Source organism: Eschscholzia californica, unplaced genomic scaffold, assembly GCF_041429995.1.
Source record: "Eschscholzia californica isolate CP2 unplaced genomic scaffold, dmEscCali1.0.p SCAF_2, whole genome shotgun sequence".
Lineage (NCBI taxonomy): Eukaryota > Viridiplantae > Streptophyta > Magnoliopsida > Ranunculales > Papaveraceae > Eschscholzia > Eschscholzia californica.
The window spans coordinates 44,690,716-44,762,804 of NW_028238309.1; the positions used below are offsets into that span (position 1 = coordinate 44,690,716).

General features: G+C 39.3%; 4 protein-coding genes across 10 annotated transcripts; all 4 read right to left on the reverse strand.

Moving 5' to 3' along the window:
* Positions 1–555: 555 nt before the first annotated feature.
* Positions 556–16,889, reverse strand: LOC147558245 (uncharacterized). 6 transcript variants are annotated; one of them, XM_086659794.1, is made up of 8 exons: positions 16,780–16,889; positions 10,205–10,307; positions 9,953–10,018; positions 8,303–8,345; positions 7,882–8,197; positions 1,644–1,769; positions 1,200–1,555; positions 556–1,125 (listed from the first exon to the last, which is right to left on the reverse strand). In XM_086659794.1, exons 4-8 carry the CDS (start codon positions 8,327–8,329, stop codon positions 796–798), a joined length of 1,155 nt encoding a protein of 384 aa, XP_086515920.1. In that variant the 5' UTR covers positions 8,330–8,345; positions 9,953–10,018; positions 10,205–10,307; positions 16,780–16,889; the 3' UTR covers positions 556–795. The 6 variants fall into 6 exon arrangements, with proteins under 6 accessions (XP_086515920.1, XP_086515924.1, XP_086515921.1 ...); XM_086659798.1 differs by having other exon boundaries at positions 8,038–8,197; positions 9,953–10,030; positions 16,780–16,839; XM_086659795.1 differs by lacking the exon at positions 16,780–16,889 and adding an exon at positions 3,288–3,359 and having other exon boundaries at positions 8,038–8,197; positions 9,953–10,030; positions 10,205–10,373.
* LOC147558246 (uncharacterized) lies at positions 15,015–16,046 on the reverse strand. The gene has a single exon (XM_086659003.1). It carries the CDS (start codon positions 16,032–16,034, stop codon positions 15,015–15,017), a length of 1,020 nt encoding a protein of 339 aa, XP_086515129.1. The 5' UTR covers positions 16,035–16,046.
* A 10,094-nt stretch (positions 16,890–26,983) lies between the features above and the next one.
* SIGF (RNApolymerase sigma-subunit F) lies at positions 26,984–31,984 on the reverse strand. The gene is made up of 9 exons (XM_086659799.1): positions 31,563–31,984; positions 30,639–30,784; positions 30,125–30,252; positions 29,790–29,993; positions 29,448–29,712; positions 29,125–29,355; positions 28,440–28,580; positions 28,146–28,343; positions 26,984–27,430 (listed from the first exon to the last, which is right to left on the reverse strand). The coding sequence occupies exons 1-9, from the start codon at positions 31,651–31,653 to the stop codon at positions 27,143–27,145; spliced, it is 1,692 nt and encodes a 563-aa protein (XP_086515925.1). The 5' UTR covers positions 31,654–31,984; the 3' UTR covers positions 26,984–27,142.
* A 2,718-nt stretch (positions 31,985–34,702) lies between these two features.
* On the reverse strand, positions 34,703–38,493 carry LOC147558248 (ruBisCO large subunit-binding protein subunit alpha). 2 transcript variants are annotated; one of them, XM_086659800.1, is made up of 8 exons: positions 38,132–38,493; positions 37,446–37,620; positions 37,222–37,343; positions 36,722–36,929; positions 36,448–36,593; positions 36,017–36,323; positions 35,472–35,923; positions 34,703–35,158 (listed from the first exon to the last, which is right to left on the reverse strand). In XM_086659800.1, the coding sequence occupies exons 1-8, from the start codon at positions 38,183–38,185 to the stop codon at positions 34,871–34,873; spliced, it is 1,752 nt and encodes a 583-aa protein (XP_086515926.1). In that variant the 5' UTR covers positions 38,186–38,493; the 3' UTR covers positions 34,703–34,870. The 2 variants fall into 2 exon arrangements, with proteins under 2 accessions (XP_086515926.1, XP_086515927.1); XM_086659801.1 differs by having other exon boundaries at positions 37,446–37,932; positions 38,040–38,396.
* Between the last annotated feature and the right edge of the window lie 33,596 nt (positions 38,494–72,089).

Below are 72,089 nucleotides of genomic sequence, written 5' to 3' on the forward strand. Positions count from 1 at the left end.
CACATCTCTGTATGCAGGATCAACTACCTAATGGCGGACTTGGACAAGCTGGAGAAAGGACACGTTCCTCACATCCTACGACGTCGACCAAAATAACAACCTAAGTCCAGAGTGAACTAACTCTAAACTTAGGCTGGGGGGACAAGAGACAACTCAGATTGGCAAATCGACATCTCTACCCAGACGACGCCTCCGCAGAGATGGCTCACGCTGGCAAACCGACATCCCTGCCTTGACAACGCCTCCTCCATCCTAACTCGCACACCTCTGCCCAAGCCAAGGCGAACAGATCACACAAGTCGATTCTACTTACCCTCCACTCAACGAGGCACAAGATAAGCAACAAAGAAGACCAAGGCCAATCCCAACGATTCGGGTTATCCTGACGTACCACTCTCTTTACCCCTAAACAACGGGGCACAAAACATGATGTTGTAATTTTGGCACCCCTGGGCTACCTGACACGCCTTTCTTCAGTTTATTCTACCAAGCACTTATTACATTTTATATAAGCATGTTATGTACTAAGTTCTCAAAGAACTAACAAATACCAAATTAGCAAATAAAGAGCAATTACTAAATTGTCATTGTCAACACTACCAAAGCAGTTCAAGTGCTGCGGGATTCACTTCGCCAAAAGTCTAACACGCCCCAAGGGCAACCAAAGCACACATATGTCTTATAGACCGGAGTTAATACAAGTACTAAGGAGCCAAATGTAAAGAGGGTTCCCACCAAGCCTGGCAGGCGAACAAAATTAGGCAACTCATACTCCTTCAGCTAGCCTGTGCAGACTCAAGCGGCATCGCTAGGTTCCTCTTCATCGGGTATCCCCTCCTCCCTCTTAAACTTCTCCCAACGAGCGAGCTCTCCAGCCATATCCCATGTGTGGTGCCTCCCTTGAGCTACCTCGTTGATGACCTGGCCCCGTGCTAACATTGCTGATCGCTCAGCGTACGCCTCGGATTCAGCGGGACATTTACCATGTTCCAACTCTAACTCCGCCATCTTCCCGGCCATTGCATCGTAGCAAGATTGCAGAGCCGCGTGTTTCTCCGCCCACTCTGCAAGTTGCCTATCTTTCTCAGTTATCAGGCCCTTGGTGAGGTTGGCACACGCAGCCGCCTGTCATTCGGACAATTCGTTAGTGGAAAGAAAAATTGCATCGTACCATGTAAAACGGAAGTACAAATGCCAACCTGGTATGCGCGAGCCTCGATCCAATCCAACGCCCGGGCAGCTCCCATCTCGAAAACATGAGTGTCGTCCCCGCTCCCTGCTATACGGGAAAGCACTTGGGGCACATATGAGTCATCCCCGAATATTGACGACGACGGAGGCATCTCAAAGTGCACAACATTTGTGTTACCCGCCGAAAGCGCCGCAGACCCAGGCGCCGACACAGTAGGAGTAACAAGAGCGTCAGGAAGAACGGTAGCAGCAGGCGAACTTCCAAGCGAAGAAGATCCAACCCCCGGTACCGACAACACTCTGCGCGGAGGAAGTGGATGTATGACTAAAGCCCTCTTCTGCCTCTTCGCCGACATCTCCGGTTCTGCAAAGCATACACTTCCGATCAACAAAGCACAGTAGGAACTGTCAGACCAACCCGACGCATAAGGGGAAAATGTCAAAGGGCTTACCAATAGGTTTGCTAGGGATAAGAAAACTCTCCCAAGTCCTCTCTTCCTTAGGAACTAGCAAACAACTAGCAAGCGGAAAATTGGCAAAGCACTCAGAGAGGTTGCGGCGGTTACCACGAGCAGAATCTGCAAAAACAAACAAGGGAAGGTAATGAACATATAACAACAAAACTGTACAACTGCGACGAGACCAAGCCGAAAGGCAACTTACTAGCGCTCCTCCAACCCGAAGGCAACCACGAAATATCACGATGGCTAAACAAACTAGGGCCCCTAACAAAGAAATAACGACGTTACCACTTCTTCTCGGAGACGGGCAAACCCAAAACCACAGCTGTCTTATCCTTACGAAGGCGGTACTGGTAGCGCCCCTTGTCTAACTTCAGAGAGTAGTGAGCAGCTACGTCATCGCAATGAAATACTATGTTAACTCGGCCATCATCTCCCAACCTTTGAACACAAAGTAGGAGTCTCCAAGCATTGGGGGTCAATTGCGACGGTATTATCCCAAACTCCTTAAGGACATCGTAGACTGTGAACGGGATAGGGAGCTCTAGGCCGCTCTCAAAGTTATGCTCGTAAAAAGCTACCCAACCCGGCACGTTGTCATCCACGAACTCTAACGGACCAGGCGCCCGAAGTTCTACGTCGTCTAGTATGTCATGTTTTTCCCTAAACACTCCATTCAAATAATGATCGCTTAAAGTGGATGAAGGGTTTTTAGGTAACTCTGGCCGCGCTCCGGGAACACTCGAACTACCGTCGCTTCGCTCCGAAGGTACGCTGTCAACAAAGGCCACCGGGTACATCTGGTCACTCATCCTACAATTAACATTCCTGGGTTAGAAGGGACCTGAACCTAGCCTGCCATACACGACCAACCTTAGTTTGGTACGACGCAAAATCCTACCATGCTCGGCCACTCTAGACTTGCACATCAAGCGCAACCACCCGTGGTTGTTGGCCCACTAAGGCATGCTAGAATTTCTACGATGCAAATGCTAAGGTTAGCTACAACGCTACAACTGAAGCATGCTAGAATTTCTACGATGCAAATGCCAAAGTTCACTAAAACTAAGACATGCTACAATGGCTCTACGATGCAAATGCTAAGGTTAGCTACAACTAAGGCATGCTAGAATTTCAACGATGCAAACCTCTAAAGTTAGCTACAACCGAAGCATGCTAGAATTTCTACGACACAAATGTCAAGGTTCACTACAACTAAGGCGTGCTAGAATTTTTACGATGCAAATGCTAAGGTTAGCAGCTACAACCAGGGCATGCTAGAATTCCTACGATGCAATGCCAAGGTTCACTACAACTAAGGCATGCTAGAATTTCTACGATGCAAATGCTAAGGTTAGCTACAACTAGGGCATGCTAGAATTTCTACGATGCAAATGCTAAGGTTCACTACAACTAAGGCATAACAGAATTTCTACGAGACAAGTGTAAAAGTTCACTACGCTAACATGGCAAAACAGGCATACATAATTTGGTGGAACCCTACTACTACAACAAGATCAAAACAAAGAAACATATAAATTCACTTCGATTCTTGCAATGAAAGATTGATATTTGAGAAAACTACGAAGAACGAACGAAGAACGCGAAAAACAGATGAGAAAATTCAAGGCTTACCTTCAACAAGCTCAAACTTCTCCAAATTTCTCACTCCTCCCAAGTTTGCTCCAAACTTTCTCTCTCCAACCCCTAAAACCAAAGCCAAAGAATGAGGGTCCAAGACCCCCTTAAATAGGGGTGGGGAGGCAAAAGCAACGGACAACATCCTCCTGCCCGTCACATCGCCACACGACGCGTCCCCATCCGTACAAAATGGTTCACGATTGATTATTGCAAAGGAAATTAGGGCAGGCACAACACGCGGCACTACCAAAGTTCGTTTACCCGACAACCTAGACGAAGAAATGAGAAGCCGTTCGCCAAGGTAACTCTGAAATTCTCGTATACGTACGTACACACGCGGGCATACGAGCACATACATATATATACGTATTTTTGTACAAAAACGTATACATGTATATATAAAAAGAAAAAAAAAAGGGAATGGGGGGGCGCCCCGCCCAGCAGGTCTGGACAGAACGCCCCTGCCCTGCTGCGGCATAGCAGAGTAGAGAGTTCTGCTCTGTCGCGCCGAGGCAGGGCAGGGGCGTTCTGCCCTGCCGCATCCCAGGCAGTGCAGAACGTTTCTGCCCTGCCGCGTCCCAGGCAGGGCAGAGCGTTCCCGCCCTGCCGTGCTTTAGGCAGGGCAGACCGTTCTGCCCTACCGCACCTGTGCAGGGAAGGACGACGTGCCCTGCGTGGACATTCTCACCTGCGCGTGTCCTCGCTACCCCCTCGCCTCGGTCGACGAGAATATCTCCCTTTCCGCGGCAAACCGCGAGCGTGCCTCGATACTCTAACGTTTGTCGCTTCCTCCGAAGTACGAGTCTCCTTGACTCGAGCGCAACTCTCGCTCAACGGGGTAAAACACTGACCAGACGTCCCTGCGACGTACATACAAGGCATGATAATAAAGCACATCTCGTGGTCCTTCGAATTTCAATCTCGACATACCGCCCAAGGCGACAAGGCGAGCTCCTGAGCCGACCTCTTCCACCTCGAATCACTACTCTCTAAGCAAGCCACATTGCTAACTCAAAGAGTGGGGGATAAACTGTATTGGCCAAAAACGACAGCTGGGCTTAATGGAGACGGAATTCGTGTTGGGCCTTCCTTCTACGTCTGCCTTCATACAACATGAGGTGTGCGCCTCTAGCAACCCATCGAGCCTGGCATGGAAGCCCGTCGAGAGTTCCTCACTAGCAAGCCCAACACGCTTAGTAGGCCCAGTCAGTCTGGCGTGCTCGCCCTAGCCCACTCTTCTAGCGTGACAACCCTAGTCTGACGTGTCAACTCACTCAGACTCCGTATGGTCACGCCACCACGTGATTAGCAGTTAAAGAACGAGTCACCTCAATCCCTAACATTTCGCTATACGTTGAGGTTATGGTAGAAGACCGAGTCTTGCGCTACTTTAAGAGAGTAGTAGGCCACATCTACTGGTAACAAGCGGACTAAGGCGACAGGCATCGTAGGGCTACGACGCCCCATCCAGAGATCAACGGCTACGAAGGCACTCTAATGAGATCCTACTTTTACGGATCTAACAAACCCGCGCCCATGGGTGGTTATCCTTCTCTAAGTTCTATAAATAGAGGAGGCCTCATTCTCAGAAGGGATCATCTGACACTCACTCGAAATTACTTACTTACTCTCAACTTGGCGTTTCAGAAACCTTTTTGCTCCGATCACATCAATCATTCACCACTAAAGCTCCGACTAGAATCCATCTACTCCGGTGACCTCTTATCTAAGATAGTTAAAGAAGGAGGTTCCGGTCAGAAGTGTCTACGATACCTCACCAGATCTTATTAAAGGCTTTCTGTTCCTCTTCTACCTTTCTAGTCTACCCTACCGTGACCAGAAGCCTACTCTGCCATCGCCAGAAGTTTGCTCTACCATCATCAAAAGTCTATTCTGCCGTGACCAGAAGTCTACTCTGCCTAACCAGAAGTCTACTCTATCGTCCGAGTAGACCAGAAGCTATCCGATTCCTCTTTCCGTAGAACCGAGCTCCGGCCACTCTACGAGTCGCGCCACCTTCGACGCTACAACGACTCCACTATCATTAGTAACTCTACTTTCGGTTTATTCATTTACGTTATCGAACTAAGTTACTAACTTGACCGTCGGAGGGTCCTTGGCCGACACCATCTCCGGTGCCCCCCTTGGACTTCACGGTTTTGTTTCTCTTATGCAGGTCAACAAGTCTCTAGTACCCGCTTCCTACCCAGACGTTGGTCTACCAGTAGTCGTTCTCTACTCGGGCGTTCGTCTACCTATCTACCCGACCTTCTGCCCGTCAGTCTGTCTATTTGAAGGCCCGAAGCCTAGTTGCTGGTGCCTACCTAACGATCTCTCTAACCGTGTGACTTTCTACCTGTCCATATATATTATTTGATTGGTTAAGAGATGTTTGTAAATCTCTGAAACAGATCTATTTGATGATCTATTTCAGAGATGTAATTTTTCTTTAGTATTGTAAATGATGGTTAAAGAGATGTAAGTTGGATTTGATTAAAGAGATGTAAGTTGGATTATGATGAAGGTTGGATTATGATGAAGGTTAGATTATGATGAAAGTTGGATTCAGATTTATGTATGTTAAGAGATGGAATCATGTAATTTTTATTTTATTTTTTGATGGACATTATTATGTTTCATGTAATTTTTATTATATAATGGATAAAATTCAATTTAATTTATATATATGTTTAAGTATGTTTTTTTAAAAAATTTATTTATATTATTTTTTATTGAAAAAACTTGTAACCCGCCTGTCCGAGCCTGACCAGGTTCTCGGGCAAAAACGGGTCGCAGGCACAAATTAATACATATATGTCCGACCCGATTCGCCCGGTAGTTCGATCGGAGACAACACTTTAGAGCCCGATCTGCCCGAACCCGCAAAAGTAAGAGCCCGTCCGAACCCTCCCGATTCCCACCCCTACTTGTGACCACCACATTTTCTTTTTCTACTTCTTCTCACCACCACATTTTTCTTTTTTACCTCTTCTCACTACCACCATCTTCATCTTTCTCTCTCCAAGGTCGCAGGGATGGTACTCTGCTGCAGTGGCGCGGCTGAGATTTTGGGAGTCTGGTGCGAGATTTTAATCGAGGCCCTCACGAAATAATATGAAAAAAAGTTTACACATAATTTATAAAAATACAAAACTGTTTAGCCATAATACTTTGAAAAACATACAAAAAAGTAGTATGCAAGAAAATATGCATGAACGTATTATTTGGTTTACTAATTTACTTATAATGTAATTATGTATCAAAAACATAGTTCTCGGCTACAATGAACAGTCGTGATGATTTAATTGAATATTCAATCATGTGAATTTCGAGAAGTACTCATACAACAAAATAAATGTTCGATAAAATGAGATATAATAAATAAATTTAGTTTTTTCATTAATACATATAGAGAAACAAAGAAAAAAAATGTGTATATTTCAGAGCAAAAAATAATCAACGTATAAGTTATCGAGAAAAGTGTACAACAATTGCATAAACTCTCTAAGGGATTAGAAATGCTTCCAAACACCAGTTAAAATCGTTAGGATAATATGACTTTATTTTTGGATATATTAATGGGTTAAAACCTAAAATTCATAAAGAGTTGCTGACTTGCTGTTGATATGTGCAATGGACGATTTGAAAGAGCTGCCCTATGACATAAGTTAATCAAGTAAGGAGACTAGACACTTTAGAAGTATTATTGGGCACTCGCCCAAACAGCGTGGAGTGCCCATACTACTCAAATGTGATACAAAAATAAATGTTGGTGAAGGGAGTCGGGGACTCGAACTCAGAACTTCTGAGTGATTGTTCCACATCCGTGCCAAGATGACAACCAATATAGTTTTGAAGTAACATACTCTTTTCTGTATATATAAAGTTTCTTTCTTGTAGTTACTGAAAAGGGGCCCCTAGAGGTGAGGGGGCCAGTGCGGTCGCACCTCCGACACCCCCTCACCCACGCCCCTGCTCTGCTGGCGTGTCTCACAATCTAGGGGAGGGCCCCTCCGTTTTACCAGATAACCCAAAAAAAAGTTTAAGAGTCGACACCATGGGGGCGTGTGAGGAAGAGTGGTGGTTGGGCTCGGGGAAAACAAAGAGAACCAAATATCTTTTTTTGAACCACCAATTTTTTTTCAACCAAAATTTTTGCTTCAATAGGGAGCCTGTTACCCGAGTGGCCTGCAGCCCGAGACTGCTAGCGGGGTACGGGCACCCAATTCTTAAAATATGTCTGCCCGACAGGTCCGATAGACCCTAACGTTCAATAGGATAACTTACATGATCCGCCCGAGTCGGAAAGGAAAACCCCGCGGACCCCCGAGCCTGACCGATTCCCACCCCTACACACACACAGATATGTGTGTGTGCGCGCGCGTGCTCATGTTAATCTGGCGAACACTAAAACCCTTTTCAAGTATATCAGAAGAGAATTCGCACCATCCCTTCAAAACCTAATTGCTAACAGTAACTAGTGGTAGGGTGTTGATTTAATACCATAATATCTACTTTTCCTAGCTAACCTATATTTGATTTAATTAAATAGTAAAAACACATCAATTGCTGCTACTAGTAGTACTACCTCTTCTTTGAATTGGTTTGTAAAGCACAACAGTGACAAACTTTGAGCAAAATCGGTGAGTAATCCCAAGGGCGACGACTGATTTTGGGCTCTCTCTGTTCTCAATGTATAGATGGTTGAGTATAGCATTCTGTGGGAGAGGAAGAGAGAGATTACCAGATTCATCTCTGCTCGTGGGGAAGCTCAAAAGCGTATGGTGCAAATGAGGAGGTACAATAGGTGGGTCTTTTGCTTCGTCTTCGTTGCCAGGATATGGGTTGTTGTAACTAGAATCTGGTGATCTTGGAACTTCAAAGCCCGCCACGCTTACTCCTTCCTGCATCAATAAAAAATTCTCAGGAATATATATATATATATATATTTTATATATAATATATATACATGTATATATATATATAATCAGGATTCGTTTGCAACTTACTTGATTTTCTCCATACAAATTATCCATATGATCAGAGATAAGCCTGAATACAACAACTTTTGATTAGCATGAGAAGAGTTGAGGGAAATCACTAGACAATAAAGCAATTGATGACTTTAAGAACTGTGAGATTAATAGTGGATTTATAGGATCTATAACATTGTAACCACTCAGACCATTTGATGGGGAAATATCATACTTTAAAAGGGAACTACTTGGGCTTGCTGAGAAAAAGAACGTCGAAGAATGCAAGGAGACACGAGAAGAGAAATATACCAAATTGTTTTGCCCAACCCCTATTATCTAGCTCACTCCATAAACTCCCAGGAGTCATTAGATTAGACAGAATACAATGACTTTGGACACTAAAAATATCATTGATCACAGAGATGAGAGACCTGTCAGGCCACATAAGCATCTGCTTAAATATAATGAGACACGGTACTGATTGTTACTAGCCTCATGATCCACATGTGCTCCGCCTCCAGTTCTCATCGGTGCCATATATAACTCCTCAAAACACCTTTTCGATACAATATAACAAATATTCTTGCTCTTTCCAAAAAAAATCTTTAAAGCACCTAAAAGAGTTAGTGAAGAGCCATTAATGGTGTGACGAGGTTAGTTTGTGAGACCAACGTTTCAAAAGGCGCATAAGATGCATATTGATGTACACGCCTTGAGGCAAAATATAGGTTTACCGCATCAGAACTTTGATACATTAGAGAAAAAGATGCTTCACCCCGACTAAGTTGCTCGACCAGTCAGGACTCGGCCGAGTCTCGACTAAGTTAGCCGAGATACTTTGCCAAGCCCTAGACTCGAAGACTTGACCAGGGTCAACTTGAGCTACTACTCCTAAGCCCAAGCCGAGTCGAGTTACAAGGCCGAGTCAGCCGAGGCAGACTGCTTAGGATGATAGTAAAAGAGCAAATTTGAAAGAATGCTAATACGAATGATAATCTTACATATGGCTCTGCAATGAGTTGTTAACTTCATTGATCAAGATGCGAAGAGCTACGGTTCGACCTATGCAATTCTAGAAAGTACACTAACAAATTACATTAGAGAAGTCAACCAGAGGCTATTCTTTTTTAAACTAACCAGAGGCTGTTTCAGTGTCAAGTTTCTAAGGGCTAAAAGGTGCGAGTGCGCGACTACGAAAGGACTTCGAAATCCGAATTAAGAATAGTTTGTACTCAAAATAAACCTAATCACCTTTCATGAAGTGACTTCAGTGGTTTGGCGAAGAACAAGCAGCTTCATCAAGTCCCGTACCAAGGAAATCAAATCAAGAATCATAAAAATATATGGGACCAATGAAGTAATCTATTTTTTGGTGGGAAATGGTCATCTGATACAGTCCGTAAACAATGTTCGGGGTGTCGAAGATCTCTTAACATAATCTATGGTGTTAGGTAATAATATATAGAAATTTCAACCAAATCCTCCCAATGTAGAGATTTTTTAGCCATAAATGGAAATGACTAGTTGACGAACATAATAACCAACTAAATCTTGTGAAACTGCAGAAGCACTAGGGGAAGCTAAATTTACTTAAACCTAAAAAACAATCAAAACCCTATAAAGGATAGTCCAATTGGAGCTAAGAAATTGCATGATAAATACAATAAAGAGGAGATAACAAACCTGATTTGGAGATCAAGCTTTATTCCTTATATACTAGCTGAAAGCTGCACGAATCAGAAGCCCTACCTGCAAAAATCACTACAAAAAACCTTTACTTGTTTAACTGTGAAAAGGGGCTAAATCTCTTGAAAACAAAAAGGAAATTGGATCATGGTTTTACCCCCAAAATAAAGAAGAGATTTCGCAACAAACCCTGAAAGAAAGGAATTGAAACTGATAAAGAGAATTAGATTCCAGAGTTGAATTAAGTACCTTTAAGAGAACCCACAAAAGAGCTTTGAAATCTTATCGACTCAGAAATATATCAAGAGTAAGCAAATCTGAGATAGAAATCGTCCTTGAAAACCCCTTTCTCCTTCGAAATTGATATCGAAATGAACATAAAAAACAGAGAAGTCAGTGACAAATATTATTGAAGGACAAATAAATTTTCATACGGGAAACAAAAGAGCTTTTTTTTTATGAACTAGAATTATATTAAAACCGAAACTGTCCATACAGAACTAACTTAAAACCAAAATAAAAGAAGGGAGTGTTGTAAATTGTCGGTCTATTTGCTTCAATGTGTGTCGATATTTGCATGCAACTTAATGGAAATAAAGGAAGAGAAAAAGATAGAAATATTAAGATATACTAAAACAAAGAGATGATCTTGAACCAAACTATATTTAGAAGAATTCTTTCCAAATCTTTTCCATACACTTTCTTATCTCTTACAAACTTATATCAACAATACACAAAGTACATCTATTTATAGGGTGGGAGAAGTAATAGGATGTTGACACATACCCTATGTGTTGTCACTTGCATGGTGTGTTGTCACCACCAAGATGACACTTTGCATATGAAGTTGTAGAATGGTGACACATAACCTCATGTGTTGTCACTTGCATGATGTGTTGTCACAACCAAGATGACACTTTGCATATGGAGCTCCCATGCAATGACACTTCTCATATGAACTACCACAAGATGACACCACATCAAGGTGGCAATATAGGAATGGTGGGCTGCAATAGATGTGAGTTTGGCAAGAGGAAGATAATCTTAAAGGCACCCAAAACATATGCTAAACCAATAATTCTATGGGCAGCCACATCCCTTATAACACTCCCCCTTGGATGACCATCACTTGAAATAATTGTCTCATTAAAAACCTTGTCAGAAAAACCCAGTGGGACAAAATCTGATGAAGGAAAAGAGTACAAATAATAGATTCCGAGTGACGTTGGATACGCTAAATACTGCCTCGTTAAAACCTTGTCAGAAAAACCTATTGGGACAAAAACTGGACGAAGGAAAAAGAGTACAGAGCGTAGATAGCGATACATGAACCTGCACATGATAATAGACTCCCCCTGATGAATATCATATCTTGGAACGATGTAGTCTTACATCATCAGGCTATTCAAGCGTCTCATCCCGATGCCTTCTACTAGTTTTCTGAACGTTGTAGTAGGCAGAGACTTGGTGAACAAGTCAGCATAATTCTCACATGATTGTATCTTCTGGATATCAATCTCATTATTCTTCTGGAGATGATGTGAGTAAAACAATTTAGGGGATATGTGCTTAGTCCTATCGCCTTTGATGTATCCTTCTTTGATCTGAGCGATGCAAGCCGAATTATCTTCGTGAATGACTGTGGGAGATTTTGTGATTGAATCAAGACCACTTGAGCTTCTAATGTGTTCAATAATGGATCTAAGCCATACACATTCTCTTGTTGCTTCATGGAGAGCAATAATTTCTGCATAGTTAGATGAGGTAGCGGGCATACTTTGTTTACTAGATCGCCATGAGAAAGCTGTACCTCCGCTTGTGAATACATAACCTGTCTGAGAAATCCCTTTGTGCGGATCAGAAATATAACCGGCATCTGTGTATCCTTTTACTTGAGAATCACCGGATAAGTTCTTTGAATAAAACAATCCCATGTCAGTTGTTCCTCTCAGATATCTTAGAATTTGCTTTACTCCAACCCAATGCCTCTTAGTAGGTGCAGAGCTATATCTGGCCAATAGATTTACTGCAAAAGCAATGTCCGGTCTAGTGCATTGAGCTAAGTATGATAATGCACCAATAGCACTCATATATGGTACTTCTGGACCAAGGAGTGTTTCGTCCTCTTCTTTAGGTCAAAATGGATCTTTCAGAGCATCGAGAGACCTAACAACCATGGGAGTACTAAGCGGATAAGAATTCTCCATGTTAAAGCGCTTCAGGACTTTTTCTGTGTATAATGTTTGATGTACCAGTATGCCACTTGTGCTTCTCTCAATTTGTAAGCCAAGACAGAGTTTTGTTTTCCCGAGATCTTTCATCTCGAATTCTTTCTTCAAATATTCTGCTGCTTTTGAGAGCTCTTCTGGAGTTCCTATAAGGTTGATATCATCAACATATACTGCAAGAATAGCGAATCCAACATCTCCTTTCTTGATAAATAAACATGGGCAAACGAGATCATTAACATAACCTTCTTTGATCAGATATTCACTAAGACGATTGTACCACATTCGTCCAGCTTGTTTCAATCCGTACAAAGCTCGATTAAGCTTTAGTGAATACATGGTATGTGGGTTGCCTCCAGGCAATTTAAATCCTTCAGGGACTTTCATATAAATGTCGGTATCTAATTTTCCATATAGATACGCAGTGACCACGTCCATTAAATTCATCTCGAGTTTTTCTAGAACTGCTAAACTGATCAAATATCGAAAGATTATTCCATCCATAACTGGAGAATATGTTTCTTCATAATCGATCCCTGGTTTCTGCAGGAAACCTTGTGCCACGAGTCTCGCCTTATAGCGGACAACCTCATTTTTCTCATTTCGTTTTCTAACGAATACCCATTTGAAACCTACAGGGTTTACATCTTTGGGTGTCAGAACTACAGGTCCAAAAACGTTACGTTTTGACAGTGAATTCAGCTCTGTCTGGATTGCTTCTTTCCATTTTACCCAATCAGTCCTTTTCCGACATTCCTCAATAGAATGTGGTTCATAATCATCATTTTCAGTGATAATATCAGTGGCTACCGAAAGCGCAAATATATCATCGATGATTATGTTATCTCGATTCAACACTTTACCATTACAAGCATAATTTATAGATATCTCTTCATTTGGAGATAACTCATGCTCTTCAAGAGCTTCTGCCTCTTCTGGGGCTTTACCCACTTTTAGGGGTGCATTTGTTGTTTCTTCTGGAACATTACTTGCTTGTGGTTGGTTTTTCCTCTTCCGGGGAACTATATCTTTAGAACCGATTGGTCGTCCACGTTTCAGACGTGCTTTGGACGATTCATTTGCTGCAATATTTTTATCGTGTCCTTCAGGGACATCTATCCTTGCTGGAACATTTGCAGCAGGTATATGTGACTTTGTCACTCTCGCTGCGTCATTAAATGCGTCAGGCATTTTATTAGCAATCTCTTGTAGATGTATTATCCTTTGTACTTCAACTTCAGATTGATTAGTACGAGGATCAAAATGAGACGAATTTGGTGTAACCCAAGAAAGTTCCTTTTTGGTAACATTTGCTTCAGGCAAATTTACTCCCCCTAATGGCGGGAAAACTGTCTCATCAAAGTGACAATCGACGAAGCGTGCAGTGAAAGTCTCACCCGTCAGGGGTTCGAGATATCGAATAATAGATGGTGTATTAAAACCAATATATATTCCCAGTCGGCGCTGAGGCCCAAACTTTGTGCGTTGTGGGGCTGTAATAGGAACATATACAGCACATCCAAAAATACGCAAATGAGATATGTTTGGCTGCTGGCCTTGAACATATTGCAAAGGTGAGAATTGATTATTCGAAGTAGGACGTAACCTTATCAAGGTTGCAGCATGAAGAACTGCAGGTCCCCATGCAGTAACTGGTAATTTAGTCCTCATCAACATTGGTCTCGCAATCAGTTGGATATGTTTTATGAATGATTCAGCTAGACCATTCTGAGTATGAAAATGAGCTACAGGATGTTCAACATTAATTCCAACTGAGAGACAATATGAATCAAAAGTACTCGATGTAAATTCTCCTGCTCCATCTAGACGAATTGACTTAATCGGATAATCAGGAAAGTGAGCTCGTAAACGAATTATCTGAGCTAATAACTTTGCAAACGCCTGATTCCGCGTCGAGAGCAGATTTACATGAGACCATCTAGTTGATGCATCGATTAATACCATAAAATATTTAAATGGTCCACACTGCGGGTGTATAGGGCCACATATATCACCTTGAATTCTTTCCAAAAATTTGGGAGATTCGATATGTACTTTCGTCAGGGATGGGCGAGTAATAAACTTCCCCAGTGAGCAACCAGTGCAAGTAAAATCCCTTTCTATCAGAAACTTCTGGTTCTGAAGAGGGTGTCCCTGAGAGTTTTGTATTATTCTACTCATCATGGTAGATCCTGGGTGTCCTAGTCGATCATGCCAAATTTTATAAGTACTTGGATCGTGCAACTTCGGGTTGACAACGACATATGATTCAACTGTTTTAATCTCTGTAAGATATAACCCAGAAGAAAGAGCTTCAAGTCTTTCCAGAACACGCTTCTGGCATGATATACTCGAGGTGATATATAAATATTCTTTATCATTCTCAGACCCAGTCTCGACGTGATACCCATTCAGACGAATGTCTTTGAAACTCAATAGATTCTTCAGGGATCTAGTCGAGTACAAAGCATTCTCAATATTTATTTTCGTACCACGAGGCAATATTATAGTAGCTCTTCCGGAGCCTTCTATAATGTTTGATGAGCCAGCGATAGTAATCGCATTTGCCTCACATAATTTTAAGGTCGAGAAATATTTTGTATTTCGAAGTATCGAATTTGTGGTCCCACTGTCTGCTAGACAGCTATCTTCATCACCTTTAGATATGTTTCTTCTGGAATCCATACCTTTCATAATATAATATAAGATTCAAACCACAACTATTTATAACATAAATAAAACTATTACAGATACATATAATATACTATCTAATATCTAACAGACAAAAGTTATTATAATATAGCATTATAATAGATAGAAAAGTTAATACACTAAAAATTAAACATATCATCAGTTTGATTTTCTCCTTCAGGGAGATAATCTCCAACACACAATGGTGGATCAAGTTCCATGTGGTTCATCTCTGGTGCAGCTTTAGATTTCAGAGATGCTTGGTATAGGTCCACCAAATGTCTCGCCGTACGACAGGTACGGGACCAATGACCTTCCATACCACAACGGTAACAAGCTTCTTCACGAGCTTTGGGAGGGGTATTATGTTTACCCTTTACTTTATCAGGCTTTCTCGCTGCATAATTCTTTGAATTTTCTCCCTTTTCCCACTTCCGGTGGTAAGGGGTTTGCCTGTTTCTCTCCCATTTGTTCGTGCGGGATCCACGTTGGTGGTTTCTTCCGGAACCACGCTTCCCTTTGTAATTTTGTTTCCCTCCATGATCTTTTGACAATATTGCATGTGCTTCAGGCACAGGTGCGGACCCAGTGGGTCGAGATTCATGGTTTTGCAACAACAACTGGTTGTTCTGTTCATTGACCAAAAGACAGGTCAGTAACTGGGAGAATTTAGAGAAACGTCGCTCTCGGTATTGTGGCTGCAGGACAATATCCGAGGCATGGAACGTACTCAATGTTTTATCTATCATCTGTTCATCAGTGATAATATTTCCTCCCACTTTTAGTCTGGAAACAATTTTACAAAGGCTGGAATTATAAGCAGAAATGGAAGAAAAATCTTGTAGTCGAAGATTTATAAAATCATTTCGAGCTTTTGGAAGGATGACCATCTTCAGGTGATCATATCTATCTTTTAAGATATTCCATAAAGCCAAGGGATCTTCCACATACAAATACTCTGACTTCAGGTCATCATGTATGTGACGTCTCAAAAAGCTTAAAGCTTGAGCCCGTAACATTTCCTCTGCATTATTCCCTTCAACAATAGTGTTCAGGAGATTTTTGTATTTTAGAGTCAGTCTAGCTTCGACTGCCCATTCCATGTAATTCTTACCTGTTATATCTAGAGCTGCAAATTCAAGTCTAGCAAGGTTAGACATTATGAAAATGAATTAAAATATTATACCTTTCACCAGACGGAGTAGCGGCTTAGTTTGTTCGATATTTCACCGATGTTGACTTCGGCAAATGAGCAGAGTAACGGCTTCTTTCAGCTGGCTAGAGACTCGTGCTGATAACGTGTTGTAAATTGTCGGTCTATTTGCTTCAATGTGTGTCGATATTTGCATGCAACTTAATGGAAATAAAGGAAGAGAAAAAGATAGAAATATTAAGATATACTAAAACAAAGAGATGATCTTGAACCAAACTATATTTAGAAGAATTCTTTCCAAATCTTTTCCATACACTTTCTTATCTCTTACAAACTTATATCAACAATACACAAAGTACATCTATTTATAGGGTGAGAGAAGTAATAGGATGTTGACACATACCCTATGTGTTGTCACTTGCATGGTGTGTTGTCACCACCAAGATGACACTTTGCATATGAAGTTGTAGAATGGTGACACATAACCTCATGTGTTGTCACTTGCATGATGTGTTGTCACAACCAAGATGACACTTTGCATATGGAGCTCCCATGCAATGACACTTCTCATATGAACTACCACAAGATGACACCACATCAAGGTGGCAATATAGGAATGGTGGGCTGCAATAGATGTGAGTTTGGCAAGAGGAAGATAATCTTAAAGGCACCCAAAACATATGCTAAACCAATAATTCTATGGGCAGCCACATCCCTTATAACAGGGAGTACATTCCAAATTTTCTTTTGACCATATTTTCTTCCCCATTTAGCTAGAGCATCAGTTTTGGTATTGCATTCTCTGGGAGTGTAAGTGAAGACTAAGAGGGTGTTTGATTTTTTAGCACTTGTAAGTGCTGTGGCGTTTGTTTACCATTACTTCTAAGTGCTTGATTTTTGTTTTTATATTAATTCTAAATGTCATAAAAATGAGAAATTGTCTATTTTGACATTAAAGTATTTACATATTAGTATTTCATACTAATTCATAGTCCTCCCGAGTTTAGGTACAAGAGAATTACGGTTTATAAATACTTTGTGTTGAAAATATTAACCTCAAATAATTAAAAAGTATGAAGGAGAAAGAACTTACATTGCACCATGGAGTTTGGGTGGTTTCATGACTAATGAAGGAAGAGACGTGAAAAAAATTTAAGAGAAAAGCTTAGGTGAAGGATGAGTGAGAAGGAAAAGAGTCATCGCTAAAGTCATAAAAAGATTTTTTTTTACTTATCAATTGTTAGAGATTTTCTTTTGGGTTATAATCATATTGGTAATTATTATATTCAGAGAAGGATAAAAATGTCTTTTTTAGCACTTAGAAAGTAAGTGCAAAAAAATAAGCTCCAAGTTGGAGCTTACATTTTTGCACTTACTTTGACCCCACTTACAAGTGATATTCACTTATTAAGTGAAAAAAACAAACGGCCTAAAATTGCCGGCCCACACTTATTAAGTGAAAATCATTTAATAAGTGCAAAAATCAAACACCCTCTAAATCCGTGACTTGATCCTTGAGCGCTAGAGTTTGTTCAATAACTTTTTTGGACTGCCAGTGTATGCCATCACTTTTGCCATTCATGTACTGCACTAGATTGAGATTATCGCTTTCTATATGCACATATTGAATGCCCATCTCAATGGCCCATAATATGCTGTTGTGTATTGCTAGACTTTCGCATTCTTCTGCATTTTGCCCCCTAACTGAGTCTGCGACTGCTATAACGAAATTTACTTCTGCATCATGTATAATATACCCGATTCCTGCTGGATCAGAGAGAGTATTGAAAGAAGCGTCCACATTGATTTTAAGGAATGGTGTCGATGGAGGGCTCCGTATTTGTTGCTTTGGTTTATCCCTGCATTTATTAGTAGTTAATACATCAAGTTTGAGAGGCATAGTTGAGGTATTATTAATCCTTGCCACCATTTGGAGGGGGGTTTATTTGTTGTCCGTGAAGCAGTTTTCACACCTGGCTTTCCATATGAACCATAATATTTTTGCATATAAATTCGTTGTGACTTCATCAAAGTCCTTCCGTTGATGGATCCATATGCTAACAGTTTGTAGGTGTTCTGTTCTAATATTAAAAGTGAACCAAATTGCTCTCGCATAGTTGCAGTGTAACATCACATGGTCGAGAGTTTCGGTCTCGTTACAGTTAATGCAAGAGTACGAGTTTCCGATGTACTCACTAATTTTGTCTTTCACTGGTAGACTGTTAGTGCAGCATTTCCACAGGAATAGTTTAATACGAGGTATCGTGTTCAAATTCCAAATAAAGAACAAGTCAATTTGTTCATGCATCGGAGCTGAATTACCTGTTCTAAGATAGTTATACATGGATTTAATAGTGAAACTACCGGATTTGGTGAGCGTCCATTTTGCTGTGTCCTCCTTTCCTGTATGCAAATTTATGCTCAGAATAGCCCTGCATATGTTACTGTCAAAACAATTGTTAATCAAAGTTATATTCCAAGTATTATTAGTGATAAGTTGGGCCACCCTATCGAGATTGATACCGGTATGATTAATGAGAGGAGGGGGGTGATTGGGAATCCAGTAGTCCTGTCATACATTAACTTGATTACCATTATTAATATCCCAGAAGATGAGCCCTTCCATCTGGCTAAACTGTTTGCTGATAGATTTCTAAGGCCATGAGTGATGGACTTTGGGCGGAGTGGGTTTATGGGATTTGGGGAAACATTTACTCTTAAGAACTTGAACCCATATAGCTTTAGGATTATAGAGAATGCGCCAGTTCAGTTTGGTAAGGAAAGCTTGATTATCAAGCGAGGGAAGACGAAGCCCTAGTCCACCTAATTTGCGAGGCTTGCAAATGGTCGACCAGTTAACGGTTGGAAGGTTTTAGATTTTCCCCACCAGAAAGTCCTTTGAATAGACTCGATGCTGTTGCTAATGCCTTTCGGGATGGCGAAGCACTGCATTTGGTATCGGGGAACAACCGCTGCAATTGTCGAGCTGACAATGGAGCGGCCAGCTTGAGAGAGGAGATTGGTTTGCCAATTGGCCAGCTTGTTCTTGATTTGGGTGAGAAGAGATTTGAAGGCTTGATTTTTGTTTCTATCGATAAAAAGATGTGTCCCAAGGTATTTATCATTAGAAGAAGATTGATGGACTTTTAGGTTACGAATGATCATTCTCTTGAATTTAGGATGAGAATTTTTGGAAAAGAAAATGGTAGATTTCGCATAATTTATCATTTGACCAGAAGCCTCGCTAAACTCTTCGAGAATTTGTTTGAGATTATGAACGTTTTCAAGAGAATTTTGGCCAAAAATGATACAGTCATCAGCAAATAACAGATGTTTAATCACAAGATTAGAGTGGGGATTGGGAAGCCTATGAATGGGCTTTGGCTGTTATTATTCTCAAGGAGTCTGCTGAGACCTTCCATTGCAATAGCAAACAGAAAGGGAGAGAGAGGATCGCCTTGCCTAATTCCTCGACTAACATGGAAAGTGGCTCCGGGACGACCGTTGATAAGAACTGGCATAGAGCTGGTAGTGAGACAAGAGTTGACGAGGTTAATCCAATGGGTGGAAAAGCCCATGAGTTGCATGATTTTCTCCAGGTAGTTCCATTCGATTCTGTCAAAAGCTTTGGGCATGTCCAGTTTCAGACCAAAATAACTCTTAGACCCCCTGATTTTCTTAAAAGAATGAGTAAGCTCTTGACTGATAAGAATATTGTCCGTTATTTGCCTACCCGGCACATAAGCTGCCTGAAAAGAAGAGATGAGATCAGGAAGAATAAGTTTGAGTCTGTTAGCCATGATTTTAGTAATGATTTTATAAGTAGTGTTTAAAAGGCTGATCGGCCGGAGTTGGGGGGGTTTTTGTTTTCGGAAGAAGACAGATGTGGGTATGGTTAGAGAGATCAGGTAAGGTAGCAGTACGAAAGAAATGAGTAACCATATCCTTAATGTCCTCTTGCACCGTGTCTCAGTTGGATTGATAAAAGAAAGGTGGGTAGCCATCTGGACCAGGGGCTGCTCCAGGCTTGAGAGAGAAAGTGGCTTTTCTAATCTCATCTATCATGGGATGATAATAAGAGAATCATTTTGGGGAGTAGTGATTTGAGATTGGAAACATTTAAGCATGGTAGCAGATAACTTAGAGCCCGCTGATGTGGAGATATTGATAAGGTGAGTAGCAAAAATACAAGAGATTTCCGCATCATCCGAGGTCCAAGAGTTATCTGTTTTTTTTTTTATAAAGTGAATCTGATTTTTACGGTTACGAGTAGCCGCTTTCGCATGGAAGTACTGAGTGTTTCTGTCACCCAGATTAATGTTGGCTACTCTAGATTTTTCTTTCCATAAACTTTCTTGCTGAAGAAGCAAAGTTTCAATTTGCGAGTACGTCTCGTTGAAAGTCTCAGGATCCTGGATAGACTGGATTTTGTTAGTGAGGTATTTAATGTTGTTTTCCAGTGACCAAAAACATCTCTATTCCACTTGGATAGCTGAATGGCCAGAAAATTAAGCTTGTTTTGAATAGTATTGGAGATAGATAGCCAGTGAGTTCTAATGAAGAAAGAGCACTTGGGGTGAGACATCCAAATACTAATAATTTGAATGGTTTTCTGCCTAAAGAAGTGTTTTGAGTAGTTATAAGAAGAATAGGATTGTAATCAGAGCCAAGCGTAGGGAGATGGGTGAGTTTAGAGTGTGGGAAATTAGTCAACCAGTTGTGATTAACTAGAGTTCGATCCAGTCTCTCCTGAATAAGACTGCCCTTGAATTGTTTATTAGTCCAAGTGTATGGATTGCCCGAGTAACCAATATCATGCAGGCCTAACCTATTAATAGCTTGCTTACAATGATGCATGTTAGAACTAGTGGCTTCCTTTCCCCCGGATTTTTCCGATGGGTGTAAGATACAGTTAGGATCCCCAATAACGACCCATGGAACTTGATCATCAGGATAGTGATTGGCCAAGATCTCCCAGGGTTTCATTTTATTATTGCTATACGGACAACTGAAAAACCCGTAATAAAGAAATAACAACAATATTTATAAGGGTACCTTTAGCATGAATCATGTTCTGGTCCGTGTATAGAAGGTCTAAATGGAAATTGGGAGACCAGTAAAGAGCAAGCCCACCGACTTTGTTGATGGGATCTACAGCATAGTTACTATAAATCTTGTTGAGGTTAAGAATTTTATTCAGGTTGGCATTCATGCATTTAGTCTCCGATAAGAAAATGAAGTCTGGATTATTTTCATTTATTAGACGCCACAAGTGTTTTCTATTGGTAAAGTTACCGCAACCCCTCACGTTCCAAGCCAAAATGGTCGGGTTTATCTGGGAATGATTACTATTAGAGGATGTGATCTCCATCGGCCACCAAAGGGAACTAGAGACTAAGGGTAGACCTCAAGGAACCTTATGGTCCGCCCCTAACACCACTAAGGCCGAGATTAAATGAGGCTAACGAAGCCACCCAAGGTAGCTAAAGAGGCGCCCGCAAACGAGGCACACAACAGGCAGCAGAAAGAACACTCCAGACAGAGACAAAAGTAGAACTAACAAAACAACAATAATATAGGCACTCACAGGACAACAACAACAAAAATAAAGGCCCTCACCGAACTACAACTACTATAGAGGCACACGCCGGACGATAACTATAGAGTCACAACACAATACTACAACTATATAGGCACACACGATACTTCAGTTGTAGAATCGTACCCTATAATACCGTTATAGGGGCACCCACTAAACAAAGAACAAGGCAAAAGAACTAGTCTCTGCAAGCACAAAGGAGAGGAAGCAACCAGCCAACACACAATAGATCCAAAAAGACGAAAAACAAGAGCTGAAAGGAAGGAAAAAAAACAAAAACAAACAGGAAGAAACTAAAAAGAACACTGGTTGTCACTAAATAAAAGTAAATACAAAGGTAAGCCAAAAAGATTTCAGGTGCCACCAAGCCACAGACACTCTTGTAGATCTAAATAACACTAGTATCTTATACCACCAGCCCTTAGAAACTACACACAAGCCAAAAAGGAGGAACCACTGTGGCTACTTCACCTGCAATGGACAACCAATACCCACCAACAGACAACTAACAAAAGAAACTAAAACTAAACAAAAGACACTATCACCTCCACAGAACTAAAACCAGTAGACTAATCTGAAATAGCAGCTTCTTCCTCCTCCTCCTCCTCCTCATTGATAAGAATGTTCAAGCTACGCGAGAGAAGAAGGGATTCATCAAGAAGTCTCTTGGTGCCTGGAATATCGATGAGCATGGTGTTGGAGTCAGGGACTTCCTCCACTGGTTCTGAGGAACTAATGGAGATAATTCTAGAGCTAACACTTCCTCTGTTTCTAGCTTCATCAAATAAGAGATGAGGAGGGGTGGGATGAGATGCAGGAGATGGTGGGGGGGGGGGGGGGGGGGGGGCTAACAGTTATGGGATCTCTGGCACCAGAATGGGGCTGTTGACGAGAACTGTATCCATAGGAACTAATTCTTCTTCCGATTCATTCTCAGAAAAGTAGTTAAAAATGGGACAATGATTTAATGGGTGATCCACAATGCGACATACTTGACAAATAGCCCCAGGAAATTTATCATAGCTGATCCTCATTTCATGCTCCCCATCAGAAAATATAGAGTTAATGACTGCTGACGGAGGTGATCTGACATCATAAAGAAAGTGGACTCGAACATTAGGGTTGGTGACTAAACCGAAATTGTGAGCTTTAATCTGAATGATTTGCCCATACTATCAAAAATGGTATCAAAGTCTTCTCTGTTTTAGATAGCTTGAGGAACCTTATAGATAGTGCATCTCATAGGTTCAAAAAAGAGATCATCTGCACTTTCGTTCACTGGAAACTCAACCTCTTTCATGACCAACATCATCCCTCTCATGATCCAGGGCCTCCCAAATTTCAATGCATTAAGGATGAATAAGCTTTTGGGTTTGATAATGAAAGTATTCATTGGACTGGGGAGAGCATAGTAATCACAATCACGAAAGAATCGTGATTGAGGATACAGGAGTCGTTTGATAAAGGAGAATCCCACATCATACGAACAACACCTTCTCGCAATGAAACCAGAGTCAATAGGTTGCAGATTTTGATTTGAAGATGGTTTGGATAGACGAAGAGTGAGTTTACCATGGGTGGAGACAGTGTAATGGGAAGCCATGTTAACTCTGGAGATGGAAAGGTAAAAATAAGTGGACTGATACAGAGCAATATGGGAGTTAAATATAGAAGAGTGGAAGGGAAAGAGGACAAGCAGAAGAGACCAAAAATCCATCTAATCTTCGCAAGCAATGAAGATCGGGAATAGCTACTATCAGAGAAGTCTACGCACTAGTGGAGGCGAAATCCATACGACTACTAGAGAGATACAGAGAGATAAGAGAAAATACTAGAGAGAGACTCAGACTTACTAAAACCAAAGCAGAATACCAACAGCCGAGATCAAAACCGAGAGAAGAAAGAATCTCAACTATCACATAAAAACAGAACTAAAGGACAAAAATAAAGAAGTTCAGGGTTAAACTTATCTTTTGTCTGTTGATCTTCTGTTAATTTATGCCATTTGTTGCTAGGTTTACCTTGATTCTTTCCCTGATTAGATTTCTCGCCAATCCTTCGAATGTTCGATCTAGGGAATCTGCGACGGGTAGGTGAATGTGATGATTGTTCTTTGTTGTGAGATAATTAATAGATTGGGAGTGGTGAATGAGGTTCTGATGTCTTTAATGAGTGATACAGGCAAGTTGATTGAAGATGGTGGTATATGAGTTTTGGGGATCTAGGGTTTTGGCGAAGAAAGGAGGGAGTTGTTTTTCGCCTAGCTGACGTCAGGCGAGAGACTCTCTCTCCTCAAAAATCGCCTCCCCCCCCCCCCCCCCCCCAATCAATGCATCTGGGAAAGAAAAGAGCTACCTACTTGTTTTGTTGTATTCTTCTCATCGTAGATTTGGAATTGTCACATTTTCGTGCGGGTAAAATCGTACCGTCCAACCGGAAGGGGGTGTAGCGATATTACAAATGGTTAAGAAGCAATGTGGTCATAGTAGGCAATGCCCCTTTTCTTCTTCTCAGACAAATTATGGTCGGTCAGCAGCTTCGTGTCGGCAAACGTAACTTAATTTTTTTTGCTCTTTCTCTCTTTCTTCTTCTTCCTTTTTCTTCTTCTCTTCTCTCTCTCTCTATACCATTGCAAGGTGGAGGGGTCTGGATCTAGGGTGGTGGTGGAACAAGTACGACTAGGCAGAAGGTTAGAGATAGAAGAGGACAAGCAACAGATCCATACATTATTGTTGAAAGAGTAAGATAAACCTAATCAAAATGTTCTTCTATATTATTATGTCAAATGGGTTTGTCTTTCATTCTTCTTCTCCATTGGTATAGTTTTGGGGATTGACAATTGAGGAGAGAGAGAATGGCATAAAGGATGAAATCTCTCCAAGAACTTGTAGCCACCGAGAACAAGGTATAGTTAAAGAGAGAAAGAGCTTTTATTTGTTGGTTTGTGATTGTGGATTTTGGTGGGAATTACAGACAAAGAAGGCTTTCGACTATGTGAAATTCTTGAGGCTTCAAGAAGGGGAAGTAGAAGAAGAAGGCGCGAAAAGAAGACACAAAAAATGAGTTAGGGATGTCAGAGAAGAAGAAGATGGGGATTGCCTCTAACCATACTTGGTCAACTTGTTTTGACCAAGTCTTGAGTGAAAACACATCGCCTTTAACAACTTTGGCCATTGCCTATAAAACTTCTCTTTTTGTTTTTGTTTTTTTTTTAAATGAAGGATAACAAGAAAATTTTTGCCATGTAAAAATCTTTGAAGCGGAAATATCTAATTTTTTTCCCTAAATGTTTTACTTTGCAACCCTTTCACCGCTATCGTCTCTCATTTTTAACTCAATCTCTCCACTTTCTCTTCTTTTCTCCCTCTCTTTCAGTTCTAGCGAAGGGGAGGGTCCCTCATCGGATCCCTTCGTTTGGTTTTCTTGAGGAAGGTCGTCTGGATTTGGGGGTTCCAAATCGAGACGAAAGTTATTTTTCTTGGATCTAGAACCTCATGATCCAGACGAAACAACGTCGCATAAAACTAGATAATCTTTGTATGGTCTTCCAAAAGACCCTTCTTCTAAAAAACTAGACAAAGATTACGGCAAAGGCGGGCCCATTGCCAAACAGAGAGGTGAAAAGAGAGAGGGTTAGCACAGATAAGAGAGACAGAAATGGAGAATTAGAGAGACGGAGAAAAAATCAGAAATGGAAGAGTGAGAGAGAGGAGATCGTAGTAGAAAGAGGAGGAGGAGAGACGTTAGAGAGTGGTGGTGGCGGCCGAAGTTGGTGGTGGGGTGGGAGGAGAAGAAGAAGAACAAGGAGAGGAGGGAAAAAAATGAAAAATAAAATAAAGGGATGCCCGCAATGGAAGTCTACCGGTGACCCATACGGTAGTGAAGAGAAGAACTTGTGAGAGTTTGGGTGAAACAAAAGGAAACCAAAAACAAATTTCTCTGACCAAAACTTTGTACAGTAGAAAATTGTGTTGTTTACGACTCTACAAGAGTCATTACATGACATGGACACTCCATGAATATATAATATGTAGATACATTTGAATCGAATAAACCATGTAACTAACATTGTCAAAGACATCTAGAGCTTAAGGTCATGCCATAAAGCTTAAAGCCTATTTATTCCTATATTTACATTATCTATATCCTTAATAAGTGGAGTTTAACCAATTATAAATCTCTACACTCTTAGACATCTGGTGTGAGTGTCTAACCACTACACTAAAAAATGGTGGACTAAATGTACGTGGTTATTGAGTAACGGCGATACTTTTATGTTGCTTTGGTCAGAATAGGAAGTGTAGAAATTGATTTTGTCCTCACATAATTTGTTTGCCATCCCAAAAGAAAATGAATTAAAAATTCACCTATTTTCCTTAGAATTCCTCTTTCGTCAGTCAACACTTGGTTGCCCAAGTAGGGGTGTACTTGAGTCGAGCCGAGCCGAGTAGTAAGATGTTCAAGCTCGGTTCGTGTATTTGACTGTCGAGCTCGAGCTCGTTCGAGTAATTGTCTACTTGTTCAAGCTCGGTTCGTATAAGTTTGAAAGAGCTCGAGCTCGCATTGTTTTAAGCTCGTTTATCAAAATACTTCAAATTAAAACTTTCTAAATCATCAAAATACTTCAATGATCATTTGTCACATACAACAATAATGATTAATGATTCATATTCCGATAATTTTTTAATGGTTGATATTTTATGTACAAGTTTCAATACTAATATGTAATTATGTACTATACTATTATAAGAGTATGTTAAACGAGCTGTTCACGAGTAGCTCGTGATACACTAAAGAATGTTCAAGCTCGGCTCGTTTATGTAAACGAGCTTGATTTTGAGTTCGTGTTAAGCTCGGGCTCGTTAATATTCGAGTCGAGCACGAGCAATAGTCGAGCCGAGCTCGAGCAGCTCGTTAAGAGCTCGGCTCGTGTACACCCCTATGCCCAAGTGGTTGCTCGTGTTGACATAAACTCCAAAATCCTAGAGGTCCCAAGTTCGATTCTCAGTGCCGGATAGTATCAAAAAAAGAATGTTCGAGTTAAGGAGCAACCACTTCAGAGACATACTGTAACCGCGTCCCTCTTGCTAGAATAGGCTAAGTCAGTTTATCATTTTCATTACAGGGTCTTACTATATGACTGGACCCTAATGTGTTATACTGGGCGCGCCCAACATTTGAACAAAAAGAAAGCATTTGAATACATCGGCTACTCAATTTTCTTTTTCTCAAATAATGGTTTCATAATCACTTGTGGGACTTGAGAGAGTCAGATTATTTCCATTACAACAGTCAGTTTTTCAAAACTTACCTGTCTTTCCTTCCCAAGCAGATAGTACATGCTCTTGATAACGGTGTAACAAACAAAATCAAGAGTTATCTAATATAAATATGTACATTCACTTACATAACACAAATTCAATTTAAAACGCCAAAAAAGGTAATCAAAACAATCCAAGAAGCTAACCTGGTGGGAAGAACATGGTGCAGGTAAATAGCTCTCTATATGTAAGAGTTTACATAAGCAGATTTGAGTAAGCATCTAGACCATGGGTAGAAAGGCATTTCTTGAGCTTGTCCAAAGCTCGATTCTCAAGTTGTCGAACCCTCTCTTTAGATATTCCAAACACAGTCCCTATCTGTGCAAGAGACTTCTCTTCACCATCTTCAATCCCATAACGTAATCTAATAATCCGTCTCTCCTTGGGTGGGAGAACGGTTAGGAGATTGCGGACATGTCTTCTCATGAGATTCTTCGACACGCAGAGTTCTGGGGTTTCAACTTCTGTGTCTGCAGTTATTTCCTGCAAACATAAATGGCCATGGATGAAGGTCCCGCGCTCCAAAACTTCAGATATTCTACTTAGTTTAAGAAACAATAATTTTGTTGTGCCGGAATCTTATGCTTGACTCGGGCCCAACCACTATGTGGCTAGCAATCAGATAGTTCATTCTTTTCATCTTTTTTGGTGCATATCTCAAGGAGTAGTATTTCTGCACAAAAGCCTTTAGATCGATTCTCCAGCCCCAGGGCAGGCGAAGGATTTGAGCATAATGTACTTTTCTAATAAGAAACAATAATGTACTTTTCTAATAAGAAACAAATACCCTTCACATACATGTGGATACCACAGTATTACGGTTCAACCCATGTCTATTACTGGAGTCCGCCGGCTTTCTGCAGAACTAGTGAGCAATTATATCCTATGGACTGCCTTCAAGGCTTCAATGCGCCTAATGCCATGGGCATGAATGCCTCAATGCAATTGACTGGCAAGCACAGGGTAGTTTCCTATCCTAGTCGATTTTCTACACGCACCAACCTTATTTCGAGAAAATGCAGACGAGAACAAGTTTATCATTTGTAGTTGAACTGTTGGACCAGTCTTGGGTCTTGGTCACCCCAAAAGCTAGCCAAGATGTGAGGTTTTCCTCATACTTATGAACTGACTATGCCCATTCCACAACAGATGTGGGATTATCCAACAATTTTCACAAGATAACAAAGTAAACACACACCTGGAAAGTGGTATCTTGATCCGACCACACTGGCTGTTGTATCGAAAGAGGCATTCTTGTGGAAGCTAACAGTGCTTCCAACTTCTCAACTGACATCCCGATGCGTTTCGCTAGTTCATCATTTGTTGGTCGATGTCCTTCTTTAATGAATTGCTCCTTTGCAGTTTTTACTTGCTTTAAAACATTATATACATTCTCCTGCAAATGATTGGTAAAGAGATCAGACTTTAGCTCTCATATGTAGATGGAAATGGCGATGGGCAGTTTTGTGATAAACAAGAAAAAGTTCATTACCGGTAAGCGAATGCTCCTGGAGTGCTGAAATATCGCCTTCCTAATTGATTGTCTTATCCACCAGTATGCGTATGTAGAAAATCTGCAACCTGCTTGTGGCTTGAACCTCTCAAGGCTCTTTATAAGGCCTTTACTTCCTTCCTACAATTTTGTACAAGTATCACACAGATCAGAAATGAGTTCTTGTATAAATGAACGAAAGAAACTACAAATTACACGTCTCAACAGATCCAGAAACTTAGGCTGCTTAAGGTGCATACATTAAAGGTTTGTCCAACATCCAAGGCAATTCAATATCAAAACTATACGCACACACACAAGTGAATCTCAGAGATGTAGCAGATCCAAATGAGCAGAATGCATGTCTCTTGCTCCATAAATCGAACCCAGGTGATCTCACCACCTTAATGCGTCAAAAGAACTCTTCACTCTTCAGTGTAAGACCAACTAAGTTAATGGAACGTAAGTCACATTAATATTGGATTAATGTGTATATACAGATCAGGACTGTGGTAGCACATCTTACAATTTCAGGATACAATTAATGTACAGTCTAGCAGTGGTATAAACTTCACCTATGTCTACATAAGGTTTTCGTGCATATGATAAATTTTGCATACGAATGTAAGGAACCCACATAGGTAGAATCCCTTAGCGTCTGTCTGTGACAATTTTTCGTACTGACCTGTAGTAAATCCGAAAGGTTTAGACCCTTCCCTTGATAATTCTTAGCCACATGCACCACCATACGGAAGTTGGAATAGATCATTCTTTCCCGGCTTCTATTACCCGAATGTAGGAGTAACTGCAGTGTTCCACAAGTCATCCCAACAGCTTCAGCCCATTCAATCAACGTTGGTTCACGGTCAAACTGAGATTGAAGTCTCTGCTTCACTTCCTCTAATCTAGTCAATTCCTGTTAACAAATTTTGTAAGTGGCAGACAAGACTGAAGCTCATTTATAGAAAGCAGCAACAAATTTGGTACCGTTATGTGTCAGAAACATGCCTGAACTTCAACAAACAATTCTTTTTCTTCTTTCGCAGTTAAAAGCTGCCTAGTTTCAGCACCAGACAAGAAAAGTCGAAGGGGATCATTCGGATCATTGACTTCACTCGTCTTCTTTTGTCGGTCTGTCGTTTTCAAACTGGAAGTCGTGTGGTTCAAGAGTTTCAGCTTCGGCAACCCACGTCTCTTAGATTTCCGCTCTAGAAGCCGTGTTGATCTGACTGTTATTTCTCTCTCAAACAGTGATAAATCTTTGAGCCCCGTACTGTTAGGAATTCTACAAATTAGTAAAAGAGCAAAAAGAAGTATTGAAGGGAAGAAACCACCAAGTAAGAAGCATACCTAGGGATAAGTTCATTACAATCATGTTTCATTGTGTTGGACTCTTCAGCTAAATAGGCAGCTTGTTTAGAGGCCAGAACAGCTTTCTTAGCTAGGGCAAGCACATCACCTGCGTTAACATGCAGAAACTTATCTGCAACAGGTGCCATAGATTTCATGTTCGAAGATAAATCTGCCCTTTCTCTTGTTTGCAAGGATGGGAATCTGTAATCAAGAATTGGGACGAGCCCAGATTACATGAACTGAAACTACTTGATAGATAGAACAAATGAGGTTGATAGAAAGAAAGATAGTTGATAATATGTGGGATAGGAAATGGTCCAGATATTTCTTACAAATACCATAAGTCGGGCGAATAGAGCAACTGTCGTTCGAAGTCCTTAAGGTATTGATCAGATCCATTGTTTTTCTTCCCTTGAATTATTGATGTATCGTTGTTCATATTTGTCCTATCCAATGCTGCCTAATCAAGCAAAAAGTAAGATTCAAACAATGAGACAGAAAGAGCAAAGTTTAGAGACCAGGATGTTTAATTAAGCCAAAAACTAGATACATTTTAAAACTCAAGTTCCAGAGGGCGACCAATAAACTTGAAACATTACATAGATCAGTGAACAGGTCATGTCATTTTGAAAAATATGAACCCCACAAAAAGAGGAGAGAAGCATTTATCAGCCCCCGACCCGGCGACCCCACCCACGAACTAGTGCAAAAGTAGTATATGTGACAAGCAAAAGAGTACACCATTAAACTCATTTAATAAACAAATAGGGGAAAGACGTTAAGATTTGTACTCAAATGTCTGCTTTTGTTTTCTGTGTTTCTACAGATATTCTCGAAAATCCTCACCTCGGATGTTTTGTCTTCTCTTATGTGCAACAAGGACCTGTCATCTCGCTGCTCTTGTAGAAGAACAGAGGCAGGGAAGTGTCGAGTTATTGATGTTGTTGTCCCAGAGATAACTGAAGCAGCTGGTAGCTCGTGAAGCATTGTAACTGCATCGACAGTAAAACACAGATATGTCTCCATACATTTAAAAAAAAAAAAAGTGGCTCAAGATCAAAAGTACATCGAATGTTTAGAATAAGACAGCGAAAAGAAATGCACATAATCACGAGTTAAGAACAATTGAAGCACATTACAATGATGTATAATCTACACATGTAGGAAACAGTAAGATTTAAACCCTAGTTTCACCACTTGAGAAATTTACAAGTTACCACCGAACGAAAGTGGGCTTCAATAATAATCTATACTTCATTCCACGAAATCGTGGACATCCTCACCGAAATAAAAATGATTCTTTGATACTCAAAACCCAACTATCCAAGTGTATTCATGGAAAAGTATAGTCTTCAAGAAAAGTTCTTGTAATTTGTTAAATAAGAAGATTAAGAAATGAGAAAAATGGTACAAGCATTGCCTTGCAGTTGCAGGAAGTATATAAGCAAACAAACCAAGTAAATTAAGCATGATGAAATCTCTTTATGCATCTAAAAATATAACCATTGTAAATCATTTGCTTCTTCTTTCTCTCCCAATCAATGTTATTTCTCACAAATTCAAACTTAAATACAAGACAAATGTATCAATCTCCAACTTAAAGAAGAATTGTCTCCTAATTATAAGCAAATACCCATGTAAAGATAACCAATTTTTTTCACAAATCAAATAGTTTTTTCTTTTCTCAAAGAGTTCTAAATTAAATTAGAAGCTAAACATGAATATTTGGGTAAATTTTGACACAAATGAAGATATAAAGGAGTTACATACCAGAAGAAGGAACAGTATGAGTTTTGGGGAGAGGTTTGGTGGTGGGGGAAAATGGAGCTGATGAGGACAGAAAATTCCGTCCTACCTCCATTGAAGAACTGGTTGAAGAATAAGATTAAGATGAAGAAGCTGGAGATGGGATGATTTTTTTGCCAATTTTGCTTCCAATACTACATGGGTTTTTCAAACTGAAGTTCTTCTTCTTCTTCTTCTACCAGTGGGAGTGGGAGTGGGAGAAGATAAAATTTTTCAAGCCTTAAAAATCGAAACCATTTTTAAGAGGATGAGGTTACTCTTCCTTTGGTCGGCTTGCTGAACTTCACCACATATATTATGGAAAAACCCCTTCAATTTAATGGGATGATTTTGTGAGTTCGAAATTTTTATATACACTCACCATTTTCACCATCCATCATATACCCTACTGATTATGACTTTGTCAATGTAATGTAACCACACTTACACTCTGGCCAGTGGCTCACTATCTTAGACCATCTCTAATGGGTACCTCAAAATCTAACACTTAGAGTGGCACTTAAGATTTTTAGAGATTTGTTAAAAAAATCTTCTTTAATGGAACACTCTATTTGACATTTCATGATGATGTGGGAGTATTTATTATAGACACTCAAGAGAGACATTCTAAAACTAGAGTCTCTTTGAGACCCTCTAAGTGCCACTTTAATATTTAAACCAATAGAAACTTTTTCTTTTTAACTACTTTATTTTTCTTGAATCTTCATGCCTCACCCGAAAACCCCTCTAACCTAAACCCATATGTTTCTTCACAAACTTCTCGATTTCCTTCGCCTCCTTCCCAAGCAACGTTGGTCGCTCCTTTTGTCAACGTTAACACCCACACTTTCCTGTGACTTCCGACATATCTCGCAGACTATGATTGCATACTCCCCCTTTCTCGAATTTTCTCTCACATTTCTCCCACCCTCTGACTAGTTATCTATTTATGGACTATTCTCTCCCTTAACATTGGGTGTTCTTGGCATTTGTCCTATCTGTAAGTTAACCATCATCTTTCACACAGGTCACGACTTCTCTTTAATGGCGTGAGACTATAGCCAAAGAAATTCAAGCTTTTGAATAAAATGACACTTGGACACTTACAAATTTACCCTCCAGTAAACACCCTATTGGATGCAAATGGGTATATAAGATCAAATTTTGTCCTGACGACTCTATTGAACTCTATAAAGCTCACTTAGTCGCAAAGGGTTACACTAATTGAGGGTTTGGATTTCTACGATACTTGCGCCCTGTGCAAAGTTGGTCATTGTTCGTGTTCTTTCCTACATCAACTTGACGTTACTAACGTTTTTTTACAAGGCGATTTGGACGAAGAAGTGTTTATGAAACTTCCTCATAGCTTTTCCACGAAGGGGGAGTCTTGGGTCTGTTGTTAAAATTAATCCCTTTATGGTCTTAAATAGACCTCCAGTCAATGTTTTTCCAACTTCTCTTTTGTCCTCGTCAAACGTGGTTGCGTTCAATCTCTCTTGGATAGCTTCTTATTCTCATACATTACAAACGACGTCTCTCTTTATGTTTTGGTTTATGTTGACGTCGTAATAGTTCTGGAAATAATGATCATGCTATCTGTACTCTTAAGTATTTTCTTTACCGTACCTTGTCCCTCGAGGATTTTGGACGACCCCAATACTTCTTGGAGATTAAGGTTCGCAAGGTATTTTTATGTCAAAGAAAATATATCCTTGATATTTTGCAAGATTCTAGCTTAATTGCTTCACGTGTTTCATCCCATGGAATAGAAATCCTGCCTTAGTACCACGGATGCGACCCTCTCCCTGATCAAACGATTTATCATCGTCTCATTAGTTGTCCTCTTTACCTAAAGGCCACTCGTTCTAACGTCACGTATGTTGTCAATAGCCTAGTCAGTTCATGCAAACTCCGAGCAACGTTAAACTTAGATGTGACTCATCAGATCTTAAGGGATCCACTTGTAATCTTTTGCTTCTAGCTCGCTCCTTATATCTCGGTATAGCGACTCTGATTGGGCAGGATGCCCATCCACTGGCTACATTACTATGCTTGGATCTAGTTGGATCTCATAAAACCCTAAGAAAAAATAAATTGTTGTTAGATCTAGTGTTGAAGCCAAATATTTAAGTATTAGCCACTCTCACATGTGAGCTTTACTGGGTCAAATATGTTTTTCGTGATTAGGTATCACTCACTGCACTCCAATGTCGGAGCATTGTGATAATCTTGCAGCCTTGCACATTACGATAGCTCTGGTTTTCGTGAAAGAATCAAACATATTGAATTGATTGTCATTTGTTCGTGAAAACATTAATCTGACCTCTTCGCCAACATTTGAACAACTTGCCTACATTTTTAGAAAGCCTTTTGGTGTGGGCGCATGCCACAAGATTATTGACAAGTTGAGCGTCATTAGCATTTGACTCCAACCTGAGTGGGAGTATTAGAAATGCATGGATCATCTACCCAACCCACACCGTATCAAGTCAGTAGCCAGCCCACTCGGCTATTAGTTTAGAATTAACATAAAATTAGTTATTAGATTAGTCTCAATTCTTGTTCATATCATGTATAGTGTAAACATTTACCCTAGCTTTTGCTTATATATATATGTAACTTCATTCTTTATCTTGATTTGCTTAAATTTACTTATAATTTCATTGTTCACCTTGATTCTTCTCTTCCTCCCTGTTCTCTCTTGTACATCTTGGGCTCACACTTTCTCGATCTCTTTCTCTCTCTCTCTATCTCTCTCTCTCTCGATTAACCAAGCTCTGGTGATTCTACATCACAGTTGCTCTCTCTCTTTCTCTCTTACTCAATCAACAAACTCGGGTGATTCTATGTTACAGATTCTTTGGTTTTTGCATAATTTAACACCAATAAAGTACTCTCTAAAGGGCCAGATTGTAGTCAGAAGAGCCCTCTATAACTTTGAGAGACAAAGATTTGGTAGCAGTATTTGGACGAAATGCTGAAAGAAAGGAGTTCATTTTGAATTTATGAAAATTAAGTCCATGGTCACAAGATAAGGGCCAAAAAATATTAACCCAAACATATACCCCAAGCCCTTACTAGGTGAGCTTGTCCAACAATGTTGGTTTTTTGGAAGCCAAAAGGGATAAGAAAAATCTGATCTATTATTTATCAATTGCTAAGACTAAGTTCATACAGAAAAATCCCGCTTCAATCTTCTACTGGGAACACACCTCATCTCCTTAAATCAGTACTTTCCACCTCTCAAAACCAAAAGGCAAACTAACAGACACCTGAATCAAGATTATTATAAATCAAACAGACATGCCTTGAGGTGCTCCTGGTATAGATGTCCTGGGCTTCTGCTTCTCGACAACGATAGCCTGCGTCGTCAGGACCATCCCTGCCACAGATGCAGCATTCTGCAATGCACATCTAGTCACCTTGGCAGGATCAATTACACCTGCCTCCATTAAGTTCTCGTAGGTGTCTGTCATTGCATTGTAACCGATCTCCCATTCCCTCGCCCTTACCTTCTCCACAACTACTTCTCCTTCAACACCTGCGTTATGGGCAATCAAGGATGCTGGTGCTACCAGTGCCTGTAAACAGCACAAATTCTACGTCAACCTCCAGATGATAATTTATTGCTCTTTTTTAATTCAGGTCTTAAATTTAACTCGAGATCTGAATCCGTTGGAGTCAAATATTAGAATGATAGTTTTACGTTTTGTTCGCACACCGATTCTACTGGATCAAACTTAAGAGAAGCCTAAATTGCAGACTCCAACAAGTCAGACTCAGACAAGTCAGACTCAGACGAGTCAGATCCAGAGGATAAAAAAGCACACCACATAAGTTGTGAGCTACCAACTGTTTTTTGTTATTCAAGAGTGTGGATGTTATCAACTTTACCTTCTGCACAATATCGGCACCAAGCCTCTCATCTGCATCTTCCAGGCTCTCCTTAATTTTGGGCACACAGGTTGATAGGTGAACCAGAGCAGCACCTCCACCTGGAACTATACCTTCTTCTATGGCGGCAAAAGTAGCATTCTTTGCATCCTCAATTCTTAGTTTGCGATCCTCGAGCTCAGTTTCAGTTGCAGCGCCAACTTTGATGACAGCAACTCCACCTGAAAGTTTGGCAATTCTCTCAGCCAGCTTCTCAGAGTCATAGACAGAATCTGTCTCAGCCAACTCCTTTTTCAATTGGGCAATTCTAGCTTGGACTTCATCTTTTGATGCAGCATCAGCTATGATTGTGGTTGAATCCTTACTGATAGTCACCTTTCTTGCTATACCAAGCTGATCAACTTCAGTGTTCTCGATTAGCATTCCTAGATCACTGGCCTGAAACTCGGCTCCTGCAGAAGCGAGAAATAGAAAAGTTCATTTTTAAAATTAAGTACAGCAATAGCAGCAGAAGCTGAAGATAAGAAAACGGTCACTTAGAGCACCTGTCAAAATGGCAATATCTTGAAGAAGCGCTTTTCGCCTCTCACCAAAACCAGGAGCCTTAATTGCAGCAACATTTAGGATACCACGGAGCTTGTTCACGACAAGAGTTGCCAAAGCCTCCCCACTGACATCTTCAGCAATAATAAGTAGAGGGGTTCTGAGTTGAGTTGTTTTTTCCAGTAAAGGAATTATGTCTTTTATTGCGGAAATCTTCTGATCAGTCACCAAGACTCTTGCATTCTCAAACTCGGTAACAAGTTTCTCAGCATTTGTGACAAACTGAGGGGAGATGTAACCTCTATCGATCTGTCAAGGCAGTCAAAATACAGGTAACAAAGAGTCAAGGAACGATAAAGCACATAAGACGATGACTAGAAAGCAGCAAAACATTATTCAAAACACAATGCAGCTCCTTCAATAAAAAACCAACCTCCATTCCCTCTTCCACCTCAACAGTTGTTTCAAAGGATGATGAAGACTCGATCGACAAAACACCATCTGGCCCAACTTTATCAATTGCATCAGCAATCATGGTTCCAATAACATCATCGTTGCCAGCAGAGATAGATGCAATGGCTGAAAAGATCACAGAAAAAAAAATTAATTGAAATTGGAGGGCAAATCAATTTCTTGTTTTTGCAACTTATGCATCAAATTTTCATCCCTACAGCTACAAGAACCAAACACTTGGAAATTGAAGCCACCTTTAATATCATCACGTCCTTTGATGGGCCTAGACTTGTTCTCCAACTCTTCCACTAGTCCATTTACGGTTTTCTCAATTCCTTTCTTAATAGAAACTGGATTGGCACCAGAAGTAACAGATAGGAGACCTAACTTAATGATCTCACGTGCAAGCACTGAGGCCGTTGTTGTCCCATCACCAGCAGAGTCATTAGTTTTGCTAGCAACCTTCATCCATAATCAAAATAACATATAAGAACTCCTATAAGGATTTTCATGACATTGAATTACAAGATGAATTCAAGCAAATAAAAATAACTGGTGAATTTGAACTAGGGCATTTAAGCTAGTTCTCCGTACCCAACATTACAGTGTAAACACAAACACCAAGTCCCCATTCATTTTACAAGGGTTCTTTTACCAACTCTTCCAATGTGGATGAACCCAAGTCAGATTACGCAAAACACTACCATGGATGAAAAATAAAATTGCAGTCACATAAATCATATGAACTCCATACCTCCCTAATGAGAGCTGCACCAGCATTTTCCATGGCATCTGCAAGTTCAATAGCTCGGGCTATGGTCACCCCATCATTAACCACTTTAGGGCTCCCAAATTCATCAAGAACAACATTCCTCCCTTCAAAACAAGAAAAAAGTCAACTACAGAAATGCCCACAACAAAATGCGAAAGAGCATACCGTCACACTTGCATTAAGCACACTATACATTAATAGCATACCTCTGGGACCAAGAGTAACTCCTACAGCATCAGCAAGCTTATCAATCCCAGCTTGCATTGCGCTCCTTGATTCCTGGTCAAAGGCAATCTTTTTCGCACTAGCACGTACAGAAAATCTTCTGCTTGATGATTTGTATTGAATGTTTTGTCCCTGATTCAATCTCCTAAAACCTCCCTGTATCATTAACACATAATGTAAGACCTGTAATCAACTTGGGAAGATCAAACCGGCAAAATCAGAGGGTCAGAGCAATTAAACAACTCCAAACTATTAGGAAAAAAACACCAAGAAATCATCATCATAGCTTGCAGTATTATAAACCCATATCCATAGTTAAACAGGAAAAGGTAAAATTAGCTCAAAATAGAAGTTATCTCAAAACAAATGAAAATTTCGTGAAGCAAACTACCTAATAGCAAAACTAAAACGCAAGAATAAAAGCAGAGAACTGTAAACCAACAAAATCAGAGAGAGCCCAGGCAAAACCTCCTGAAGATGCCAACAACCCTTGGCTCAAGTGGTAAGAGGTAAGTCTTCCAACTTAGAGGTCAAGGGTTCGAGGCACACACTTACCAATTCAAAAAAAAAAAAACCTCCTGAAGATAAAATACAGATCTAATCTCACTTCATGATCACAGCTAATTCAAAACATGAAATGAAACCTAAATCTCAAAAAATGAAATACCTGTTTAGGAGTGCTAAGAAGAGATGCAGTTGGGACGGCATTAGCGGACGCCATTTTTAACAACAGGTAGAGAGTGAGAGAGGGGAAGATTAGGGCTTCTGATACTGGTTAAGCTGAGGACCTTCGTCGAGAGAGTTCGTTCTTAGTAGTATCCTGTGGATAAGAGACAAAGAATTAGGGTTTTTCTACTGCTTGAAGCCTTGAAATGTGATGTTTCGAGAAGATTCTATAACTCTTCACTTGAAGGGCTCCGGGTTTTGGTGTCACACATAACAGTGAGTCTCCAACTAAAACAAACACTCCATTTTTTCAAATTACTAAATGTCATAATAGCCAACAAATACTTGGCCACTAAATTCAACAAAAAAAAAAATTAGACTTGGGGACTTAGATTGGGTACCTTCATGGGAAACTTGGGAGGTCACATGTTCGATTCATAGTAGAGGTGAAATTCGTTTTTTATTAACAAATTTAAGATATAAATAAAGTAAAAGTAAGAATGGGTTTTCGTGCCCTTAAGATGGCCATAAAGGTTTCTATACGGTTCATGTTTGAAATAATGTGTAATTGTGTTTACAGTCGTTCGGTAAGAACATTTTTCCACTCCAACAAAACTTCTCTTCTCTTTCCACCATTTCCTTTATTTTTTCTCTCTTAACTACTAGTTTTGCCCGGATCTTCTTCACCATCGATTCATTTTCTTCTCATCTTATTTATCACTGTCTCATCATCTTCTTTTCTTTTCATAACTGGCTCATCATCTTCCTCTCATCTATTTTTATTTCTTCATATCTTCAATTCAACAAATAATTCGATTTATGATTTGGGACGAAGGTGATGAATTAGGGGTTTTGTTTTTAACAACGATGTTAGGGGTTTAAAGGTTCCTTTTTTTATTAGTTTTCATTGTTCTTGTTTGATTATGGAAGAAGAGTTGGTTTGTTTTGAAAATAGATGAAAAGTGGAAATGTATGGTTAATTGTTAAAAATTATTGATGAAAATATATTCGAGGATTCTACTTCGATTTGTTTTTGTTATTGTTTTTTTCTTTTCGATCATAGACAAAGACTTGGTTTGTTAGACTACGGATGAAGACTTCGATTATTTTCATTGTCCATTAACACCAAGTGATGAAGAAGAAGAAGTTTTGTCGGATTTGAAGAAAAAATTGAATCTATATTTGCAAAATGAATCTGCGAGATCTGCAAACTGAGTTTGCATTCTACAAACCAAATCAGCAAGATCTGCAAACTGATTTTGCATTCTACAAACCCAAATCTGCAATATCTGCAAATCAAGTTTGCATTATATCAACCGAGTTGGCAAGATCAACCGACTGAGTTTGCATTATGAATACCGAGTTTGCAAGATTTGCAAATTTAGTTTGCGTTATGTGAACCAAATTTGCAAGACCTGTAAATTTAGTTTGTATTATACAAAACTAATTTGCAAAAGTTGACAATATCTTAGATATAAAAACAGATCAGTCGGTTATTTTGGATAAGTCTGACTGTCCATTTTTTCTGAGGGTTTGTAGAAATCACATCTGACGTATGATATAAAATCTTTTTTTATGTAAATAAACTACAAGAAGAAGGATATTAGTGTCAAAATCGGTTATAAATATTGAAGGCATTATTTAATTTCATGTTTCAATATTTGAGGGTAGTTTCACAACGGATCTTAGTTTCATCCTGGTTGAGAAAAAACTTTACAAAAAGATTAAGAATGCATGAATGGTAAAATGATTTCATGCTTCTTTTCGATTCTTTTTTTTTGTCTCATGCTTTGTGTTTTTTTTTTGTTGAAAATCTCATGCTTCTTTATAGGAGGGAACTTTACTTTTGACAAAAAAAAAGAAAAAAGCTGGAACTTGATATTGCATTATTGAATCATACAACAAACCTTTATATCTCTCCAATTCTTTGTAATGAACTCTCTCATATGGTTTTAAAACTACCCATAGTCTGAAATATGTGATTTATTCGTATGTGAATGTGCACAACCTCGAAATAGACACACCACTGGGACGTGGTTGACCACGATAGGTACAATGACAAAGGCGTTAGCCAAGAGGGATCTACCGCGTCCGTATGACGCAGTGGGAACCTAGTAGTTTTATATGCAAACTTAATTTGCGAAAATTGAAAAAAAGACATTTTCTTAAGGACAATGTAGTCAAAGTGAATCTTGCTAGAAAGATAATGAAAAACCATTTCTAAGATTTATAAATTTTATCCGAATCTGATATCTAATGAAAAGGTTATATGTATTTAGAGTTTAAAGAAAACTTAGAAATTATTTACTCAAACGGGTAGTTTAGTCTTATCTATTTATATTTTGAACTTAATAATAAGGGAAATCTGGTTAAAACTCCTTATAAATTTTTTGTTTGGTGAAAAATGATCACTTAATTTTTTTTAGTCTTCAGTTTCTTAAGTACTTTTTTGATTTGCAACAACTTGCGACAACTTTGCAACACCTTGCGACAACTTCGCAACACCTCGCAACAACTTTGCAAAAAAATATTGGGTTTTAACTAAACAAAATAGAAATATTTGGGTTTTTAACAGAAAAAAATATAAATGTTGGGTTTTTAACACAACGTAATATAACTTGTCATTTTAACTTAAAAAATTTAAAAATTGGTCTTTTGATTTTTTTTTCACCAATTTTGAATATTATGTTGACTTAAATATCTAAAACCCCATCCATAAAAAACAACAACGTCCCAACTCTCCTTGTGTCTCATAAAAGAAAAATAACTCTGATTGAAAAAAATATCTTCTTTAATGAAAATAAAATTGATAGGTTGCTCATATTTTATAATTTCTCGGACAAATAAGTGAATTATCTAGTTAGATTCTCTTTCACTGTTGAAGAAAAAATAAATTAAGGTTTTCTGTTACAGTGAAAAGATAAATTAAGTTGCAGTTTAATTTGAAGGTTGAAAATCCATTTTGTGGTACATATGAAATATTATTCTACATATGGGTCACTATAATTTGCACCAACTTTCAAATAACCCCCCAAATTTTAATAATATGTTTATTTAGCTCTTCACTTTTGGGGTTAATTTTGTTTTGGCCTCCAATTTGTGACCAACTTACTATTTTGGCCTCCATAAGCGTTCGACAGTACCTTTTAGCCTCTATGAACCAAATAAATAAACTCTTGCGGAAGTAATCTTAGAGGTCAAAAAGAAATTAATTCTTAAAAAACATAAAAATTCAATGCTTTTCGAAAGTACACTTAGGGGCCAAAAAGGCAGATTAATTTGTTTTTTAGTTTTTTAGGAATTAATTTTTTTTAGATCCCTAAGGATCTCGGAAAGAGTTGAAATTTTTTTTGGCCCCCAATGTGGACCAAAAGAGTGGGTTGGTCGAGGCCCAAAACAGAATTAATACTAACTTTTGGTTGATCGGTATTTTGAATTTAAATTAATTGAACGTCACTGGATTGTTAAGTTCGCGTTAACTAGAACTTGGTGGTAATTTCGAAAAAAAAAATTAGAACTTGGTGTGTGCGACCAATCTATCTCTAATGGTTGAGAGTTTTTTATGAATCTGCAAGTAAGGATTATATTTTTGAGACACATTTATTGTTTTCTTTAATGCATCCATAACATCTATTCATAGAAACTGTTCGAGGTACAGTAGAGTTAGGGTGGGGAGGAGTACAATTAGAAAAACATGATACATGACATAAACCTGATTTTCTAAAGTTAATAGCAAGATTATGTGCATTGCTATTGAACTTTCTATGAACAAAACAAAAGAGAGAGGGAGCTGAAAGTTTGGGGTAGCTTCTTGATTTGTTGGAGCACGTATTTTGTTGTCCAATGGAATAAGTTTCTTGTGTCATTCAAAAAGTTGCATAAGGAGTCTCCTTCCGAAATTAAAGATCGACAACCATGATGATGAGCTCACATAATACCCTGAAGGGCGGCACGCCCTTCACCTTCATCTACTAATCTGGATTGGAGGGGGACTGATTCCCTTGCAATTTGGAATCATGTTGTATCAGTAACAATAAAATCCACAAAAGTATTAAGTGAATTATTAGTGAAAGGAGCATCATAATTAATTTTCATAGTTCCTTGTGACTGAGTATTCCTGTGAGTGGAGGTAAATGGGAGGACTGGATAGGCTTTGAGGAAGCAGGTATGTGCTTGGATGAACATTCTTGAGCCGTGTATTATAGAGTCCAAGTTTAAATTGGAGTCTCCAACCTCACAACGATGCTTCCATAGATGGCACCATGTAATTGCCATCCCTTTAAATAAAGTAAGTGATGTAGTATGATCCAAATAGTTATCAATTTGAGAGATGTGATCGAACCATTCAAGAACAGTCATTATGGAAATACCCACACTGAAGGAGGTGTTGACCTGTTGTAGAAGGAGTTGTGTAACTACGCATATGAGTTTCCTCCTCTTGATTGCACAGTGGGCAGAGAGGGTCAATGGTTGAAAGGATTCTTGATAGATTGAACTTTAAAGGGATGATACTTTGTGCTAGCTTCTAGAGGAAGAGAAGAATTCTTGGGTGGAGTCCGAGTTTCCATAAGAACTTCTGATTAATGGGTTGTGAATTGGTGAGAGGGGTGGTTGAGGATTGGATTCCAGGTGGTGAATGGGCTAGAAGCATAAAGTTAGAGGAGACAATAAACTTACCATAGCTTGATGGAAACCATTTCTGTGTGTCTGTTTCATTTGACGAAAGAATAAAAAGTATCCTTAGTTGAATTGCAGGACTAATTAGAAGAATGGTGCTTGGCAGTTCCATTCATGTTGAAGAATAATGAGATGGGAAACAAAGCTATAACCATGAGAATTTGCAGGCAGGCCTAGGGGAGGGGTGCCAGGGATCCAAGACTTGGTCCAGATATTAACTTTGGTACCATTACCAATATTTCAAATTATAAGTCCGACAATTGCCTCCTGATTCCTGTGCATATTTTTACGTAACCAAGAAGATTGATAAAGAGGCCTGGAGTTTCTGTTCTGTAGAAGGGTATTTTGCATGTAAACGTTTGACCCAACTAGCTTCAGGCTGAGTTCGAAAGGTCCAGTTCAAATTGCTTTTAAGAGCATTGTTATCTAGAGATATATTCCTGAAACCTAAACCTCCACGGCCTTTGGCTTTGCAGATAGAATTCCAACTCTGAAGATAGAGTTTCTTAGAGATAGAAGAAGTTCCCCACCAGAAATATCTCTATAGAGAATTTATAAATGGCCATCTAGTACCTGGGGACAACAGATGAGGATGATCTGATGAGTTCACCTTTACCAGTCTGAGAAAGAAAGTTACCTTTCCAAACACTAAGCTTTTGATGAAGCTTATCCAAAAGAGGGAGAAAGAGTTCCACCTTGGACCTACTAATGAAAATATCCATACCTAAGTAAAGGGTCATTTTTATTGATTTGTTTGACTTTAAGAATTCTAGAGACAATGAGACAGTGCTAAGGGTAGGCATTTGCCCTGAAAAAGATACCCCTTTTGCTCAATTCTATCATTTGGCCAGATTCCATCCTAAATTGTTGCAACAGACCTAGAATTTGATGAACAACAAGTATGTCCATCTTGAGGAATACGAGGCAATCGTAAGCAAAAAGAAGGTGGGTGATTGTGGGGGGTGAATGGGATAGTTTACACCCTGAATATGTCATTTGATTGGGCTTCATCTAGCGGTCTACTGAGGGCCTCCATACAAAAGATGGACAGATAAGGAGACAGGGGGCCCCCTTGTCTCAGTCCTTTGGCTGGATTGAATTCTTTGCATACGATTACATTGAGGAGGACAAAGGATGAAGTGGTGGAGATATATTGTTGTATGAGGGTGCATAAAGTATCACCGAAACCCAGTTTGGAGAGAATGGTGAGAAGGAAACACCATTCTACCCTATCAAATTTTTTTCTTTCAATTATTATTTTTTATTTGTTGACATTCACAAAATAACCCTTCAAGTTTTATTCGCCACTAAAGGTAACTCTTTCATTAGTGTACATTACGGGGTTATTTTTCTTTTCTTGTTTGTTTACTTTGACTAATAGTTTTGTAAAAACTATGTCAATTTTACTTCGGCACAGTCTTTGATTTTATTTTTCATTTTTGGAGATTCATAAAAATTATGTCAATTTTGTTAGTAACTTGTATATTTTTAAACTTTGAAGTTTTTTTTTTGTTGAACCTTTAAACCTTGAAGTTAGTTTTTTTTTTGTTGAGAGTCCTTGAAGTTAGTTAGGGGTATGAAATCTGATGTAGCTTGCAATTTTTGTGGTATAATTTTGTAGAGTTATTTCTTTTTTGGCCCCCTAGTTTGTGACCTGTTTCTTTCTTGACCTCCTATTTTTCCTAAATTCGAAAGTGACTCCTATTTTTAAAACCGCCAATTAAGTTTAACTTTGAATTTATTGTTTCCATACTTACCCTTGTTCTCCCTTGGAAAATCTTGGAGTTCAAGTTAGAGAGAGAATCGGTAATGTTACTTTCCCCACAAGTTTGACAAGAACTTTGACAAAAATGTGACGTGGACACACACAATATTCATCCAACAACAACATCATCACGAGAGAAAGGTTACGTGTTATCTAAAAATCTTCTTCCTAGGGTTTAGTTCTTCATTGTTTCTCCCTTTCTCTGGATGGAGACAATCATTCTTCCAACAACAACATCATCACGAGACGATCATTCATTCAACAACATCACCGGATTTCAATCTCTCTCGATCGAACCCTTTCGTCTTCAAATTGTCCATCTGCTGTTGTTTGTGAAGATGAAGATTGGAGTAATAAATAAGATTGAGGATCTCTCAATTCTTAGATTTTTTGTTATGTGCAACTATGATGTTTGGTTTACTGTCCTTTAAAGGACGGAAGAAGTCACTTTGTGATATGGGCAGTAGAGAGAGAAAGTAAGCTTTTCTTAGAGAGGGAAAATGGGAAGCAAAATTGGAGAAAAAATTTATTTCTTAGACCGATTCCTTACATCTTTGTCAACAGTACAGAACCCCATACTTTCTCATCAATTTTGGTACTAAATATCTTCAAATGGTTAACCTAATCTTACATCCATTTTTCTTGACCACGAGCTACATCTTAATGCATTGAGCGATCTGATGATGCTCTCGGATGTGCAAAAGTATAGAGATGAAGGTTATATAAAGAAAGAGTTTGAAGAGAGAAGAAAGAAGAAATAATTAATTTTTGAGAAGAGGATGAAGAAGGAATTAATTTTAAGAAGAAGAAATTAATTTTAGAAAAAGGGTAATAAACGAAACAAAAAAAACAAACTGTTAAACATAGTAGGATTTTTAAAAAGGAGCCATTTTTGAACTTATGAAAAATATGTGGCCAAAAAGGAAATAACTCAATTTTATACATATAGGTTTGTAAGGGTTTATGTCATATTCCGACATAAGAGGAAACCTCACAGACACGACAAGGTGACGAATCTGTTATGTTGTGAGAAAGCAAAGTTCGAGTGGACAAGTCACTACCTGCTCGTATGGCATGATTGACCTCTAACCTTTAATTTTTTAATTTTATGAAAAATGTACTATCACTAGTTGCGTCAAAAATGTTTCTTAGACAGTTTTCTTGACTTACAGGCGTATCGTAATAGATGGAGGATTGTTGGACGTTGTATAATATTCCGCTTTTATTTGTAAATTCATTATGTTCCAATGATGTGACAATTTTAGATGTATTTATCTTGATATCAATACTGAGCACAAAATAATATAACTCAGTTTGTTTTCTTCGTTTAGAATGTGATATGGGTAATAATTAAATGGGTCAAAAGAATATTGAAAATTACTAGAAAAACACAAAACATTTGATAATTATTATTTAGGTAAAAGAACATACAAAGTCTAAAATACTCCTTTGTCATTTTGTGTAACTAATTATTTTATTTTTTTCTTTAAATTTTAAATCTATATCTTTTTCTTGAGATGTCGGATTTCTATGAAATTTATATACTTAAAAATGACAATTACTCATATTATTTTACACTTTGTGTATCATTAATCATAGTATTTTGACAACTTTTAATTAATAGAAAAAGATGTAGGCTTTTTTAGTTATTATGATAAATTTTTCAACCCAAAAATTCATTTTCCATTGTTAAATGTATAATTCACTTTCCATATGTTTATCATGAACAACCGCAATAGTATACGTTCCAATCCTAGGAGGGTACTTGGCCGGTCCGGATCTAGTGAGAGATTGACTCTCACTATAGATCTGGACCGGCCAAGTAATTGCGCCATAATATTAACCCGCCATACCATCTATATAATAAAATAGAAGGGAAAACGATGACTGGGACAAACATCCTTTTTTAATAAAGGATATTGTCTAGAAGCCCTTCTCAAAATTTAAAATATAGTCCTTCGTAGAGATAAAGTTACCTATTTAAAAAACAATAGTCCTTTCCTTCTTAGAAATAAAATAACTAATTTAAGAAAAAAAGAAACAAAATAAATTTCTAGAGTTAAAAAAAGAAATTAAAATCTCTCTCTCTCCATAAAATAATAACTAATTTAAGAGAAAAGGAAACAAAAAAATAATACAAAAAAATGAGGGTATCTAGAATATAACAAAATTTCGTCACATTTGATTGATACAACTGTCCGTGGCCTAGGGCACGGGATATACCCTAGAAATAAGATAACCAATTTAACAAAAAAAAAAAATTTCAAGGGTTAAAAAAATAAATTAAAATCTCTCTCTCTCTCTCTCTCAATAAAATAATAACTAATTTAAGACATAAGAAACAAAAAAAAATAATTAATAAAAATCTCTCTATCTTTCTCAATAAAATATAAAATGAATTTCGTAACATTTGATTGATATAAGTGTCCGTGCCCTAAGGCACGGGATAAAGTTACCTATATAAAAAACAATAATCATTTCCTTCTTAGAAATAAAAATTCTAATTTAAGAAAAAAAGAAACAAAATAAATTTCAAGGATTAAAAAAAGAAATTAAAATCTCTCTATCTCTCTCAATAAAATAATAACTAATTTAAGAGAAAATAAAAAAAAAATAATAACTAATAAAAATCTCTCTCTCTCTCAATGAAATATAACAATAAATTTCGTAACATTTGATTGATACAAGTGTCCGTGCTCTAGGGTACGGGATATATCCTAGTCTCTTTTTATATCATAAAGTTGAAGTCTTATACTGTATTAAACATGTCAATCATTGTAGCATTTCTTTTATAGGGTAGACATGGTTGAATTTGTAAGTCACAATTCTCAAGTTTTCAACAAATTTCTCAACAAAAAAAAAAAAAAGTTTTCAACAAATTAACATGAGTCAAAGATTTACCATCAATTCTCTCTCTATTATGTCCACCAACCCATCTTATTTTTCTCTTTTACTAATTAAGCAAAAGAATAGATATATTTGGAATCTTTTGTTTCCAAGTTTAGTCGGTTATGATAGCAAGTACATAATGGATACTAAAATAGAAACTAATTCACATTTTTGGTATCTCAACAAAAAAAAAAAAAATTCACATTTTTGGTAGGTTAAAGCATTTGTGGAATTACATATTCCTTTTATTTTTTATGAACAAATAACATATTCCTTCATAAATAAACCATAATTTTCCTATATGGGATGGTAATCATTTCATATTCAAGGCATAATTTTGGATTATATTTGATGGTTAAATTTTGAGATATTAAGAAAACATTTATAAACTTCCCTTCCACCTCCTGCCCACTTTTTGTTTATTATTTGAGTTTAAATTCTTTCTTTTCTTTCCCTATTGCATAATGATTTTTCTAATTTAGAAAATTATGACTCCAACTAGGTTTGCCGATAAATAAACCATTCTGTTTCTCTGATTATCACCACCACTCGCCTTTCCTTCTCGTTCAAAGGTGAAACGTTAACCGGAATTTGTTTTCTGTCACTGAAATCTGATCAATATTCTTTTGCTTTTTTAGAAAATCGAAGAAGTTTTCTTTTAATCCGGTTGGCTTAGTCCTTATATTATATTCTAGATAGGATGGATTCAGGACGAATTAATCCTTCCAATCAAAGATCTCGTTCGTCCATGGAAAGGAATGTAGCTGAGGGAAGGGGATGCCGAATTCGCATCCCACCAAATTGTGCATCCCAAATTCTCAGACTTACTGAAGTGTTGAGTCATAAGACGAACGGTGAAACTATTAATTGGTTGCTTCAAAAAGCCAAGCCTTCCATTATCGCTGCCACCCGTTCGCGTGTTCACACACCTGCTGGTGGCATAGGTTCGTCTACTTCTCTTCCTTCACCACCACCAGCATCACCTATACCACCACCGCCTCTACCTTTTACTTCTCCTCTTTCACCACCATCACCACTACCGGCACTACTTCCGCATTTTAACTCTTCTCCGCAACCACCATCACAACTACAATCATTTCCTGATTTTTACTCGACTCCACCACCACCACTCCCACCTCCTGCACATTTTTACTCTAGACCACAGCTACCACCATCACCACCTCAACATTACTACTCTACTCCACCACCAGCGCTACCATCGTCATTATCACCACCCCCACATTTTCAATCTACTCCAGTATCATTTATGCCGTGTCCGTATACTTCTTTTGCTACTTCTCAACAACCACCTGGCGTGGAAAATCCAATATCTTTTCCTCCATCTTGTGATCCTAGCAACCCCGCTTCACAACCATTTGGAGCGTTACCCCAGGGTAACTCCGATTCAGATGGGTTTATACCATTTCCAATGGATTTTGGATCCCCATTCTCACTAAATGTTGGGCCCGTAACCAACCAACAATTCGGGCCAGATTTTTCTATGGGCGAGAGTAACATGTTATTCGCAGAAATGCTGCCAGAAGTAGCTAATGTAACCCCTGAAGAGCAAGAAGCAACCATGATGCGGTTTCTCAACAACAATTAGACTTCGTTTGTTAAATGTGAGTGGTGAGTAGTGGGTGGCAGTGGCGTGACTAAGAATTCGGGGTCCGGTGCGAGAAAAAATTGGGGGCTCTTTTTTCCATAGCGTTAAAGCGTAAATTTCTATTTCAAATGTAATGCATTTAGCAAAAATCCAAAATAAACTAAATTATAAATTTTTCGCTTATCTCATATGAATCTAAGTGTATTATTTGCCCCAAAAAATTTGGAAGCAAGAACTACACACATCAAACTAAACTTATTCGATGAAAAGAATTAAACAATAAGTATTATACTTCAATATTCGTCTTTAAGCATACACATTAACCTAAGAGTAGTTGATTATCTATAATTAATAGTTCTTGTAACTACTAATAGTTCGAGATAATAATGAATTGAGAAAATAAACAAAAAAATTGACAAGGAAAAGGATCAAACTTCTGGCCTCATGCTTATTGTGTAAGATGTTTACCAAGCTACATTTTCGAGTGTTAAAGAGAGTTTTCTTAGGGGAAAGAGAGAGAGAGAGAGCCCACGGTGACGTCACTCACTTTCTCAAGTTTTTTCCTCTCAACCCCTAGCCGCCTACCATCATCTTAATCTCAATTTCAACCTAGTCATCAATCCAGTTTGCAAAATCAATTGAAAACATCAAGAAAAGCCCCAAACACTAAATCTAGATTGAATCGATACCCAATCTAATACTGATAATAAAAAAGTGGTCATCAGTTGAGTAAAGATCAATGAGTCGAGAGAAGACTAAAAACTCGTGGGTTAATCTGCGTCACATCAGTAAGGGAGTTCGAATATGAAGGACGTCTACTAGTCAAGCCCAGAACTAGGGGGTCGACACGGTTGTCCTAAGCGCCTAAGCCTTGTCCTGACTCAAATACGACCAGGTCTGCCCTGGGATTTACTTAAAGGCTAGGGAAGTCCACGTAAGCAAGGCCGATGCAGGAGCGTCGGAGAGGTTTCTGACCTCCTTGTAGGTTTTCCTCTCAGGTTTCTAGGAGAAAGAAAAAGATTAATCGAGGAAGGAATCAACGGAGTAGAATCAATCAATCAGGCGTGATTCAACATCAAGTCATCTTTGTTCTGACTTATACCAGATTGCAAAAAATTGACATCAACAAATTGGCGCTAAAACAAAGGCAGACTCCATTAACATTATAGACGTTTGGTAACCCGAAATCTTAACTCGGTTCTCTTCGGAATCATCACTTACTTTCTTATACCAAAAGACTTTTTCAAAAAACAAGGATGTTTCATAAGAGGACACCCAAATCGGAATTGAACGACCCGCATCCGAAGAGTTGGCCCCTGAGGTCGAACACCTTAAGGTCGAGAAACAACGAGATGCCGAGAACATATGGAAGCTGTATAAAATTCCCGTGAGAGCACAGAGAGAAGCAACACCTGTGAAAGATCCAAGAACTTGGAGACCGGATAACAAAAATAAAACTCTATTGTGGAATCTTTTCTCAACCCCATCCAGTGCGCATGCGCCTCGACTAGGGCAGAGCATCCTAGAGATTTCGAGATTGTTGGGCCCACAGGGAGGAGCAGTGCCGTATCAAAGCGGAAGACCTCATGGAGAAACTACCCCTACAACCAGGACTGAAATGGAGGAAAACGAGCTCTTCTCTACAGTGCACGAGAGTAATACGAGCCATCTATAAACGACTTGGTTATCCACCACGTTCTAAGCTTACCAGAATGAAGGGGGAGAGAAACGCAGCAAAGAAGGCAGAAATAACGACGCCCCAGTTAAGTGTTGCTATTCGCGAAGCTTAGAGACCCAATAACTTTAAGTGTCGTTGCTGGGAAAGTTACAATGGTTCCAGAGGCCCGACCATATTTGTGTGGGATTATACTTCACTAATGAGCCTAAACACCAGCGATAAATCTATTTGGTGTTTGGTATTCCTAACGGCCCTAAGGGACTTGCTCAATCATGATACAAGTCTCTCACACCAGACTCCATCCATTCGTTCGACGACCTAATGTCATCTTCCAGTTCCGCTTTACAAGGCAGCTACGTGATGGAGAAACCCGATGAGGATTTGTTCATCATAGTTCAAGGAAAAGGAGAATTGATGGACACCTACTTGCGAAGGTTAAAGAATGAAATGGTCTAGGTACCCCACCAGGATTCCAAAGTTATCCGCATAGCCCTGGAAAGAGGTTGCAACAGAACAACGCCTTGAGAAATATAGCAAAGGATGAGTCATCTACTCTGAAAGGATTCATCGAGAGGGTCAAGTCAGTCGTAAAGGCTCAATGGTGAAGTATGGGTTTGATCGACGACCATGCGTTTAGTGAAGTATAATTTCACGACTTCTCTGCCTTGAGGAAGGAATGGGAGGAAGATCGACGACAGGATCGAGACAAAAAAATGAAGACTACGACTTCTACACCCCTCTAAACAGAAAGAGGGGAGAAATTCTACAAATATTGACGGAATACGAAAAAGTCAAACTCTCAAAGTCTAACACCGACAGGAGGGATTTTAGACCTAGGGACATAAATGCATGGTGCGCCTTACGCAAAGATCATGGTCGCAAAACGGAGGAGTGTTAACCCCTTAGGAATTTCATAGAAGAGACGGTGAGAAGAGGAGAGCTCGATAAATACATCAAAAAGGAGTATCGAACCTTGTCACCCAAACGAAAGAACAAGAGGTCCCCCGGAAAAGGAGGATTAGGGTCGGGGTTGGATGTTGAAAGTGTCTTGAATATGCGGTTGATATCGGTTATTACTGTAAACGTATCAGAGACAGAGCTGGAATGTGGAGCTGAGCATGCCTTGTCCTAGGAAGCGACTAGGAATGTCGAGCACGTCTCGGACTAGGAATCCGAGACGCGCAAAGACACTTCCATTCCAGACGCGTCTGGAACGTCCTAAGGCATCTCAGACTTAAAGTCCGAGACGACCTAGGACTGGCCAGAGACCAGACGTGTCTGGGAAGTTCCAAGGCATCTAAGACTTCAAGTCTTAGACCGCCTAGGACTCTGTCCTTGGGCCAGACCCGTCTAGAACGCATCTGGGCCAGACGACAGTGTCCCAGACTAGAGCTGAGACGCGTCTAAGCCTAAGGGTCAGAACACGTTCTGGCCCATACCAAGACGCACTTGGCACGGGCCAGAAATGTGCTGGCCCTAGGCCAAGGCATGCTCGGCCTATGCTAAAGCATGCCTTATCCTTGCTCGAGACCAAGTAATGGGTCTAGGCGGAGAGTGTCCCAAACCTTGACCGTACCTTGTCCCGGGCCATTATGAGTTTGGACTCGGATAACGGATTGAGATTTTCGGGTATCGACTCGAGTGGGAGTTTTTTTTTTGATAATGATAAGCGGGAGAAGCCCGAACCGAATACAATGAAGTAAGAACTCAAAAAAATAGCAAAGAAATCAAAATTATATCATTTTATTAGCGCCGCCCTTTTCTCATTCTCACTGTCCCTCTAGAGTCCGCATTAACAATGTTGACTAATTTCACCGGCAGTTGACTAATATTCAAGTGATTTACTCCCAGTTCGAGCTTCATCTTTGACAAATAATCAGCAGCTTGATTTGCTTCTCTATAGACATGAAACACCCGAAAACTCCGAAATTGGCTCTTAAGCCTCTGAACTCTCTTCCATAAACGGCTCGCCCTCCATGGTAATTTCTGATGTGGTTTTGCAAGAAGTAGTTTGATATTCATCGAATAAAGACCAAGCTCAACTTCCTGCAACCCGACACTAAGTGCTAACTTCAGCCTCAACTCAACACCCTGCAGCTCATGTATAAAGATCGTCTGTCCATCAACCTGACCAGTGGCTGCACTAATAACAGTCCCCTCCAAATGTCGAATAATGGCTCCATACCCCGCATCCACCTCGTTCAGTGCACCATCGGTATTAATCATATATCTCCTTGCCATCGGACGAGTCATTTACATGAAGTATAGATCAACTTTTAAAGAGAGATGGTAAGATTCTAGCGACCGATGGTTCTCCGATTCTCCTATGTATCTTCAAACCGTTTGGTTACAGTATTCAGCTTGATCTGCACTTCATCACAAATAATGTGGATAATCAACCCTGACGTCATGACATTGCTTCTAAATACCCTATTATTACGTTCCTTCCAAATATGATAGATATAGGCATTTAAAAGCAAACGACCCATTCGGGCAGCAACGGAGTTCCCACCAAAGTGATTAACACACCATTGCAGTTCCTCTTCCCAATCAGCAGCACATACTTTCTGAAAACTCATCTTGAGTAATAACGATCCCCATATGTTCTTTGTTACAGAGCAGCCAAAGAATAGATGGAAGTCCGTTTCTTCATCTCCCCCACAGAATACACAAGAAGTATCTATATCCATACCCCAACTAGCCAGGAGAGCTCTAGTTTTGGTTCGTCTTCGAAATGTAAGCCACGTTATGAAGCAATGTTTGGGTATACCACCCGGTGACCATACTAAAGAAGTCCAGCTCAACCGAGTTCCTCGGGGTCGAATTGCTTCTTACATCTCTTTGAGAGTAAACTCTCCATTCTGGCTAGGCATCCAGATCACCTCGTCCTTGAGCCTACTATCTACCACCACCTCTCTAGCCTCGACCTCGATATTTCCTAGTATAGATGCAATATCAGTAGGAAAATCCCAGCCCGACTGTCCGATAAACTGAGAAACCCGTGCATCTAAATGTAGGTAACAATTATATCTGTACTCCTCATCAAAAGAATCATACAGAAGGCCGCGAGGATGCCATAAATCTATCCAAAATTTATAATCATGGCCATCCCCCAAAGAAGTGCAAATGAGTCACTGAGCCGTCGACCTGCTGGCTAGAATCCGACGCCAGCACCATGAACTATTACTCGGAGTTGATAGAGTCCAGAAATGCTTATTTTTGATAAGATTATTTCTTACCCAATCAGTCCACAAGGTCGTCTTACCACTAACCAAATCCTATATATGGCGAAGATTTGACGCCTCGAACAACACTTCTATGTTACGAAAACCGAGTCCCCCTTCGTCAGTAGGGTAACACAGGCTTTCCGAGCCAATGGGAGCTCTCTTACACCCCATATCCACACCGGACCACAGGAACTTGCTAAAGATGAAGCTGATGTCATTTGAAACTCTCTTGGGAATAACAAACACCGCTGCCCAATATAGTAACATACTATTCAAAACCACCTTTACGAGGAGAACTCGTCCCGGGAACAATAAAAATCGACTCATCCAAGATTGGATTCGTCCCTTTATTTTATCAATCAGAGGAATACAGTGACTATAGGTGAGACGAGACGATATAAGAGGCAAACTCAAGTATTGGATAGGCAGGGAACCAATACCAAATTCCAGAATAGTAGTGATATCACTCTGACCTTGGGCCGAAAGACCAGCAAAGAAAATAGTACTCTTGAGCCAGTGGGAGTTTTTTGTCTTTTTCTCAATCTTTCTCCCGGTTCCACGTACATAATTTTTCCGAAATTGACCCGGGCCGTCCGAAGGCCCAAACGTAGTTTTTCCTAAAATTGATATTAGAAATCATTAAGATAAAACTGAAACGTGCCATTAGTCCGAATTTTACGAAAATAGACTTAAGGCCCGTTTGGCATATAGATGTCAATAATTTCTCCCGAAAAGCTATCTAGATTGTAGCGAACCTAGATTTCACCTTTAGAGACGAATCTAAAACGAAGGACGCGTACTTTATATCAAATGTCATATTATTGTTTGTATGGATGTGAATGTGGAAACAAGTACGGTCTTAAAAGATTGTCTTTCATTCTTATTTTTAAGCACAAATGTGTGCCCGATGTAATTAATTAGTTTCAAGTTTTATACAGTCTGCGAATCGTTGAGTCTTGTAATTAGAGTTTAGGGTCAAAAGTGTTCATTGAAGAACCAAAGGATGAGATCCTGATTCGAGTGGGAGAAACCAGTGGAGGTTCAAGGATGGAGATCCAGACAAACCGATCAAGATTAGATCTTTTAGGTTAGGGGCCATACTAGAATCCTAATGTGCTTGATTTACTTTCTCGCGTGCATTTACTTATTTATTTACGCTTTATGTCGTGGATGGTTATGATAAAGGTCACATTAATGCATGCATGCATCATAAAAATGTATAAGTCCCTAAAAAGAATTTTGAGTAAAGCCTACCCAGACTAAGACACCTGTTACACCCTTGTTCATCGATGGTGGGTCTGCCTCCGCAAGGTGCCATCTTTTACCTCGGGATAATACGGGTAAACCTATGACAGAGATGTACACGTCTAAATGGTTATCCTCAACGAGTCAGCAAAAGAGTTCTGGATATCGAGGCAAAGGATGAGTCTAACCATTAAAGTGTGACTCATCAACCAAGAGTCATATATGACCAGTAAAGAGTTTACTTACCTAGGACGATGGGGTTAAGGGTAGGGCCCTAGTCCGGTTAACTTCGAAGAAATGGATCTTAAAATCATATTATTCAAAGAGGGACATTTTTCTTGAACAATGTGGCAAAATTAGAATTTTGCTTAATAACAAGTTTTAAAATTACTTTGCATTTCTTTCATGTAGTTTAATTATGATAAAAGAAGGAGGCTTCAACCCACGTTCAATCCTTGAGAAGGAAAAATTGAACGAGAACAACTTTGTTGATTGGGAATGAAATTTGAGAAAGACTCTCGGAACTGTAGGAGATGTATTAAACACTCCAATCCCGATATTAACAGATACCTCGTCTAAAAGGGATTATGAGCGTGCAAGAATAATTATTTAAGGAAGGTATAATCCAGTGACAAGCCTTATGTTGGCATCCATGGAACCAAAATTTCAATATTTGTTCATGGATATAGATGCCTACACTATCATTGGATGCCTAAGGAACATGTTCCAAAGGGAAGTCGGAATGGAAAAATTAAGGACCACTAAGGCTATGCTGGAAAGTCGCTTAAAGGTAGGACAACCTGTCTGTCTGTCCTCATGTTTTAAAAACGATTGACCTCATCGAATGCATGAGATGGATGGGAACTTCTGTAGAGATTTAATTTGGACGACGACCGACATTATTCTGCATTCTCTTCATAATGGTTTTGAAGATGTCTGAACAGATCTTCTAAGAAATATTGGAAATGTCACCATGGATGAATTACTCTCAACCTTTGAGGAAGCTGAGAAGAATATCAAATTACCTGAAATTGAGAATGAGATTCTTAATACACAACAAGGTAAAGATTCAGAAGAGGGATGCATCCGGAAAAGAAGACGATCTGACAAAGGAAGAGGCAAATGAGTTGCCAAAACCAAGTCTAGAGGTGTTCTTCCCGAAAGCAAGTGTTTTTACTGTGATGGCACAGGCCATTTGAAGATAAACTACCCAAAATTCTTGGAAGACAAGAAGAAAGAAACTGAGAGTTCTGGTTCAGGTATAAACGTTAAGAGTTAATTCAATTAAATTCACCCCTTTTAGGGTATATGATACCTGATGCTCGTAACATTTTGAATGACAGGAGCAAATGGGAGTTTAATATTTAACTAAAAAAGAGATGAACCTGTCAAAAGCATACGAAGCAAGCGTTGCTGAGATGGCACGGGAAGGATCATAGTCTTCTTAAGGCGTTATTTTAATAATTTTAGTTATTATTTTAGTTAAGAACATCATCTCTGTAATTATTAGATTATGGAGAATTCAGGTAAAGTATTTTAGTTCAATATTTTATGATGTTCTTATCGTGCCTAATTAACTTGCAAAATTAACATTAAAACCAAATGATTTTATTTAGTTATTCTAATCTAGTCATATAGATATAGTTAGAATGAACATGAAAAACATTTAGAAATTCAAAAAGATAACTCTAAAAGTTATTTGATTGCGAACCACTCAACACTTGTAAGTCATATTCAACTAACAGTTTGACAAGATCATCTTGTAAGAAAGAAAGGTCAATTAATCACCCAATTTTATGTTTGACATAAGAAAATGATTAACTTGACTAGAATGAACTAAAAAGATATTTGATACAAGAATAAAAAAACCTAGATCATATATTGAATCAACTTGATTATGAATATTTTGATAAGATCATAATCTGAGTCAAGACGGAGATGACTATCTAACGAGCTGTAAGACAACATCTCCATGAAGAGATATCGTAGTTTGTTGGACAAAGAACGACAGATGAGTCATACATTATCTTCCAGAACAAACATGTCTAATAGGACTATCTACCCAGTATACCAAAATCTGCTATAGCAAAGAAAAGACACTATTCAATGTGGCTCTTAAAAAAGCTCTAAGATAGTCTTTTATGACCGATAATGCAAAACAGTTTCTAGGAAATGGATAAATATTTCAGACAATAGTTTCTTTATGATCAGTCAAAAGAAACAAATGGGGGTTTGTCCACAAACTATCTGAACACAATGTGATTGTGGCTCTTGATGGTGTATTCCTTCAAAATTATTCATTCAAAAAGACAAGTGGGAGAAATATTTCGAATTTGATTCGAACTGAGCAAAAAATTGACAATGGTATCCCAGTGTCAATTAATGCAGTCCGAGTCTCCCAAAAGGGGATAAAAGGCAAACAAAAGAGTTTGGAACTCGAGTTGTCTTCAGCACTGCACAAATTAGATTCGCAAAAGAAAACTCTTAAAAGTTAAGAGTAGTTCACCAGAAAACTTCTTAAGAGGTTAGGAAGGTTTCTCAAATTGTTTAAAATCCCATGTGGTCTTAGAGGACCCGCACAAAAGCTACAACACGGAACCAGACTCTAAAACTTGGCTGAGAGCCATAAGATCAGAAATGAAATCCATGTTTGGAACCAAGTTTAGAACTAGGTCCAATTTCTTAACATGATGATACTTGTAACATACAATTCGATTTTCAAAGTGAAAAACAGACAAGGACGGAAATACCGATGTTTCCTGAAACTTGTGAAGGATCAAGATTAAAAATTCATAGTAATAAACTATGAAAAAAATTCCGTTCCTACCATAAAAGGACTATAAAGATTAACTAGTACATGAAGATCAGCGTCTAAGAGAATATTGACTCATGAAACTGGTAAAGTAAGCAAAATCTTGTCGAAGGTCGATGAATTATTGGTACAAGCAGAAGTTGGTATCTAACATTCAAAACGCAATTAAAAAGGTTTGATTTCCTAAAGGAATGGAGTAAAATCTTGTTTGATAAGAAGGTAAGTGGGGAGTAATCCGTTTTGTTTTCTGTCTTGTATGTATGAAACATATTAAGAAATTTAGAACAACATTTAGAATGTTGAAGCAGTTGAAGGACACCAAACAAGGGTAAAATACAATTGGGCATCAAAAGTCTATAGTTATAAGTAAAGAAGATGATAGGACTCGTTCAAGAAATTCTTGAGGAGGTCTAATAAAAAAAATACTCTAAAAGAGAAATTCTACCCAACTCTCATAGCACACATGAGAAAGATCCTTATGTCTTACGCATAAGATCGATCATGAAAGACATGATTAATATTTATCCTGACATCTTGAATACTTGGAGTATGAGATGTCGTCACCCATAAATTTTAAAGTAAGCACTTTTAACTGCTAACAGAGAACGCCCCATAACACTAAGAGCATCTAGGATAAAATCTCAGAAAGCAAGAAAGGAATAAGTTGAAGCAAGTCATAAAATGCAATCTTCTAAAATTAAAGATATAACAGTCTTAACAGAAAAAGGACAAGCAGATGAAATGTTTCAAGCTAGGAGTTTTTGTAAACTCTACTAATTAAAGAAAATAATTAGAACTTAGGAAGCCCTAATTTCAGTTTAAAAAACTGATATTGTCATATAAGCTGTAGGAAGCGTTCTTCAGTTAAATGATCATAAACAAAGTGTTATATGGATCATATCCATAACTAAACTGTCACCCCAGAACTAATATGAAAGACATAAAGTCTGAGGTATTAGGATCATATAAGAATGACCTAGACTTGTAAAATTGGGTGCGTAAAAGAGCTAACATGGGAACTCACTTTACAAACTCTTATTAGAAATAAAATAGTTCATTTTGTCGTATAAATTTCGGTTTAGTGTTTAAACGATAGTCCAAAGAATGAAATATTTCAAATAGGATTATAGATTCGTGATCTAATAAATGAAACCCTATTAACTGAACGTAGAATCATTTCATTATCCCCTCCCTAGTCCAAGTCATTAAAATGGACAATGATGACTCATAAAGACTAGCATGAGAGATTGATTGATAACGTTGTTTCTTGGGCTACAGGAATAATGAGTATTCAAGTCAAATTCATAGGTGTACAGTACACTAGAAACCCACAAATGAGAGTTCTTTCAAACATGAGTGATCCACTCATTTAATGTAAGGAATATCGAACTCTGGTCCTGTTAAATGCCACACCATAAAAGGAGGTTATAAAAGCGGAAGTCGAGTGAGACATGATAGACATGAAGTTAAGTGAGAATACAAGAATGGAATATGTTCTCCTAAGTAAAATTAGGAATAGTATCTCAAGGCCACTTGAAGAGTAACAGCTGAAAATGCATGGTCGTGCATAAATGGATTAAAAGTTAATCATTTATTTTGATAGTTGTCCTTTAGATCAAGAAAGTCCGAAAAATATGACATATCAGATGAAATACAAAGTGACTTGAGCATTACACTTGTTCTTTGTACAAGTGGGAGACTGAAGGATATGTCTTTCTGAAGGAGTGTCCTTCGACAAAGATGACAATGCGCTTATGTCGAATAGGATTACGATGACTTTATCCAGAAGATCATCTAGTCCGGTCGAATTAGGAGTCGTAATGTTAGCTAGAAGCCAATTATGATCGTCAGATCACTTCAGTGATTCGTGGCTAATATCGACCAGATCCTACAAGGACACCAAAGAGTGGTGACTTGATCGGAGAGAATTGGCTAGAGGGAACTAGGCAAATAGATGGATTAAGATCCCGTTTGAGAAGCCTAAAATGTTCAGAATAAGTGCGGACAAAGATAGGAAGAACCTGGCCCGAAAGAAGGCCCAAACAAAAGAGATGGACCGACCATGTTCTGGTCGACCATATGAAGTGGGCGGCTAGGCTCAGCCTGAAGGATATATCCGTTCGGCCTGAAGGAGATTTCCTTCCGAAGGAGTGTCCTTCGACCAAGATGAAAATGCGATCAATTTGTCAGCTAGGATAACGATGAACTCATCCTGAAGATCATCCAGTCCGGTCCAATTAGGGGTCGTAACGTTTTGCTAGAAGCCAACTACGATCGTCGGATCACTTCGGTGATTCGCGGCTAACATAGACCGGATCCTACAACGGGTTACACATAAGAGTGGTACTTGATCGAAGATATTTGACTAAACGGGAATAGGCTAAAGATGGATTGTATCCAACTAAATAGGCCGAAAAGGTTCGAAGGACGATTCGGAACAAGATATAAATAACCGGGCCAAAAAGGGGTGCCCAGAGCAAGGCTCTAAGGGCCAGCCATGTGGTGGGCGACCAAGGGAAGTGGGCCGGCCACATAAAGCCCATGGTGGGCTACTTTGGCCGGCCACACTAAAGGGTGAAACCCTAAATACCCAAAAAGGGTATTTTGCGTATTATCTTTTTTGTCACTCGGAAAATAGAAAGCCTAGTTTGAATATGATTCTAATTAGGGGTTCTTTATATAAGGGTCATTAGAGAACAGAAAAGCTAGTGTATTTTTCTCAGAAAGGAAAATTATACAGCTTTCTCTCTCTCAATATACAACTAGTGAAGAGAGAGGATTATAGAGAAAAAACTCCCACTCTATCAATCTAGTCAAGAAGAAGGGTTCTTCTCACCCTTCCCTTAAGTTCTAGCAGACATTAAGGAAGAGAGATCAAGTTAACCTATTCGGTGTCTCAAGTAGAGGAGCTACACTTGAAGCTCTGGATCTTCACATGCGATTAGAAAGGTTCGAGGGAAAAACGCGATAAAGGTATTTATTCCTCTTCTAGTTCATTGATTAGTTCTTGCTTTATGATCCTGATAATCTAGTGTTAACATATAGATGTTTGAGATTCCGCTTAGAACACTACATAGATGTATTAGATACACACAAAATCCAATAGTGGCATCACGAGCCAGTTGCATGAAACTAACTTTGACTAGATGAATTAGATTCGAACTTGATTGATTAGATAATTTTATGTTTAGATATAAATTTAGACATGAAATTGATTAGTTCAAATTAGATTTAGACACAATCAGATAGAAATTGAAAGGGTTTTAATGCATAAGATCTTTAAATTTCGGTTTTTTGAAAATAGTTTCAAAAGGGATGATTTAGGGTTCTTGATTTTTGAAAGAAGTTTTAAAAATCTGGTGTTTTTGATGAATATTCATCAAGAACAGTAGGTGGAAGCAGAAGAAACGAAATTTTAAGAAGTTTCTAAAAATAGAAACATGGAAACAACAGCCCGGACCGGCCAGGACGCGTCTGAGCCAGTCGCAGACGCTGATCGGGATGCGTCCCAGTCCATCCCAGACTGGAAGTCCCGATCCGTCTCGAACTAGGAGTCTGAGACGTTAGCGTCCTGGACTCTCAGTCGCGTCTAGGACGCGACTGGAGATATCCAGATACGTCTCGGACTGTTGCTTCAGACGCGTCTGAGCATGCCTAGGGCATCTCGGATTGGGAATTCGAGATAGCGCAAGACTCCTCCTTGGCCAGACGCGTCCTAGTGTCACGACTTTTTTGTCAGGTCGACTCGGCATAATATGCTCAAAACACACGGGCCGATAGTGCGGAATATCAAATCCTAACGTGTCGTGCGGCTCTATGCATTCCCTCCTAATACATAGCCAGCCTTCCCGAACATATTCGGAGCATCTCGACTATCAAGTCACCTTGGTTCCCAACTAATAATGCGGCATGACACCATCGTGTCCCACCATACGAGCATAGCTCGTGCCGTCCCGTATAACGCTTCCTTGAGTCATAGACTCTCGCCCACTATAAAGGATACCAACATATGTGCGGAGCGCACCAAGCCGCATATGCGGATCTTGCAATCTAGTCTCAAGCATCCGACACCTATCATCTCGGCTTACCATCCGGACATTGGGCAGGAGCATCCATCTCTAACCAGCTCCTGTATGCCCAACATAGCACATCAAGGTTTGGCCCCTTGAATAGCTCAATCCTCCTTAAGGAATACGATAGCACGTCGCACGCCTTGCCGTAGCACGAGAACATGCAACTTCGCATCCAAAGGAACCCGCAGTAACCTATCTCCAGGTACTGTCCCAAGCCATCTCCTATGACAAGGGAATTCCATATGCTAGGCCGACCTAATGGGTTGGGCCATGAGGATGCTCACTTCCGTGCATAAATGCTAAGATGGGCGAGCTTCCCATCCACGAGGTCTTGGCATATGCATGATGCATATGAGGAAGGGAAACCCCCCCTCCTAAGGTGCAAACTTCTTGTTTTGCCTATTTCCACAAGGAAACATCAATCCTTTTAACCAGGCATACTCTCGTCCAAATGACCCTTTATACCCCTGTTAAGTCTTGAATGCCACGGATGTCCTCGTGCATGGCCTTAAGGAAGCTTGCTGGCTTTGTAGCCCATCTTCGACCTCGTCTTCGGCACTCCCGCCTATACGCTCGTGCGTGGCATCCTAGGACTCTTCACGCCATATAATATGCTCAAGAATATGGACGTGACATACTCCCCCACTTGTAATTTCGACGTCCTCGTCGACTAAGTTTGGAGTACCTCTTCAATCTTCTGCCTCAACTCCGATGCTACCACCGCACCTTCATGTCTTCGGCATACAGCACCTCCGTGCAAACTACATAGTCTCATCGTGTAGGCATCCCGCAGGATTACTTCACTCTTCTGCTTTGCATCCTCCAATGCATTAGGATAATTGTCTTCCGTACCATTCATCCATTCTCCATGTTGCCCTGTTGGCCTTAAATGTAGGCTCCCCCACTGGTTCGCCCTCTCCGTACCGGCCTTTTTGCCGCTCCTCGACTCAGGTACCTCACCTCCTCGGCTTCACCTTGAGTCGGCATCTCGATTGTCACCTTCCATCTCCGCTTTCGTGACCAATCTTGCCATGCGTATCGCAGTAAACTGCGACACAACTCATCACCCTGGTACCTCAGCAACCGTTGCCTTCACCCGAGTTAGCATCTCGACGCCACTGCGTCTTGCCATGTGCTCGCAATGTTACCATCGCGAAGCAACTCGTCTTCAATGTCACTCACCTCTGGATCAGACCCTTTGTACCCATGTACTCCACGTTCTGACTCCTCGGTTTGCTTGTTCATTAAGACCCTCGTTTCGACCACTGTCCCCAAACTTCAAGTGAACTCTAGTACCTAAGTATCTACTACTTGCACCCTGAGTGTATTCCACTTGAATCGCACTGCAATGTCGCCCCCTCTCTTGACGACCCTTGCCTCACTTGCGCCACTGCGCCCAGCACCTCTATGCATATCTCGAACTACGCCTCTGCGCTCGCATCTCGTGCTTCCGACATCATCCGTGCCATCCCTTCCTCGGGAAATTGTTGTGTTGCCTTCGATGTCCACTTGAAACGAGCACAGTAGCTTCTCTCCACGAAAACTACATGATACCAAACCATCCACCGCTGTCATACTCTTGGGAACGTCCTTTTGACTACATCAAGACACACACTTGCCCTTTAATCTTTGGCGATGCTCCTTAACCCGAGCATCTTGGTAGGCTCGTGTCCCTCTCGAACACATCTGAACGTATCACCGCATAAGTTCCAACACATCTCATGCAGCACCATACAACTTACTACTCAACTTCAAACTCGACGTTGTCATATATCTCTGACGATATGAACTCAGTCCCAACTATCCCCAGACTTGGACGATGCTTAATCTCACCACAACACACCATCCTGAAATCCCATAACGTGAGCTGATCTCTTCTCAGTCACCACGTACTCGTTGCACACTGTAGGCTTGAACTTGGTTCCAACTTACCTCCAATGCATAACTCAAACATAGGCCGACCCACTTCAGATACAACGACCCTCATATTACCTGACGGCTTGAACTCGGTTCCAACTGCCATCAGTTCTATCTTGGTCTCGTGAATCTGTCTCCATAGACTTCACACCAATATGTCCATAAGCTTCAATGTTGGTTTCGGCTTATAGCACTCATTCGACATACCAAACACAACCGTGCTGGCATATCCATGTCTCATCTCGAGCGAACTCCGTTCTCCCCCACTACAAAAAACTGACCTATTAGGGACGGCTCAAAATCGTCCCCAAAGATCTAAAAACCGTCCCTGTTAAGTATTAGGGACGGTTTAGTGTGTGTCATAGCTACTGGCGTCACAGATATTATCAGGGACGAATTAAGGGACGGTTTTCGTACGTCACAGTTATTTATTCTGGTTTATTATCAATATCAAGATTGGTTTATATTCATTCTCTCTGTTATCTCATTAGTATTAAGGACAAAGTGAATTATCATTGTTAATTTGAGAAGAGGGAGAGATTTCAGAAAGTTAGAGAGAGAAAAAGAGTTGGAGAAGATGAGAAAATCTGTGGGAAAATAATTTTCCCACAGAGAAAAAATTTCCGGGAAGATGAGAAAATCGTGTTTCTTTGGGGTCTGTTTGGTTTGTCGATAAAAGTATTTTCCTATCTGCTGGAAAATACTTCCCTAAGGCCCTGTGTGGTTGCAAATCAGCAAAAAAGTTAATTCTCTTCCCACTTTACTCTCGTACTTTAAATTGTTTAAATATTTAACTCTCCCACCATGAATAACTAAAATATCTTGCTAGGATTTGTGATGAAGTTTTGACATATAATTTTGATATCTTCTTTATGCTTTAATATCTTGATGTGGTTTAAATGTGGAAATATTGAATTCTTAGTTTCGATCGATGACGATTTCTTCATTGATTATGCTTTCGATTTGATACACTATACTTAGGTTTAGTTCTTTGATAGTGTATGCTTATAGATTGATAGTCAATAGTTGAAACTTTAATATATCAAGACTTTAGAATTTAGACTTTAATTGTATTCGGCGTTAATTAGACTATTTTTCGGGGATTGGTACATTCGGTTACCAAAACTCGAGTGATAAAAAGATATGCATGATTAGGTTTTCATGAGAATGTGCTAAAATGGATTCTAAAATCGTAGGCTCTCTTCCCATTTGACTTCTCCCCATTTGAGTTCCCCTTTTTAATCGTTTCAATATTTTACTTTAAAACCAAAACCAAAATCAAAGCCAAAAACAAAAACCGTACCAATTCTGAGTTTAGAATAAGTTAACTAGTCTTTGAGGAACGAACCAGTCTTACCGGAACTATCACTTGACGTCCGTATACTTGCGGGTGGTAACCTATTTGGGTAACCTTCTAGGCTCATCAGAAGTGTTGATCAACTTCCTAGAATGGAAGAATAAATTGAGAATGGTTCTCAGATTTAAAAGGAAAGCGTACTAGAATACCCAATCCCAATGTTGACTGATACCAAAGAAGGTCAAAAGCCATTTGCAAGCAATCGTATAATAATCTCTTTGGAAGAGTAATGGATGCTAGCATAACCATTAAGACAAACTGAGGAAGAAATTCCTACTAAAGTCATAAATAGGGAGGTACGAGACCTCCACGGCAATCTGAAAGTCATCCTAAGGGAAGACGACAGAATACATCTTACACCCAATTCAATATCGATTGAACAAAAATAGATAAGACCTTAGATGAGTCACTCAGGTTGTTACGAACAAACTGAGCAGAACATACAGGAATATCCAGTCTAAGAAAGGTTCTTGAGATTTGGTACAAAGAGTCTCAGAAAGAGCTCTTGAGATTCAAAAGGGCAAAAGGATCAGTCAAGTGAGACAAACATTTGATCAAAGAAAAGCAGTTGCCAAGTACATGATCAAGATTATTCCTCATTACTGTGAATGTTTCCAAACAATGGCTAGACCATTTAAAAGGAAACTACCTTTAGCACCTGGAGGACAAAAGGAATGGAATTATGAATTCCGGTTCCATATCCTTGTTAACAAAGTTAAAAACAAGTATCGTAAAATTCCTTCATCAAGTATTTTAAACCGGATGTGCGGCTCGGTAAAGCTCAAGGAAATTACATACTTGACTAAAAGAAGTAAAGATCTAAGAGGGAGCAGAAGCAGTAATGTTAGGGATGCTGAAAGGGAACAAAGTCTTCTCTTAGACACTGATATCTAGCTTAGAACTTAATAATAATTTTGTTCTTCTAGAAACATCTGATGTTTTAAACCAAGGGTAAATTAACTAAAGGTTGACATTGATAATGTCTAATATCAAGAGATTCAAACTCATTAACTTCAGCATTGTCAATTGGGTCTTAAGGACTAATTGACAAAGTCACTCTTTTCAAAAGGCATAGAGACTAGTAATCTATTAGGACTCATACGGTGTTATGCATACCTATAAGTTTACTTGCAGAAGCTAACGAGAGAAACTTCATTACGTATTCTGACAACTTCATGAAGTATGGAAACGTACAAATCATAAAGTATAAGTCGGAATGTTTGAAAGGTTCAAACAAAGTACAAACCGAAGCAAAAGAATCATTTTGACAAGAGAGTTTAAGTCATCCGATTAGATTGGAGTGGTAAAAACTTGAGTCAAATACTTGATAACCATCAAAGGAGTTGAGAAACCGTTTCCCAACTCGCTCCATGGAACACATCTGAGGGATGGTGGATTCAGTGGGAGTAATCGAATATTGCTATGCATAATTCGATCAAAGATGGGTTTAAGCCAGTCTTCCGAATATTTTTGGACATATTTTAGAAACAATTGTTTTCACACTTACCAAAGTCCGTCTAACAGCTAAGCTTGTAAAAGCATTACAAAAAATTAGCTAAAGTCTGACGTAATTTCTTTAGAAGAAATTTGGGCTTTTTCCACAAGCAATCAAGAGAACAAAGTGTTTGTTGCTCATGATAGTATTCTTATAGTAATTAGCACACCTAGTAGCCCAGGAGAAAAGTACTAATTATTACAAGAATAAGTGGGAGAAAAGTAAAAGTCGAATTAATTCGATCATGAGAAAAATCATGAAGAGTCATGAAGAACAATCATGAAACTTGTACAGGACGATTAAGTTCGACCAAGAGCAACAAAACTGTTGAAAGACAGTAAAACCGCGGTTCCTCGAAAAGGAAAAGATTGGATCTTAAAAACCTACCGTACAAAAGCGAATGTAATTCGCATGAGAACTCTCAAAGTAGTTGAAAGTGTCTCTAAAGGAATATCTCAAAGCTGTTGAGAACATTCCAAATTGTTGTTCAAAAGTCCTTAAGGTCAAAAGAAAAATCTCAAAGATTCAGAAGATAAAGGTTATTTCTGAAGAGATAAAAGACCTGCGCAGAGACAGAAACTGACTCTAGATTTTGGCTAGAAGCCAAAAATCATCATGGAATCCATATCTCATCAAGAGATGTAGCTTGATAATTTAAGTCAACAGAAGACCTAAATTAGTTTTCCGGAATTGAAAACTGAGAAGGACGGAAACGTTCATTTTTTCCGAAACCAGACAAGACGAATAAGATTCCTCTAGTCCAGTTGTGTCCATTAGCATGCTTCAGGAATCCATCGACGGATTAAAAGCAAGCAAGAGTTGGAACCTTCGATTCATAGAGGCAATCAAAGAAGTTTGATTCCTGAAGAACGAAGAAAAATTCTTGAATCATGAAATTTCAAGAAGGTAAGTGGGAGTAAACAAACCTTCTAGGTCCGTATGCAGAGTACATACAAAAGATTGAGTACGACATAAGATGTTATATAACAGTTACGAACTGACTCAATAAAGGACCACACACAAAAGGATAAAAATTCCATTTTGGGCATCCAAGGTCTACAAGCGTAGATCAAGAAAGATGATAAAATTAGAAAGACTCAGTACGCTAAGACGCTTGAGATCCGAAACCGAAAATCTAAGACCCAGGAAAAGTCTAAAAGAATTTCGACCCAAAAGCTCATGACAGAGAGCGTTGCAAAACTCGGAGTCTGAAAAGACACCGATGAGCAAACACGCATGAGAGAGACATTTATGTTCGAGAACATAAAGTCAATCATGTTGGACATGATTAGCATTTAGATATCCAAATTCGGATTGAAAAACCGAAGACACTACTTTGAATATCCTAGAAGGCCAAAGGATAAAGTAGTACAAAAGTTGAACATGTCATCGTAGCAAACTTCCAGAAATGGAAGGAAAGTAGGCTTAAAAGTGTTTAAGCCGTAACCGTTGCAAATTCTACATAAGAAATTAAAAGCCTTAACTCTAGTAAAGATTACTAGATATTATCAAGGTTGAAGGTAGCAATCTTTGATAATAAGCAAAGTTTAAAACCGACTACCACGGTAGTCAAACTAAACTGTCACCTATGACATAGTATGAGATTCATACACAGTTTAAGGCATGAGGTAAATTTGGAATAAACCTCGACAAGTTTACAACTCTCGTTATCAGAAATAATAGAGTTATTTCACAAGTCGTCTAAATTTGGTTTAGTGTTTAAACGACAGTTCATTGATGATAAAACATTCCGAATAGGTTTGTCAGATACGTGATCTGATGAATGAAACCCTATTAAGTGAACTTGGAATATTTATTGTCAAATCCCTAGTCCAGGTCATTGCATGGACAACAATGACTCACGAAGACTAGCACGGGAGTCGATGGGATAGCGCAGTTTCATGGGTTATAGGAATAGTGTATTCGATTCGACTACGTGGGTGTGTAAAAGGTTTATACACTGGATAACCCTCTAATGATAAGTACATCAGTCTTGATGAACGTCAAATACTTCTCAAAAGACTAGATTGGAGAGATTCCTCAAAACATGAGTACTCCACTCATCTTATATAAGGAATGTCCGAGTTTGGATCCGTTAAACACCGCGCCATAAAAGGAGGTTACAAAGGCGGATACTAGGAAGGACAGGATAGACATGAAGTTAAGTGGGAGCGCAAGAATGGATTGTGTCATCCTAATCACATTAGGTACAAAGTGTCTCAAGGCCACTTGATAAGTAGCAACTGAAAATGCGTGGCCACGCTCAAACGGATTAGGAGTTAATCGTTTGTCTTTTACAGTTGTACTCAGATATCAAGAAAGTCTGAATGACGTGACGTATCAGATGGGATACTAATTGACACGGGAATCGAGCATTGCACTTGTTCTAAGTCCAAGTGGGAGTCTGAAGGAGTTGAAGGAGATGTCCTTCGACCAAGGTGACAATGCGAACAATTTGTCGGATAGGAAAATTGATGTAGAAGATCATCAAGTCCGATTGATTTAGGGATCGTAGAGTTGTAGCTAGAGACAAACTACGATCGTCGAATTACGAAGTAATTCAGGGCTAACTTCGATCGGATCCTCAACGGGTTACACATAAGAGTGACAAATTGATCTAGGATATGACTAGTGGGAGTGAGATATAATCACGGTAGTGTCCCATAAATATATGAGTTAATTCCTATATGGCCCCCTACTTTGTGACCAGCTTCCTTTATGGCCCCCTTTTTTTCGTAAATTCAAATATGACCCCCTATTTTCATGTAAATGTCATTACTACCCTTCCTTTAAATCCTTTTCAAAATTTAAAATAAAAATAAAATCTTAATTCCACCTCATTTCCCTCTCCACCACACATCTCTCTCCATGTCAACTCTCTCTCTCCACATCACCTCTCTTTCCAACTCACCTTCATCTTCTCCGATTAAAGTCGCCGGCCGGAAAATTTTCCGGCCGGCGACCTCTAAAAAAAAAAAAAAAAATTTCCTCTCATCTCTCTCTCTCTCTCTCAAAAAGCTCCGGCGAAGGGGGTTTCCCTTCGCCGGAGCCGTGAACAGACCAGATCGGTCTGTTCACGAGCAGACCTCTAATGGTCTGTTCGTGAACAGACCAGATCTGGTCTGTTCACGAACAGACAATTAGAGGTATGTTCGTGAACAGACCAGATCTAGTCTGTTCACGAACAGACCATTAGAGGTCTGCTCGTGAACAGACCGATCTGGTCTGTTCACGGCTCCGGCGAAGGGAAACCCCCTTCGCCGGAGTTTTTAGAGAGAGAGAGAGATGAGAGGAAATTTTTTTTTTTTTTGAGGTCGCCGGACGGAAAATTTTCCGGCCGGCGACCTTAATCGGAGAAGATGAAGGTGAGTTGGAGAGAGAGAGAAGTGAGTTGGAGAGAGAGAGAGGTGAGTTGGAAAGAGAGAGAGGTGAATTGAAGAGAGAGAGAGGTGAGTTGGAAAGAGAGATGAGGTGGAGAGAGAGAGGGGTGAGGTGGAAATAACTTTTTTTTAAATGTTTTAAATTTAGAATTAAGAAGGGTAGTAATGACATTTACTTGAAAATAGGGGGCCATATTTGAATTTACGAAAAAAAGAGGGCCATAAAGGAAGCTAGTCACAAAGTAGGGGGCCATATAGGAATTAACTCTAAATATATCTCATAGGCCTAAAAAGGAATTAGGCAAAGATAGTACAAAAAGGCCAAAAACAGGGTTTTTGGGCCTAGACCGATTCGGGTACTTATAGGACTCGGATTGGGCTGAATTTTTTATGGTTAGTTTCTGATATAATAAGAATAATATATGCCAATTTTAGTGGTGTTTGGACACCTCCTCCTTAGGGAATTGAGAAAATATCAACTAGTTGCTATTTTCGATAATTTCCCTAAATCTTATTCTAAAGGGTGTTTTAGGAAACCTAAAAGGAGGTGGATTCTTATTAGGGTTCTATATAAACACTCTTAGGGCAGAGAATAAGGTGTGGAATTTCTCTCTAAGCTTTCTTACTCTACCACATCAAGTAGAGAGGAGAAAGTGATCTAGTCAAGAAGAAAAGAGTTCTTCTTCCAACCACCATTGGTGTGCTAGCTAAACAACAAGGTGGGAGATCAAGTTGATTGCTCGTGTCCCAAGTAGAGGAGCTACGCTTGAAGCTCTTGGTCTTCTCATAAGCAATTGGAAAGGTTCGAGGGAAAACTAGCGAATAAGGTATTTATCTTTCTAGTTTTATTTAGTATTATTATGGGCTTATGCATGTGATCCTGGGAATACTAGTGTAGACATTAGATGTCTTATTTCCGCTATAGACACTAGTAGAAGGGTGTAAATCCCAACAGAGGGCATTGTAAGAGGAGGTTGTTAAACCTCTCTAGATAACTACTAAGGGACTCTCCATCTTGCTGCACAAAACCTGCAAAATTTTGCCAAATGGTAGCGGTTTTGTGTTTAGGGAAGAACTTTTGAAGAAAAGTTGTGGTTAACTCCTCCCAATGACTGATCGACTCGGGTTGCAAAGCGTGCAACCAAGATTTAGCTTTCTCTTTCAACGAGAAGAGAAACAACCTCAGTTTTAACTCATCCTCAGACATATCACTATATTTCATGGTTGAACAAATCTCCTCAAATTCCCTAATATGGTGATAGGGATTCTCATTTTCCGCACTACGAAAAATAGGCAACATTTGGATCATACCAGGTTTTAGCTCAAAATGAGTTGTGGTGACAGGCAACTGAATACACGACGGACGACTAGTCCTTGTGGGGTACATGTACTCTCTCAGGGTTAGTGGAACATTCTCAATCCTACGTTGATTTACGTTCTCACCCATTTCTTCAACAATTTTACCTCCTTGATCTCTTCTAATAAAACGACCTAAGTGATCACGAGGTCTACGTGGCATAAACTAACACGGACGGAGGAAACTACGAAGACCCTAGGAAGAAGGAAAATCACAATCAAGCTGACTCAACCAAATCAATCCTAATACTAACGGTGGGGGTAGTCAATTTCACCTAAATTAATCTATACAACTTCTAGTTCTTATCAAAGCTTGAACTATGATTGTTATTAAGGTTACTCCGTCACAGTACAACGATCAAGCAATTCTCCGGCGAACAACCAGCTATGAAAGTTGTGATAGCTGTCCACCTGACAACGTTCCTCTTCTCGAGGCGGTCGTGGAAAAGAATTATGTGCTTAGCTCGTTCCCTCTTCCTAGG

Coding starts and splice junctions, on each gene's coding strand:
- LOC147558246 (XM_086659003.1), bottom strand. CDS start 16,034: ATGTCTAACCTTGCTAGACTTGAATTTGCAGCTCTAGATATAACAGGT.
- SIGF (XM_086659799.1), bottom strand. CDS start 31,653: ATGGAGGTAGGACGGAATTTTCTGTCCTCATCAGCTCCATTTTCCCCC. Junction 30,253..30,638: donor GAGAAGACAAAACATCCGAG/GTGAGGATTTTC, acceptor TTGCTTGATTAG/GCAGCATTGGATAGGACAAA. Junction 29,356..29,447: donor AATTGTTTGTTGAAGTTCAG/GCATGTTTCTGA, acceptor ATTTGTTAACAG/GAATTGACTAGATTAGAGGA.
- LOC147558245 (XM_086659794.1), bottom strand. CDS start 8,329: ATGGATAATTTGTATGGAGAAAATCAA. Junction 8,198..8,302: donor ATTTGTATGGAGAAAATCAA/GTAAGTTGCAAA, acceptor TTATTGATGCAG/GAAGGAGTAAGCGTGGCGGG. Junction 1,126..1,199: donor TCGAGGCTCGCGCATACCAG/GTTGGCATTTGT, acceptor TCCGAATGACAG/GCGGCTGCGTGTGCCAACCT.
- LOC147558248 (XM_086659800.1), bottom strand. CDS start 38,185: ATGGCGTCCGCTAATGCCGTCCCAACTGCATCTCTTCTTAGCACTCCT. Junction 36,930..37,221: donor GTGCAGCTCTCATTAGGGAG/GTATGGAGTTCA, acceptor TTATGGATGAAG/GTTGCTAGCAAAACTAATGA. Junction 36,594..36,721: donor AGGACGTGATGATATTAAAG/GTGGCTTCAATT, acceptor TGATCTTTTCAG/CCATTGCATCTATCTCTGCT.